This window comes from Chlorocebus sabaeus, chromosome 14 (genome assembly GCF_047675955.1).
Source record: "Chlorocebus sabaeus isolate Y175 chromosome 14, mChlSab1.0.hap1, whole genome shotgun sequence".
Classification (NCBI taxonomy): Eukaryota; Metazoa; Chordata; class Mammalia; order Primates; family Cercopithecidae; genus Chlorocebus; species Chlorocebus sabaeus.
In genome coordinates this window covers 96,414,829-96,485,440 of record NC_132917.1, presented here as the reverse complement: position 1 = coordinate 96,485,440, position 70,612 = coordinate 96,414,829, and the positions used below count along the sequence as shown (strand labels likewise).

General features: G+C 49.7%; 2 protein-coding genes across 14 annotated transcripts; both read right to left on the bottom strand.

The window, feature by feature from the left end:
- Nucleotides 1-21,899: 21,899 nt before the first annotated feature.
- Nucleotides 21,900-33,788, bottom strand: LOC103229888 (SH3 domain and tetratricopeptide repeat-containing protein 1-like). 3 transcript variants are annotated; one of them, XM_073023170.1, is made up of 5 exons: nucleotides 33,626-33,788; nucleotides 29,887-30,067; nucleotides 28,560-28,716; nucleotides 26,898-27,020; nucleotides 21,900-22,298 (listed from the first exon to the last, which is right to left on the bottom strand). In XM_073023170.1, exons 1-5 carry the CDS (start codon nucleotides 33,786-33,788, stop codon nucleotides 21,945-21,947), a joined length of 978 nt encoding a protein of 325 aa, XP_072879271.1. In that variant the 3' UTR covers nucleotides 21,900-21,944. The 3 variants fall into 3 exon arrangements, with proteins under 3 accessions (XP_072879271.1, XP_072879270.1, XP_072879269.1); XM_073023169.1 differs by having other exon boundaries at nucleotides 33,048-33,738; XM_073023168.1 differs by having other exon boundaries at nucleotides 33,253-33,738.
- A 194-nt stretch (nucleotides 33,789-33,982) lies between these two features.
- LOC119618285 (SH3 domain and tetratricopeptide repeat-containing protein 1-like) lies at nucleotides 33,983-65,946 on the bottom strand. Of its 11 annotated transcripts, none has more exons than XR_012095408.1 (5): nucleotides 64,852-65,946; nucleotides 57,017-57,181; nucleotides 53,617-54,154; nucleotides 36,039-36,219; nucleotides 34,430-34,506 (listed from the first exon to the last, which is right to left on the bottom strand). XR_012095408.1 is itself a non-coding variant. In XM_073023171.1 (4 exons), exons 2-4 carry the CDS (start codon nucleotides 57,054-57,056, stop codon nucleotides 33,983-33,985), a joined length of 606 nt encoding a protein of 201 aa, XP_072879272.1. In that variant the 5' UTR covers nucleotides 57,057-57,181; nucleotides 64,852-65,936. The 11 variants fall into 11 exon arrangements, 1 of the variants encoding a protein (XP_072879272.1); XR_012095410.1 differs by having other exon boundaries at nucleotides 53,666-54,154; XR_012095412.1 differs by having other exon boundaries at nucleotides 53,617-53,830.
- Between the last annotated feature and the right edge of the window lie 4,666 nt (nucleotides 65,947-70,612).

The following is a 70,612-nucleotide window of genomic DNA, read 5'->3' as shown; positions in this document are numbered from 1 at the left end:
GCCCTCCTTCCACAGCCCTCCTTCCACAGCCCTCCCTCCACAGCCCTCCTTCCACAGCCCTCCCTCCACAGCCCTCCTTCCCCAGCCCTCCTTCCCCAGCCCTCCTTCCCCCCTCCTTCCCCCCCTCCTTCCCCCCTCCTTCCCCCTCCTTCCCCCTCCTTCCCCCTCCTTTCCCCCTCCTTTCCCCCTCCTTTCCCCCTCCTTTCCCCCTCCTTTCCCCCCTCCTTTCACCCCTCCTTTCACCCCTCCTTTCCCCCCTCCTTTCCCCCCTCCTTTCCCCCCTCCTTTCCCCCTACTTCCCCCTACTTCCCCCTCCTTCCCCCCTCCTTCCCCCCTCCTTCCCCCCTCCTTCCCCCCTCCTTCCCCCCTCCTTCCCCCCTCCTTCCCCCTCCTTCCCCCTCCTTCCCCCTCCTTTCCCCCCTCCTTCCCCCTCCTTCCCCCTCCTTTCCCCCCTCCTTCCCCCCCTCCTTCCCCCTTCTTTCCCCCTCCTTCCCCCTTCTTTCCCCCTCCTTCCCCCCTCCTTCCCCCTTCTTTCCCCCTCCTTCCCCCCTCCTTCCCCCTTCTTTCCCCCTCCTTCCCCCCTCCTTCCCCCTTCTTTCCCCCTTCTTTCCCCCTTTCTTTCCCCTTCTTTCCCCCTTTCTTTCCCCCTTTCTTTCCCCTTCTTTCCCCCTTTCTTTCCCCCCTCCTTCCCCCCTCCTTCCCCCCTCCTTCCCCCCTCCTTTCCCCCTTTCTTTCCCCCCTCCTTCCCCCCTCCTTCCCCCCTCCTTCCCCCCTCCTTCCCCCTCCTTCCCCCCTTTCTTTCCCCCTTTCTTTCCCCCCCTTTCTTTCCCCCTTTCTTTCCCCCCTCTTTCCCCCCTCTTTCCTCCCCTTTCCCCCCCTCTTTCCTCCCCTTTCCCCCCCTTTCCTCCCCTTTCCCCCCTCTTTCCTCCCCTTCCCCCCCCTCTTTCCCCCCTCTTTCCCCTCCCTCCTTCCCCCTCTTCCCCCCCTCCTTCCCCCCCTCTTCCCCTCCCTCCTTCCCCCCTCTTTCCCCTCCCTCCTTCCCCCCTCTTTCCCCTCCCTCCTTCCCCCCTCTTCCCCTCCCTCCTTTCCCCCTCTTTCCCCTCCCTCCTTCCCCCTCTTTCCCCTCCCTCCTTCCCCCTTCTTTCCCCTCCCTCCTTCCCCCTTCTTTCCCCTCCCTCCTTCCCCCTTCTTTCCCCTCCCTCCTTCCCCCCTCTTTCCCCTCCCTCCTTCCCCCCCTCCTTCCCCCCCTCCTTCCCCCCTCTTTCCCCTCCCTCCTTCCCCCCCTCCTTCCCCCCTCTTCCCCCCTCTTCCCCTCCCTCCTTTCCCCTCCCTCCTTTCCCCCTCTTTCCCCTCCCTCCTTTCCCCTCCCTCCTTCACCCCTCCTTTCCCCCTCCCTCCTTCACCCCTCCTTTCCCCTCCCTCCTTCACCCCTCCTTTCCCCTCCCTCCTTCACCCCTCCTTTCCCCTCCCTCCTTCACCCCTCCTTTCCCCTCCCTCCTTCACCCCTCCTTTCCCCTCCCTCCTTCACCCCTCCTTCCCCCCTCCCTCCTGCTCCCCTCCTTCCCCCTCCTGCACCCCTCCTTCCCCCTTCTTGATCTCCAGGGTAAGCAGATCGATAACGGGTTATAAACACGGAAAGGTTTTGGAAAAGCCGTCGTCCACTTTTCAACTCCATCTCTCCTGCCCAGAAGATGTAGGGAGAACCTGCCTTCAGCCCATCCTCATCCCGTAACAGGACAGAAAACCAAGAGGCAGAGACCCAAGTCCTGTCAGTGCCCTCAGGAAACCCCCCGTTTCCTCCTCATGGTGGAAGTGGAAACCATCCCGCTGGACTAGATCTTCCCGGAAAGCCCCTCCACCCTGAAAGCAAGGAATCTGGTTTGAACGCCCACACCTTCTTGGGGCCATCACTTTCTGCAGCTGAACCCTGTGTACGTGGCCCATTAGTCTTGCTAGTCCGGTGTTACTGGGTCCTGGGAGTTTCTGTGGGCTGATGGCAGGTGTTTACCATTGTGTTTAGAGAGGAGAATAGAACTTTATTGTGTCGAAATCAAACGATAACCATTGCCATGTGATTCCTTGGGTTGGTTGGGACCGGGGATGCTCACAGCTTTTTCTGAGGGTTAAGTTATTTTTTGAGACACTCTCGCTTTGTCGCCCAGGCTAGAGTGCAGTGGTGCGATCTTGGCTCACTGCAACCTCCGCCTCCTGGGTTCAAGCAATTCTCCCTGCCTTAGCCTCCTGAGTAGCTGGGATTATAGGTGTGTGCCACCACGCTCGGCTCATTACAAAAATGTTTAAAACAGGCAGGGTTTTGCCATATTGGCCAGGCTGGTCTCGAACTTCTTACCTCAAGTGATTGGCCCACCTTGGCCTCCGAAAAGACCGGGATTACAGGCTTGAGCCACTGCGCCCGGCCTGATCCTGACATCTTTGAAAGCTGCCTTCATGTACCAAAAGCCAGTCTATGTTTGAAAATCAGACTTGAAGAGCCTAGCAGAAGACGGATATACTTCAGCTAGGTAAATAACTATGCATATGTTAAACATATGGGCCAAAATCTACCCCAAATGTTAACTCTTCTGCTTTACGTTTTATATCCATTTATGGTTATTCTTTCAGTATTAAGATTTTTAAAGATTCTTTTGATAATTATGGACAAATTACTAAAAAACCTCAGCTGCATTTGTAACACTTTAAAGTACTAATTGGATGATATTATTTTTCTCAGAGGCATTTTGGATAGCTACATAATTAAGGTTTATCTCTTTGCCAGAAATCTTTTTTTTTTCTAGATCAGAAACCTGAAAAGAAACAGTCCTTTGCATTAAGTGCTATTTCACTGTGTGACAATCTATTGTTGAATGTGAGAACAAGATCATCATGTATTTTTGGGATAATTCTTACTTCATAGTGATAATGCTAAGTGTTAAAATTATGGAACAATTTGTTTCTTTGAAAATTACTGTTTGCCTGCTCATCAGGTGGGAGCTGATGAGAACGTGAATGTAGAAATTAAATTGTATTTAGCTTGCAAAAAAGAAGTTTAAAAAAAAGCTTTTTTGTTTTGTGCTACTACTGAAATTGCTTAGCAGTGGAAATGAGGTAATTGCAGGCACCTAGAATTTTATATCCTTCACTTCCACGCTGGGAAGAAATTCTCCAACAAGCACAGCAATGTGACATTCTGATATAGAGACTCCTAGGCATCAAGCCCCATGGAAGGGGGTGGTGATTACATGAGCGTTGGCGTTGATGCGGGGCACCCTCCAAGTTGGACGCAGGGAGCGAGCAAGGGCAGAAAGAACAGGCCCCTCAGGTGCCATGAGAAAACAAAGTGTTGGCAGCAGTGGTCGTGAGGGTTGGTGCCAGGGACCAGGAAGACGTGGCGGAGGGAGCATGTGCCTCAAGGCAGCCGTGGAACCCACGGTCCCTGCAGTGAGGTCTGGTTTGCAGAGGACGTGGACGGCCACGCGGCAAGGCCTACAGACAGCTTGGACTTGGTTGTCTCAGAACTCTGGTGGGTGTTGCAAACGGCCCCACAGGGTTGCAGTGCACATTCTACGGACAGAAAGACGACGCTTGGAACTGTTCCCGGCACGAAACCAGCGCCCTGCGAACACTGGCCACTGCTGTCGTGACTGAGTGCTGTCCTCACTCAGGACAGTTCTGAACCTTGCTCTGCTCAGTTCACTTAATTGTGAACCTTGCTCTGCTCAGTTCACTTAATTGGGCCAGGAATGGGGTTGCCCTGCCTTCAACAAGTTTGACGCATTGCACGAGGACTCAGTCGATAATGTATTCTGTAAACACGCTCTCCCGCCAAGAGTGAGCGAAGCCCAGGGAGTGGGTGGTTCTTCAGTATTAGCCAGTTGTTTGTGTCGGGGCCAGTTGTGCGGCTCCCAGAGCGAGTGTGACCAGGAAGCCTCTCCCCCCGGAGGTGGCCAGCGTTCCTGTTACACGCGCCGTAAGCAGAAGGTGGGCACTGCTGGGGAACTTGCTCATGTTCCTGTTTTCTGATTGGAAATTCAAGGTTTCTGAGCATCCTACGTCAAATTTGTACATTGCTGAGACTGTACACATTTCAATACTTGTTTTTTTCTGCTTTTCGGATCTATACAGTCTGGCATTTGGCCATGGCTTCCAGGACAGACTGGATGCAGAGCGAAGTCCTCTCCTCACTGTCAATGTTTGCCGATGTCTTTTTGTATAAAGTTTGTATTTCTTGAGACTTTCAATTAGGTTTTTGCTTAACTAGACTTTTAAAATTGCCATGCACATAATTCTACCAGTTACAATCATGAGCTGACATGGGTTTTTGGTTTTACTTTGATGAATGTTTCACATTTGCATGCTGGATGTGGGGGCGGAGGTCATTTATCTGCTTTTCATTTCCTTCTTGGTTATACTTAGTGACTTTCAGGTAAGGTGTGGAAGGCGTGGTACAGAGTGAATTGCAGGCCGCACTGTGGTTCGTGGAGGACAGGCGTGGGCTGCAGCGGCGTACACAGTGGATGAGAGAAAAGAGGAGACTTCCATCCTCGAGGGAAACACACAACAATTTAAAACACTGATCATCTAGCTTACATGAGGTCCAACAAATTCAGTTTGCAAAGTTTAACTTCCAAGTTAATGTAGTAATTTTTCCCCTAAGTCATTAATTTAGTATCTTATGTTTAAATACATTTTTTTGTCTAAAGCAAGTCATAAATTCTAAAATGAATGACTAAACATGGAATAATTTTGGCATACAGCGCCTGAAGAGAAAACTGCCAGTATGCTAAAATATTGCATACAGATGCTTAAAAAATCGAATGCAGCATTCTTACAATGCATGTGCTTTCAGCATGTAACTTGGTGAGTAGTTTTAAGCTCTATTTGTAGGAATGTGTATCTTGAATATTTCAGGGCACCACTGCAGATGTGTGCGTGAGATGTACAAATACTGAATGTCCTTCTTCCTTCCCTTAAATAAAAATTAGCTCCTTTTTTTAAAATTTAAATTTAAATTTTTTTTCAAGTAAACTCTTGCTCTTGTTGCCCAGGCTCGAGTGCAGTGGCACAATCTTGGCCCACTGCAACTTCTACTTCCCGGGTTGAAGTGATTCCCCTGTCTCAGCCTCCTGAGTAGCTAGGATTACAGGCACCCACCACCATGCCCGGCTAATTTTTATACTTTTATTAGAGATGGGGTTTTGCCATATTGGCCAAGCTGGTCTCAAACTCCTGACCTCAGGTGATCTGCCCACCCCAACCTCCCGAAGTGCTGGGATTACAGGCGTGCGCCATCGTGCCCGGCCAATTCCCTTCTGTACTGATTTATACAGTTGTTTTTACTTTTCGTTTTTTTGAGACAGGGTCTCACTCTGTCGCCCAAGCTGGAGTGCAGTGATGGAAATCTTGGCTGACTGCAGCCTTCCCCTCCTGAGGTCAGGTATCCTCCCACCTCAGCTTCCTGAGTAGCTGGGAATAGACACATGTCACCACGCCCAGCTAATTTTTTTTTTTCTTGTATTTTTTGTATTTTTAGTAGAGACAGCGTTTTGCCATGTTTTCCAGGCTGGTCTTGAGCTCCTGGACTGAAGCGATCTGCCCGCCTCAGCCTCCCAAACTGCTGGGATTACAGGTGTGAGCACCACATCTGGCCCAATTTTTTTTCCTTCCAGGATTAGAAGGCGACTTTCAGAAAACTCTTCAACCTTACAAACTTAATTTTCCGTAATAATATGCCTCTAGGATAAAAACAAGACAGAAACAAAGAAGTATGTGTGGACTACAGTTAAAAATTTTTAAGGCAATGTAGCTTAGGAGAGTTGACATTTACAAAGAGCAGGAGGTCCATTCAGTGCCCTCTAGGCATTGGGAACGGCGGGCTGTGGGCAACCCTAACGTGTGCGGCGTCCTGAGACGTGATCGTGGCGCTCACGCTTTTACCGAGGGCCTCCGCCCGGAGTACCCGAGGCCTTTCTTCTGCAGTCGGCCAGCTAGGCAGCAGCTGCTGGAGAAGGAACACACAGTAAAAGACAGATGTACACGGTGTTATTGTGGCAGAGAGGTTAAAACCAGGCTCACTCTGTTCTTAATGTTTTAAAAAGCTACTAATGAAGTCCTTAAATATGTATTGCATTTCAGGATTTTAAAGCAGTGGTGGATGTGTCTGTGTTTCTCTCTAGCTCCCGTTCGGGTGCTCCCTGCGAAGAGAGCTCAGAGATGCCACGTTTTCTTGTTGAGATGACGGGGCCTGGAGAGGTGTGAACCCCGTGATGGGGGTTGACTGACCTGTGGGGAGGCTGGGTCAGCGTGGGGATCCACCCCCACTCCAGGTTCCTGTAGGAAATCCACAGTTCTAAGTCTTTATGATACGGGTAAGATGAACCTGGAAGAGGTGTTATTTTTTAAGAAGTAAGTGCCATGCTCTTTTTTCCTCATACTTCTCCGTGTTTAAGCAGCATTGAAGGATAAGGCACTACTAGCATGTTGGCTTGGAAACAACCTTGTTGGTTATTTTACGTTGAATCTGATATTAAGGTTGTCTGGTAACAGAAGTTTTCCTTTAACAACATGGAACTCTGTTGAATCTGTTGCCCCATTGGCTGAGCCGTCTGAAGTCGGTGCGGTGGCAGCTGAAAACGCCGCTTCCCCTTGGAGGAAGCCTCTGGCTTGGCAGGAGGCACCGCCCTTGATTGAGGGAGTGAGGCGCCTTTGCAGGGCCCCCCACACCGCACCTGCGGTTCTCTCCTGCCCCTGTTGGCTGGCCAAGCAGCCTCGCGACAGTGTGCTCAGTGTGAACGTTCACGGGGCAGGTCAAGGCTTTTGTTCCAGAAACACTGACTTTGGAAATGGCCAGTCGTGTGTGTTGAGCATGGCGAGAAAGACTTACGTGTGTTTCAACTTCTTGAACAAAGCAAGTTGATGTTTCGAAGGCTAATGACTTTGCTATGATCAATATTCAGGAGAAAATAGGGTTTGATGAAATAGAAAGACAGGAGTGGCAAGTGACATGCTTGTGCCCCGTATGACTAAGCGATGACCTGGCCCTTCCACACCACGGCCTCTGAGCAGCCAGCATTGCAGATACTGGGTCAATTTAGATGGGACTCCTGGAACTGTCAGCCACCCGGGAGAAATACGAGTAGTTCTGTGTGCCCACGATCATGGTTCCCGCTACTGTGTCCAACAATGTGCCAGGTTCCGATTTCAGCATCGGGGCAGACACAGCCCTGAACGCTATCACCGACGTAAGTCCGTGTGTGCCTCAACAGATGGGCGCCGGCTGACGCTAACCCGAGGGCCCCGGCCCTTTTTATCTACCAGTGCGCTAGAAACAGCCTTTTACAAATACCATGAATGAGAGCTTCTCGTTATTCCTCCTCCGCTAGAAAATTTTTTTAGACTCTGAGCATTTTTTATCTCATTCTCAAAAAACTTTTACCGCCTCTTCTTCTGTGTGGCCACCAGCGGGGACGTAGCATGGCCAACACCCCGGGAGTGCCCGTGAGTACCTGCAGTGCTGAGGAGGGCTGGGCCGCAGTCTCCTGTGATTGCACCAGCATTAAAATCTGCTTTTTTTTTTGTAAATGCTGAGCCTAAATTTTCTTTAAACCTCCAATACCCATTATGATGAACCCCTGCCTTGATGCTGAGGGTAGAAATTCAACTGAATATTTTATAATTGTAGTCATTGTCCTGAACGCACCATTGCATTTGTTATTTCTTCGGGCTTGGCTGTTGACCTCATTTTCCCCTGTGTAAACCGGGGATGTTAAATTACATCTAAGGCAATATTGGGGCTAGTTGAGTATTTTGCCAAGAGACAATAATAAAACATAGAAATATATTCTTCTGGTTTTTTTGTTTCGTTTTGTTTTGTTTTGTTTCTTTGTGAGACAAGGTCTTACTCTGTCACCCAGGCTTGAGTGCAGTGTTGTGATCTCGGCTCACTGCAGCTTCAACCTCCTGGACTCAGGTGATCCTCCCACCTCAGCCTCCTGAGTACCTGGGACCACAGGCACGTGCCACCATTCCCAGCTATTCACGTGGGAGTCTGAAGATCCGTACCTAATGCAGGAAGCATTTCATTTTTTTTAAAAATTTTAATGTCTAAAATTTTTCGCTAATTCTCAAGTTTTAATTTTTCTTGTCCAACTTAGTTCTCACGAATATTTTTCAGTTTTTCTTTGCCTTTTTTTTTTTTTTGTAAACCCTTGGCATGAAACTTATTTCTAGCACTGGTAAATAAAAAAAAGCATTTAACATACAGCACCTGTAGTAAGTAACGTTTAGCACTCGTTTCTTGCTTTTCTGAGCGTCTTAAACTCTCTTCACTTTCTTTGCGAAGGAAATCTGCCCAGGTTTTCCCGTGTTCACTGGCTTTGGGGGCAACTTTCACCTTATTTTTGGCAGTCACTAATCTCTGACCTAGACGTTGCTTCTGTTCTCCTGGTGATGGGTGTCACGGCTTTGCTGCTGCGGGGCCGGCCCGGCTCTGGGCTGACCTTCACGCTGGGAACATGGACATGAGTGTCTTGTTTCAAAGAGGGGATTCCAGCATGGCTTTCGCTGCTCTTTCTCCAGCTTTAGCTGGATTTTTGGGTCTGTGAAAGTTGGGTGTGCAATGGGAGGGATTGAAGCTTCTTTTTTTTTTCTCCTAATTGTTACCTAATTGAATCTTACCCAGAGAGAATGGGTGAATTTGAGAGCAATCACTGCAGTTAGTTGAGCATCTGAAAGATGTGGGACAAAGCTGGTGTTGCGCTCCCTGTGACTTTTTTATTTTCAAGTTTCCACACAAAGTAGAGGTCCTTGTGGTATGTGATGTACACTTCCAGGCTTGAAAAAAATCTCTCTTTAATTCCAGGGTCCTCTGCTATAAATAACTTTCTATTTGTTGTTTTTCAGTTTGTAAATATGTAACAAATGTGTAGGGTCAAAATTTGAAAACCGAAATACGTGAGGCAAACACCCCACAAATGATCAGTTCCACCCGCTTTGACTTCCCTTGGAGGGACTGTGTGATTTATTACGTGATTGTTTTAAATTCAGTTTTTCATTCATTCGAGTTACTCAAAGCTAGGTTAAACAATTTCATTTTCTTTCTTTTTTTTTTGTTTTGTTTTTCTTTTTTTTTTTTTTTTTTTTTTTGAGACAGGTCCTCACTCTGTTTCCCAGGCTGGAATGAAGTGATGCAATCACGATTCACTGCAGCCTCCACTTCCTAGGCTTAAGCGATCCTCCCACCTCAGCCTCCTGAGTAGTTGGGACTACATGTGCATGCCTGTAGAAATAGAATAATTTTGTAGAATTACAAAATTTTAATTCTGTAGAAATAAAATAATTTTTTTTATTTCTACAGAAACGTGGTCTCCCTGTGTTGCCCAGGCTGGTCTGAAACTTCTGGGCTCAAGCAGTCCCCTTGTCTTGGCCTCTCAAAGCATGGGGGTTACATGGATGAGCTACCGCGCTGGGCCTGAAGTTAACTGATTACAATAGAGAAAGAACTGGAGCGTGTAGTTAGTTGAGGCTTCCGTTGGCCAGGCACAGCCACCTTGGTAAGGGTATGTGTGTGTCCTCATTGCCCTTCTGATCCTGAGCTCCGAGGAATGAGGCTGTCTTGGGAGTGCTGTGCTTCTAGTCTCATGATGGGTGAGTGACGCCGGCCGATCGAGGTCACCCTGGCAAATGCAGCAGCTGCTCAGGAGCCGGGACAGGGATGAAAAAGCTGCTGAGGGTCCCTCTGTGGACGCCTGAAGGGAGAGGGACGGAGATGTGAACATGGCAGCTGTGTTCTCCAGAGTCCTGTTTACTGACGGCCAAACAGGATGAAGCCTGAGAAGGTTTGGATTTGGGTCTGAACTGGGCTCGTCTGGCCATAGAACAGGAGCTGGTGACGAACTCAGGATATGAGGGTGTGAGGCGACTTGATGTGGATGGCTCCGGGTCGCTCCAGCCACTGTCCTGCAGCCGTCGGAGGCTGAGGATGTGTGGGAGTGAGCGTCTCTTCCCTGTCCGGCCACACCCTCTGTGCCCCATGACTCATGGCCTGGTCCTGGGCAGCATTTATGTTTGGGGTCTGTGGATGGCTCCAGTTGTTCAGTAAATTCGGTGATTCTCATTGGGATGATTGTGCCCCAGGGGATGTTTGCACCGTCCAGGGAGGTTTCTGGTTAGAACTGGGAGAAGGGATGCTCCCAGCTTCTGGGGCTGGAGACAAGGGACACTGCGGAAAGTCCCTCCAAGCACAGGGCGGGCTCCATAGTAAGAGTCTGGCTCAGGACGTGGCCGTGTTGTGCTTCAGAAGCCCTGGGCGGATCTGATACGGTGAAGTCGTCATTTTCTTTGGACACGTGTGTCCTCATCCTCACTCGTGATTTCCTTCTCGCCAGCATTGATGCTTAGCTGATGCCACAGCCCCTCAGAATCTATGCAGTGCTGGTGAGTGGGTCTTCTGGGCAGAACAGAATGAATGAAATACCTCAGAGCAGGTGCTACACATTCTCAGGATATGGCTGCAGGGAGTTTCGGTTGGACTCCTTTCATTCCCTAGCGCTGGCTGGTGCATTACTCTGTCCTGTAAGCTTGATCAGGTCACATCAGAAACACAGTAGGTGGGTGCCACGCTGCCGTCAGGTGTCGCGAAGGTGGCGGTGACCACAGCATTGAGAGTAATTCCTTGTCATAGTGGCCCCCCCCACCCCACGTACCCAGGGGCCCGGCTGTGTTCGGTCTTGAGAGTTTTATGCTTTTCTGGGCAGGGTCTCCCCCGTCTTGAAGCTTCCCTCCCCTTTTTTGGAGACTGAAGGAAGGAGAAGAGGAGCGATAGGGAAGGAGGGGAGAGAGGATTTGCAGCAATGGGTCCATTCCCACAGATTTCAATGTGGAGTTAAGGAGCCGAGACCTCCCCCACCTGCCCTCTTGTGTGCCTCAGGCACCAGGTTACACACACCCTCTGGCTTCCAGTGAGGGCTTCTTGGAGAAGCAACCAGCTCCCCGCAGCCAGTCTTGGTCAGTCCTGAGCTAGGGCATTCCACAGTAAAGGAGTGACATCACCTGTCTGAAAAGCATAAGGAGCCCCCCACGTGATGGTGCTGACGGGGCCACATCCTGGGCACCAGGCCAGCGAGTATCTCCAGATGAGTGTTTCTGGCTGGCAAGCAGGCTGGCATTTGGATTGAAGTCCTGCACAAACTGCCATGGCCAGAGCCTGCAAGGCAGAGCCTGTACAGAGCAGCCCAAGAGCTGGGCATGTGCTGGGCCTGGGTGGACGTGGAGGCCATGCCATGGGGCGTGGGGGACCCTGCTCACAGCTCACCTCATGGTCGCCCAGCACTGACCCATCCACCTTACCCTCCTACCCACCACGCTGTGAACTCATCTGCCACAGATCTCCACCCACTGTCGGAAGCCCTCGGCCCACACGGACTCCTGGCCTTGGGATGCTTTGGGTTGCACCAGGGCTGCAGAGCCTGGGTCGCTCACTGTCCAACTCTCCTGGGGCGATGTGGGCCCCGCCCTGCGTCCCAGCAGTAGCATTTCTGCAGCAGATGTGGGGATATTCACAGGAAGAGGGACAAGTCCAAGTCCATAAACAGTTGGTTTTGCCGCCAAGTGGATGACAAAAATACCTTGCTGTGTGGGGCCGCTTGGAGGTGGGAACAGTGAGCGTGTAGACCTGTCCTGCTGTTACCTTGGTTAACACCTTGAGGTGGAGTCTGGGAAACCCCGGTGCACATGGGCTCCAGAACCGCTCCCCTTTCTGACACCGGAGCCCATTTCCCAGTGGAACCCCAGAGCAGCAACTCGGGCTCTTGCTCGCCTGTGTGGCTTTGTGTGCGGCTTCCTGCCGGTGAGCAGAGATGTGGCGTGGGGCTGAGTGTGGCCCGCCGGTAATCCAGCTGCCTGCCTCCTTCCCTGCCTGAGCGTGGAGGCTGCCTCTGCACGATGAAGGCTGTCACTTGGTGTGGTCCTTACAGCTGTGTGCCCATCCCACTGATCGTGGCCTGCCTGCAGGAAGCTACAGGAATGGCTTTGCCTTTAAACCTGCTGACCGCCCCGGCCTCCCTTACCCACGATGAGATGCCGAGAGCTGAGCTGTCCCGCTCGTGACTAACTCGCCACTGCCTGCAACCTGCTCTGCTGCCTGCCTCACCCCCACCCTGCTGTGCTGCCTGCAGGCCTCCCCTTTCATGAGGACCTGGGCTGTGCCCAGGCAGTCCCCTGTGTCGCTGAGGCCTGTCCTGCTACCGCACAGCCTCCAGAGCTCCCCTCGGCCCCTTGACCCGCATGAACCGGCTTCCGCTGGTGATTCAGGCCCCTTCTGTCCCTTCCTGGACCTCAGCGCAGGCCCTGGGGCTGGCAGGTGAGCACCCAGCACCCCCCGCTAACCGCTTGGCCCTGCTGCTTCAGGCTTACGAGAGCGCATGCGACATGGCCGAGGCGTGAGGCCGCCGCCAGGAGCTTTGCATCCACCTGTGTGTGGTGCCGGCCACGATTAGCAACAATGTCCCGGGCACAGAAATAAGCCTGGGCGCTGACACTGGCCTGAATGCTGTTGTCCAGGTAAGAGAACCCCGTTTCCTCCCATTGCTTTCTTTCATTTATTTTAGCAATTTGTTTTTTCTGTGCTAAGAATGAGCCAGATTTATTATTACTCTTCTCCACCCACCCCCACTCTTTATTAGCTTGACTTTATGTCGATCACACTGGCCAGAACAGGGTAAATTTTTTAGCTTCTCTGCCTTAGGGAGAATCTGTCTTTACTGACTAAAAGTGAGATGATATATTCAGTTCTAGGGGTCATGTTTCTATCCCACCTAGACTAGGGGAGCGGTGAGCACCATTTCTCTGGAGCCTGCCTCTCCTGCCTGCATTGACTAGCGAGGCTGCAGGGCCAGCTGTGGGAGCCTGCAGGAAGGGGTTTGAGTGCGTGGTACGTAAGAGCTCTGGGACACAGCCGTGTCCACTGGGGGCCGCTGCCTGGAACCACAGCCTTCCTGGTGAGATGAGAGGTTCTTGAGAGAGCTGAAATCAAGTCCTCCTGGGCAGGCAGCTTCACCAACATGTGCTATGGGAGGAGTGGATCCTGCTGGTGATGGGCGTGGTGCTGACAGCCACATGGTGGCCCCTCAGGTCCCTGATAAGCTGACCCACCTCTATGGTCATGAGCTGGACATGAGGACCTGTGGGAGTTTCACAGGCCTTTGCTGCGGAGAGGGTCCTCACTCAGCTGCAGACGGGACGGTGGCCACCTTGGCAAGTAGGGTCACATCAGTGGCTTGTCCGCCTTGTGCCTTCTGAAGAGCAGCCGCTGTCCTTTACCTTAGATCTTCACGTCCAAACCACCTCCGGAGTTTGCGGTGAAAACTCCCAGCCCTGTTGGAGACTCCTTAGTTCAGCTTGGCACAGAACCTCGGAAAACAGCAGTTCTGTTCCGGGTTGTTCCTTCAGAACTGACTTCCAGTGCAGGGAAGGGAGCGGAGGGGCCGTGAGGTCGGCTGCAGCCTCCTGTGCCTCCCACTCGAGCTGAGGGCCATCTCTCTCCTGGGCTTCTCCTTGTCGTGTTCCCTGGTGCTGTGCTGGCCTTGCAGAGGCTGGCCCAGGCTCGTTCCCTGGACTTTCTTGGGCCCCGTGCTTGTCCCCTGTTCATTGAATGCCGTTAGGTTCGGGCCATCGCTGGCTTAGCTCTCCTTTAGCACCTTGTAGATGTCCACACATGCTTCCACCCTCGCACCCCACACGTGGCGCAGCACAACCCCGGCCAGCGGCTCTGCTTTGCTGCGGGTCCCTTGCTGTAGCAGGGACGGGACCCCCACCCCCTGCCCTGTCTGGCCACCGACTTCAGTAGAGGCTCGGCTGCCGTGAGGGATAGCAGTCATGGGAAAACTGGCCTCCCTGCAGATTCACAGAGCAAAGTGGTTCTCACAGAGAAGTCAGTGGCTTTTTTCTACCTTAACGCTGTAGCAAACGCCACCTTATCTTTCACCACCAATTTATAGTTCTTTACACCCACGGAGCAACGTGCCGGTGATGTTTGAACTGTAGCCTGGGCTCTCGCTCCCATGGGACTCCTTAGGGAATTTCCTAGCAGGATCGTGTGTGTGCCCTTGCAGGGGGTTGTGTCTGCCAGGCACATCCCATTGTGTGGCAAGAATGGCTGAGGTCACAGGCTCTGCCTGACGAGTGCGGCTCACAGCTGCTGTCCACACAGGGCCACGCTTGGGATCGGCTTTTTTCTTGTCAGTGCTACTTTGACTAATTGCCTGAGGCACGGCTGGAGTGACTTGCTATTTTTAGAGGCTAATTCAGGCTTCAGATGCCATCTAGGTAATGAGGAGAGAGTTCAGGAAAGCTGTATCTAAGCTCCAGCAAAGGCGGGTTCTTCCATCCCAGCTTTCACTGCGTTTACAATGAGAGGAGCACACGGTCGGGGGCGTGGCTCAGGTGTCAGGGCTGCGCTGTTCCACGCACCCACAGCAGCAGCCTGGCGGGAGCAGAACTCAGACACTCTCGGGCACAAATCAGCCTCTTGGGAGAGCTGTTTTGCCTGCGGAATTCTTTTGCCATTAAGTGGTTGATGTCATTCTTTGAATGAGTGACAGTAATTCCCCACCTCAGGGTGGGCTGCGGGGGAGATTCAGTTGGAAAAATAACCCATGAGGCTTTGTGCCTCTGGGGGTCCTGACGCCCCACCCACATTTTCCTTCCCATGCCCAGGATTCTCTAACACCAAGGGCAAGTCTTAAAGCCTTATGGCATCTTAAGTCTTAGATCGCAATTAGAGAGAGAGCCGGTACAGGTGGAACAGTGACACCCTCAGAATTCTGCACTGGCCCTTCAAGAAGGCAGTTGTGGGCTCTTTGGACCCTTGACGGGCTTCTGTCCTCTGTCCTTCCTAAGCACAAAGACAGGAATTCTTCCCATTGCCTGTTTCTCTCCCCACCTCGGCTTCTACACAATGCAAAGTGGCCCGCTAACTAGAGCCCGTGTTCAGTTTTGAATACATCAACCAATTATTTTGGGAGAAAAAGAATCTGTCAAACGAAGTATAGGTTGGAATGGTTTAATCAAGCCTGTGTTTATTCAACAAAGTGCGCTTTTAAATTTCATCCGAGGCACTCAAGTGAACATTTCCCAGTGGGTGTTAAACTTTCGTGCACAGACTCTCATATGGCTCCCAGTCTCAAGTCCACACCCCCACTTCATGCTTTTACTCTTGGCTGAGTCCCATGGAGGCCGGTTAGGGAATCCTGCAGGATCAGCCCTTGACCTGGACAGACGGATGGACAGACGACTGGCTGGGGAATACTGTGCTTATGTCATTCAGTGACAAGTATTTCTTGAGCGCCTGCTGTTTGGGCTCGGCCGGGTCCTGCTGATGGTGCAGTGGTGTGAGCCCAGCCCACCGTTCCTGCCCTCATGGAATTTGCAGCCTAGTGAGGACTGCAAGTCAAATAACCACGAGGTAACTGCAGGGAGAGACACCGGGGTGATTTCTATGAAGAGAGAACATGGGGTGCCCCGAGAGCCCATGACAGAGGGAACTTTGCGGTCCTAGAAACCAGGCGGTGTTTTCCTGAGGAAATGGCATTTCCCTCTGGGTCAGAGCTGAGGAAGGTGCCTGTGTGTGTCCCGTGGCCGCTGTGACCCTGACCATACACCTGGGGCTGGAAAATAATACTCCCTCTCCCACAGCTCTGGAGGGCAGGAGCCATGGACTGAGACCGGAGTGTTTGCTCCAGGAGAGTCCCTCGTGGCCCATTCAGGTGCCCAGAGCTGCGGGCCTTGCACGCCTTGTTCCCTGGCGCCGCCTCCTCCCATGTGGGTGTGCAGCATCCTGCTCCAGGGCCTTCAGCCTCTGCACCCCTCATCTGCCGATGCAGGTCGTGGCACTTAGGGCCCACCTGGGTAGTCATCAGAATTCACCTTTATCACCGCATGAGGGAACAGTCCCAGGTTGCAGGGATTGGAACCGGGATTCCTTTGGGGGTCGCTCTCCCGCCCACCACTGTGCCTGAATGTGACGCACACGGCGGCCAGCATATCCAGAGGCCCCAGGAGGACCTGGGGTGGCTGGAGCTACAGTGGGACCTGGTGTCAGAACCAGGCGAAGCAGGGATTCTCGAGAAAGGCTTGACGTGTACTTGAAGTGAGCAAAGGGTTTTGAATGACTGGATCAGATTTGTTTTTTATAGATGGGTCTCCAGTCTGTGTGAACAGATTGGAGGGTGCCGGGGTGGGAGCTGAGGCACAGGTAGAGGCCCCGCGAGGTGGGGTCCAATAGCCATCCCCTCTCCCCTCCTTGGCTATTGGGAGCCATGGTGGACTCATAGCCTGTTTAAGATATTGTGAGTAATATTGTCTCCCCCTCTGGAAATAATGAACTCTTTCACAGACGGGTGTACACCTTCAGTGTATTGCTCAGGGAACAGTGATATAATTAATTATTAAACGTCAAGAATCGATTGTAATAATTATCAGTAATACTATCAATTAAAATTTTACCATTAATATGGATAATTATTTTAAATAGATGATGTCAAATTACCGTTTAATAATTATATCATTTATTAATGTTACTAATTTTTAATATCGTTTTTTGCCAGCATCACTCAGTATTGATTTAAGATTAATTGTTGATATCTTTATTTTATTATTAATAGTGTTAATATTAATACTCATCGTTAATATTTTTAATCAGTATTAATATTTAGTGTCTTTATTGTCATTAATCTCGATGATTAACATTAATTTGTATTATATTAATATTAATAATAGACTTGTTCCTCATATGCGGTGGGTAGAAGATGATATTCCTCCCAATATCGCAGAAAGTGTACATTCCTCTATGATGTTTTTCCTAATAACCAGGGGATAGAAGATGATATTATTGAAACTACCGCAGTGTGTGTACATCCTTTCGATCATCTTGTTCCTTCTATCCAGGGTACGAGAGGATGATATTACTCCCAATATCGCAAGGGGCCTGGACCTCCACTGTGATATTTTCCCTCACATCCAGCCGGGGAGAGGAAGATATTACCCCTCATATCACAGGGGTGTACATCACCTTGTGATGTTGTTCTGTATATCCTGGGATGGAGAAGATAATACTAATGGCAATATCGCAGGGGTTTTACACACCCACTATGCTATTGTTCCGAACAACATGGTATGACTCCCAGTATCACAGGAGGGGTACATCCTCCTGTGATATTGTTTCTTATATTCAAGGGGAGAGAATGATATTACTCCCAATATCGCAGGGGTTGCACACACCTCCTGCGATATTGTTCCTAATATCCCGAAGAGGAGAGCATAATATTACTCTCAATATCTCAGCGGGTGTACACCTCGTTTGTAATATTTTTCATAATATCCAAGATGGGAGAGGATGATAAGACTCCCAATAGGCCAAGAAGTGTACATCCGCCTGTGATATAGTTCCTAACATCCAGGTGGGGATAGGATGGTATTACTGCCCATATCGCACGAGTTATAAAACCCTTTCAATATTTAGCCTACGATCCTGTGGGGAGGGGATGATATTACTCCCAATATCAAAGGAGGTGTACACCCCCTTGAGACACTGCACCCAATATGCACGTTGGGTGATGATGACAATATGCCCAATATCGCAAGGGATGTACACAAACCCTGGGATATTGTTCCTTATATCTAGAGTGGGAGAAGACACTATTACTTCCAATAACACAGGGACTGTGGCTGTACACCCTTCCTGTGATACTATTCTTAATATCCTAGGCAAGAGAGGATGATACTACAGCCAATATCGCAGGGGGAGTAAACCCACCCCGTGATGTTGTTCTTAATGTACTCAACCTCCCACCTCCAGGGATATCGTTTCTAATATCCAGGGGAAGAGAGGATAACATTATGCCCAATATTGCAGGGGAGTGTGCACACCCTCTCTGATGTTGTTCCTAGTATCCAAAGGTAGAGACAATGATGTTACTGGCCATATCGCAGGGGGTGTACACCCTTCTGTGATATCATTTTTGACATTCAGTGGGGGAGAGGATAACATGAATCCCAATATCGCTGAAGGTGTACAGACCCCTGTGCTGTAGTTTCTAATGTACAGGGATGAGACAAGAATATTGCTCTCAATATCACCGGGGGTGTAACCACCCTGCCCCCTGTATGTTGTTCCTGATATGCAGTGGGGTGGAGGCTCATAGTACTCCCAATATCCCAGAAGGTGCACACACACCTGTGATAGAGTTCCTAATATTCAGCGGGAAAGAGGCTGATTTTACTTTCGATATCGCAGTGGGTTTACACCGCCCCCAACCCCGGGGTATCTTTCCTAATATCCAGGCGGGAAGAGGATGACATGGCTGACAATATCGAAGGGGGTGGACAACTCTACTGTGATATGGTTCCTGATATCCGGGGGGTGAATGGATGATATGACTCCCAATAACGTAAGAACCGTACAGCCACCCTGGGATTTTGTTCTTAATAACCACAGCGGAGAGATGATATTACTACCAACATTGCAAGGGGTGTACCCCCCTCCTGTGATACTGTTTCTTATATCCAGGAAAGAAGATGGTATTACTACCAATATTGAAGAGATATACAACCCCTATGGGATATTGTTCTAAAGATACAGGTTGAAAGAGGATGAGACTCCATCCAATATAACAAGGGGTGTACACACCTCCTGTGATGTGAATCGTAAAACCTAGGAGAGAATGACATTGCTTCCAAAAACACACGGGGTGTACACCCACCCTGTGACTTCGTTCCTGTCATCTAAAGGAAGAGATGATGATACTAGTCCCACTACCGGAGAAGGTACACACCCCTCTGGGATATTGTTCCTCATAACTTGTGGGGGAGAGCATGATATTATTTCCAGTACGACAGTGGCTTGACACCCAGTCTGTGATATTGGTTCTGCACACCAAATCTGTGCCCCTCATTTCCCATGCATTCTCTCCACACTTTTGGAACCTCGGGGGAGGCTTTGTCTTTGGTTACAGATGAAGAAACGAAGGGTCTGAGAGGTTAAGCAAGTTTGTTACTGGAAAGCAGTTCCGATCCAGACCCCAAGAGAGGTTTCTTGGATCTCACGTAAGAAAGAATTCCGGGCGAGTCCATAAAGTGAAAGCAAGTTTATTAGGAAAGAAAAGGAATAGAAGAATGGCTACTCTGGCCAGGCGCAGTGGCTCACTCCTGTAATCCTATAACTTTGGGATGCCGAGGCAGATGGATCACCTGAGGTGAGAAGTTCGAGACCAGCCTGTTCCAACATGGCAAAACCCTGTCGCCACTAAAATACAAAACATTAACTGGGCGTGGTGGCAGGTGCCTGTAATCCCAGCTACTAGGAAGGCTGAGGCAGGAGAATCACTTGAACCCAGGAGGTGGAGGTTGTAGTGAGCCAAGATCACGCCACTGCATTCCAGTTCAGCCAATAGAGCGGGACTCCATCTCAAAAAAAAAAAAAAAAAAGAAAGAAAGAAAGAAAAAAAGAATGGCTGCTCCATAGGCAGAGTGGCCCCAAAGGCTGCTGGTTGCCCTTTTTCATGGTTATTTCTTGATCATACGCTAAACAAGGGTTGGACTATTCATGAGTGTTCCAGGAAAGGGGTGGGCAATTCGCAGAACTGAGAATTTCTGCCCTCCCTTCTGAGACCACGTAGGGTAACCTCCAGATGTTGCCATGGCATCTGTAAACTGTCGCAGCGCTGGTGGGAGTGTCTTGTAGCAGCTAATGCATTATAATTAGCATATAATGAGCCGTGAGGAGAACCAGAGGTCACTCTCGTGGCCATCTTGGGTTTGGTGAGCTTTGGCGGACTTTACTGCAACGTGCTTTATCAGCAAGGTCTTTATGACCTGTATCTTGTGCCGACCTCCTATCTCATCCTGTGACTAAGAATGCCTAGCCTCCTGGGAATGCGACCCAGCAGGTCTCAGCCTCCCTTTACCCAGCCCCCATTCAAGATGGAGTCGCTCTGGTTCACGTGCCTCTGACAAGTTGGCCTGGGTTGAGTGTTCCCTAGTGTGTGGTGGTTGGAGCTGTTCCTAGGAGTAAGAGGTATTGCCAGTAGGAAACAGGTCTCTGTTAGCCCGGGGGCTGGCACTCTGCACCAGTATGTCGGCCTCATTTTAGTGGTGACAAAACTGGGGCTCAGAGACATCAACTCCCTCATCCCGACCCCCAGACTGTCAGTGGTGGGCTGGGGTTTGAATGTGGGGCTTGAAGACCCATCATCTCTGGTACCCCAGTCTCTTCTGCCCAAGAGGAACAGGATCCCAGGATCCAGGCCCCTCATGGCACCAGCCAGGGTGGGTGGAGATGGGGAGGCAGAGTTCCAAAGCCCCCCGGACTCTGAGGCAGGTCGGGGACCAAGAGCAACCCGGACCTACGGGCCCCACCCCGAGAAGAATGGCTGCAGGCCCGGCCCAGCGGGCAGGAGGTCTGTGTCCTCACTCAACGTGACGGCGCTTCCGGCTGCTCCAGCCAGGCCGTGCTGTCTTCAAGTTTCCAATCATGCGGCCTCCTCTCCAATTCCCAAACCCAACCCACAGAGACAGCGATCTGGGGTCTTCGTGAGGTTTGTCAGCAGCTCTGACCCGCTGCTTCCCACCAGCCCCGCGGCCGGTTCTGGAAAGCTCTCTGCTGCCCCCTGCTGGGGAGGCTCAGGGTAGGGCTCTGGCTGCAAGCATGGGGTCCCAGAACCTCCTGGCTCTGTCACCTCTGCTGGGTGGAAAACCAACCCAGGATTGAACCAGCAGATGGGTGCCTGATTCCTTATTATCAGAGCTCCGCCTAATGGCAAGTCTCTCTCCGGGCCTCAGTTTCCCCTTCCATTAAACGAGGGGCTTGGGGGATACCAAGGAGGGGTAACTGCTTAGTGAGGATGGGAGGTTTCTTCTGGGGAGATGAATACATTTTGAAACTAGATGGCGTGAGTGGTTGCACAGGACTGTGAATGCACAAATGCCACCACATTATTCGCGTTGAAATAGTTGCATGCGATGTGAAAGTCACCTCATTTAAAGTGTTTAAAAGAGGGGCCTGGGAGAGTGCAGTGTACGTGAGAATCAAGTGAGACACCCATAGTCTCTGAACCTCTGTTTTCTTGCGTAAACTGGCAAAGAGACCGTGTGAACTGTGTTCCCTGGGGCCAAGAGATTCCAAGAAGGAAAACCTGGGATTCCTGGCTCTGGGATGAGGGCTGGGGGCCAGAAGGGGAGGGGCATGTGAGGATGGCTGGGGTCAGCCCAGATAAGGCTTTCAATACTGGGTAGCAGCGTCTACACAGGCGGAAATCCCTGCATCTCACTTCCCGCAGGGCTGACCAGTGGCCAGAGGTAGGACTGGCCAGGCTCGGCCCAACCAAGTCTGGGAGCAGAGGACACTAAGTGAGGGATCCCCGTCGCCACCCTCACTGGCCTGTGGCTCTCCTGACACCACAAGAGAGCTCCAGGAGCTGACCTTGGGTCCTAATGGGGGACACCTTCCTGGCTGCAGGCTGGCAGGGTGGTGTGGTGGTCAGGGTACTGGGCTCTTCGTTTCTGCCCCTACCTGCTGTGTGACGGTGGGCCAGACACCTAACCTCTCTGTGCCTCTATTTCTTCAATGGAGCCCCCACATTTGGGCACAGTGGCCTGAAGGTTAAAGGCAAGAGCAGCACGAGACCTGCAGTAAAAGCTCTGAGCAGGGAGAACAGGGAGCTGCCCAGGGAGTTCCACCACCATCTCCCCTCTGGCCGCCGAGGAAACCGAGGTTCATGGTGACCTGGCCCAGGTCTGTTGGACTCAGGGTCCTTCTCATCCCCAAGATCAGAGGGCTGCCACCAGGGAAGGAGCTGGCCCCTAGACCCAGCCCAGGAAGCACACAGGGAAGGATGCCCTGGGGACTTCGGTATGTTATTGCAAAAAAAAAATTTATTGCTATATGAACCCTGCTTTCATTCCTCCATTTCCCAGAAAATGAGCCACGGGAGACACCAGGAGAGGCAGGAGACCATCCTCCTTGCACAATACCCACTCCCTTGGATGCTGTCCTCAGCGAGGGTGGCTGGGGTCAACCAAGGGGCCCACCCGCAGGGTGGCAGAGGAGGTAGGTTGACCCTGTGGACGTTGAGCTCGGTGGCAAAGGTCCTGGCCCTCTGGTAGAAGAAGAGCGACTTCTCGCTGTCCAGGAGGAAGTTGTGGGAGATGGTGGCCAGCCGCGTGTAGATCTTCAGCTGTGCCTTCTTGTTGCCCAGGTCCACGGCGGCTGCCAGTGCCAGCTGGTAGTACCTGGCTGCATCAAACGGGTTCTGAAGGAGACAGGCCATGCTCAGCAAAAGGGGGACTCGGAGCCCATCTTCCCAGAGGCCATTCCTGTCTCCAGGTCATTCCACATGTCCAGCCAATGCTGGCTCACCCCATGAACCCCGAAGCCTGTGACACTGCTGTGGTCTCAGCTGCAGGAGGTGGGGACGACCCTGATACCCCTGGAAGACTTCCTGACTGTCCCTACGCCCCACTCACCCCAAGCCTCCTGCCCCAGTGCCACCCTCTCTGCAGGCAGTGGCTGCTTTCCCCATGGGCTGAGGTCAGGGCAGATCCTGCCTGCTCTGAGAGTTCCATGCAGGACCCGTGGCTCCAAGCCACAGCAGGGGCACAGTGTTGAGTGACCCAGGCTCCCCTCTGGCCCCTGTCCATGCTGACCATTTCCAGGCCCTCCACGGGCCAGGCCAGGTAGAAAACCATCTCTAAGGTGTCCTCTTTGGCAATGTTCCCTGAAATATTGACAGAATGTGACTCCCCAGATATCCACTCCCATTGTCAATGCATCTTTGGCTCAAACTCACCATCGCTGGGATGGGATGCCATCTCCCAGACCTCCTCCTTGACCCTCCCATCCCCCACCCGGCTTCTCCCCAGGCTCCTCCTCCACATGGGGGTCACCTAAGGGACCTCTCTAAGACCCATGCCTGGCCTGTCCCTCTTTACCATCTCAAGATGGCTCCCAATGACAAAGTCCAAGATGCAGCAGTCCATTCCCTCACTGTCCCACCCCACACACGGAGCAGGGGCGTGAGAAGGCCCCAAGTCACCGCCACTGCTCATCCAATGCACCCGGCCCAGCCGAACACTGGACTCTGTGCTGGGTGCGTGGCTGAGCCTAATGTCCTTGCTCCCAGTCTGAGGGCCTCGGGATTGAACACTGACCACACAGGGTGGCCCGGGCTGTGGCAGAGGGAAGCCCAGGAGGTCCCAGACTCAGCCAGGGGTGAAAGGCAAAGGCTTCCTGAAGGGGTGGGGACTTCCCAACTAAATAGGAAGGAGCCAGCCAAAGCATATGTCTCTACATGTGCCTGTGCGTACGTGTCCCTGTGTGTGTGCGCGCACCTGTGTGTGCCTGTGCGCATTTTCATCTGCCTGTAGTGTGTACAGCAGCTACTGAGTGGCAGGCTGAGCCAGGACACACCTAATCCACCCTATTCCAGGGCTCACTCTCATGTGTAGACTAAAGGGGACACCATTTTAGAGGCAGTTGGCAAAGATGCCCATTTACCCCTGCTTCTCTGCCAACCTTCCAGGTCCCATCCAGCCCGGCTTTTTCTCCCACTCCTCTGGGCCCTGGGTCCAGAGCCTCCTATACAAGGAGGAGGGTGTAGCCTTGGAAAGACAGCCGCCCTTGGGGAATTCCAAGGGGGCCTCCCTGTGGGAAGCTGGCCTGCGCTGACAGCATAGTCACGATGAGGCCCAGAGGGCTGTGCATGGGAAGGAGGTGAAGGAGGCCACTGTCCCCCGACCCCAACCATGGACTTTGGCCTCTCAGGTACTACTTGGCGCTTTCCTTTCTCCTGGACAGGCGGAGTGGGCGGCAGGCTTGACCAAGAGAGAGAAAGGCCTCTTCTGGGAGGCCCGTCCCCCTGGGTCCCAGGTAAGCCCCTGAGCAGTGAGCAGCGTCCCCCTAGGCCTGACACCTGGCACCTCCATGTCTGGCTGGGACTTGGGAGGCCACAGGGACCACATCTGACCACCAGGTGTCGCCAGCACTGGGCTGAGGCATATCGGGCCGCTGTAGGCCTGCAGTGGGGGATACAGGGCAGGGTCTTAGGGCTGCCCCGCTCCTCAAGTTGTTCTAAGGCCTCCAAGATCTCGGCCCCTGGACTGGAGTGCCCGGGCCCCTCAGCCCATAACGAGTACTGACGCGGTGCCGGTGTGATGCTAAGGAAGGGCGGTGCCTGCGGGGCAGAGGGGTGGAGACAGCCCAGGTCTGAGTCTGCCAGTCCTAGCTCTCCAGCCCTGCAAGGCTGGGGCAGACAGAGCACAGCACGTCCCCTCCAGACACACCCGACCCAGCAAGGCCTCAGCCTGGCTGGCTGGGGCCCCGCCCCACTGCACCTGCCCTGAGCTGGGGTTTCCCTGTTTGTGAACCCAATGGTAAGATACTGGTCCCACCCCACCCTTCCTGGGTGATGTGAAGATTCAAGGTGTCTCGGGACTCCAGGAAGGAGTTGCTCCGTGCAGGCTGGCACCCTGCGCAGGCTTCCTAGAGGAGGTGCCAGGATTTGGGTTGGATCTTGCAACGTGGATTCAATGTGAGGATGATGCTGTCCTCCGAAATGTCCTTCTCCCGACCCTATTTTCTTTGTTAAATGCACCTTGACACTTGACTGTCAAGACTCAGCTTTGATGTCACCTCCTCCAGGAGGGCCTCCCTGACTACAATCCTCCTTCTTAACCCAGAGGCCACCACTGCCCACTCATGTGTCAGCCTCCCCGGCTGAGACTGAGTTCCTGAGGGTGGGGCCTGGCCATCTTGGGAGCTGAATTGTATCTGCTAACCTTGCTGGCTCCTCCAGCCGGGCATAGAGCTCCAGGGCGGCCACTGGGTCATTTCTAAGGAAGGCTGGAACCCAGGCCTCGGGTCTGGGTGGAGATCCCACTCCAAGGGGACTGGGAACACCCCGAGCCCTGCCCCTCCCTCCCACCTTCAGGTCGTAGAAGATGATGTCACGGAGCATCAGGTACACCTTCACGTAGTAGAGGGTCTCCTCGTCGAACCCCAGTGGCAAGTTGCAGAGCTACAGGGTCTTGAGGTAGAAGTGCTCCGCCAGCTTGTCATGGCCCAGCCGGTGGTGCAGGGTGGCCAGCCGGTGGTAGGCCACGCGCTCATTCAGCCGGTCCCCTGGGGTGCAGGCCAAAGGGGCAGGTGTGAGGACGTGGCTCCCTGGGGCAGGCAGGGCACAGGCCCCTCAGGAGCAGGTATACAGACCCCAGGCAGCACTCGTGGCTTGCCTCCAGGCACCTGTGGTCACCTGGGCAGCTCTGGCCATTCCCTTCTGGGTTCCCAGACTCACTTTCCCGTCTGGAAAGCAGAATTAATAAGGCCTGCCCCTGTCTACTGTGAGGCTTTGGCAAAGTCGGACCTGGATGGCCCAGCTCTGTGTCTACACATAGCCACCTGCCTCTGCTCACTGGTTTTAACCAGGGGAGCCCATGCAGTTCAGGTGCTCCCGGGTACCCCAGCTCCAGGCAACCCACAGATGTGACATCTGACTCCTCCTGGGTGTGTCACGATCAGATCCCCCTACCTTGGGGAGTCAGCTGCACACCTACTGTGTACTGGGCCACGGGACACAAGGCGCTGGGGCATGTGGCCTGCCTAGAGTTCCCTGTCTCTGGAGGGGGACAGACGACCCTGGCACAGCACCAGGGGATGCCCGGCCTTAAGGGGCAGACTGCTGGAAGGGGAACTGGGATTTTATCAGCCAGAGAGCCGTGTGGTTGATGACGGTGGGAAAGGCACAAGACAAAGGGAATGTGCCACTCAGCCTGGCACATACAGGGACCAACGAGATGCCTGGCATGTCTGGAAGGCAGAGGGCACACTGGGCGGCCCTTGTGGTCAGCAGCGGGAACAGGCAGAGGAAGCAGAACTCAGGCAGGCAGGGAGCTCTGCACTGCGTGAGAGACCTCGGGCTGTGCCCCACAGCCGGACGGGGAAGCCAGTTGGGCAGATCTGCCTGCCTGGACAGGAGACCAGGAAAATCCAGCAGCTGTTTCAGCTCCTGGCCTGCAGACCCAGAGGCTGGGCTCTGGCAAAGTGTGGGTCCTGGCAGGGTGGGGGCTCAGGGGACGTACCCAGAGTGATGCTGAGTGCTAGGACCATGTGGGCAACCTCCAAGCCCTCCTGTGGCTTCTCCATTGTGACCAGGAGTGCCACCAGCTTGCTGCACAGCTGTAGCTGCGGCTCCACCCTGCGGTTGTCCGTAGTCACTGCCAGGGGCAGGGCCTGGTCCTACCACACAGGCAGGTGGGGTCAGGTTTCCCACAGCACCCACCTTGCGCAGCGTCCTCGTCAGAGCTCAAACATGTGCTTGGAGCTTCCCACACCCCAGCTACTCCTGCACCTCGACACAGCTCTGTGCTGTGGGATAACACATAGTTCAGACACCCAAGTTGGGGGCTGAAGAGTCACCTGAGGCCCATCCAGCTACTCCCGACAGCCTCAAACCAGCCGCTCCCACCTGAGCACTGGGGGTCTGACTGGGGGGAGCCAATACTCCTCTCTGCTCTAGAAACACCACACTGATCTGTGCCCAGGGCTGAGCCACACTGTGAGCTCAGAGGAAAGGAGAAGTCGTTCCACTTCGGGGTACATGCAGACCTGGGCCTCCCACTGATATGCTGTGTGTCCTTTGACATGTCCCTGTGCCTCTCTGAGCCTCAGTTTCCTCATCTGGAAGATGGGGACAGGACTTCCCACTCATGGTTGCTTGAGGTCATCAGGTACAAGGGTAGAGCAATTGTCACGTCCAGGCTCCGAGCGTTTTTCCCGGGCAGCGGCATGGTCATATGCCTCAGACCACCAGGTGCCCCACTGAGGCCCACCCACATCAGCCCACAGGCCAGCTCACTCGGTAGAAGGGCATGCCTTCCTCCTGCTCCCAGGGCCCATTGAAGAAGATGTCTCCAACTGCCTCAAACAGCTCCAGCCCCAGGTTGGGGTCGCCTGTGTGCACGTCCACATTCTGTGCCACCTGAAAGGAGACAGAAGTTCGCTCCAGACCCACACCTAGCAACGTGGCTACGCGCACCTTTGCCAGCCTCTTTTCTCCCACACACTACAGGTACACCTGAGCATTTTTCAGACCCTGTGCATGGAGGCTGCCCCCACCACTGGCATGAGGACAATGAACTGATGCACCTGAGTGCCAGGAGGTGACTGAGCAGCTGCAGCCCAGGAGCCCGACACCTGTGAATCCTACCACCAGGGGTAGCCCTAGCCCACTCCCCCTGCACTCAAACCAGTCTCCGTGGCCCCTAGATTGCTGGGAGCCCAGCCCCTGTCTCCTTTCTGCGTTGTCACATCCCTGCCACATCAGCAGTGTTTCAGTGTTTGTGGGTGGGCCTGGTCCCCTCTTGGCCATGAGCTCTTGATCCCTCTCCTCAGCTCAAGGAGGTATACAGCAGGTGCTCAATAATGAAAGCTTCACCAGGCTCCTGGGCTTCACAATTTGTACCAGATCACACAGTGTTTCGGAAAGCCTCTGAAAACAGCCACTATGATAGATTCATTTTGTAAGGAGATGTGCCACGTGTCGCTTGGAGCAAGTTCTTCTGTGTGTTAACTGAGTGGTCACATTATTTGAGGATGTGCTGTATACCAGCAAGTGCTGTGCACTGTGAGGGGCCGCGCCTCTGCCCTCAGGGAGAAGATGCTGGCCACCGGAGGAGGATGTGAGGGAACCAGTTGGAGGGAGGGAAAAGGCACACAACAGGTGCTCAGCAGTGGCTTAGGAATGAGTGGATGGATGGATGAATGGATGAGGAGATGAAGACACATGGATGGATGGAAGGGTGTGTGGATAGATGAATGCTTGGATGGATGGATGGATGGGTGGGTGGGTGGAATGATGTGTGTATGTATGGGTGGGTAGATAATGTATGGATGGGTGGAGGGTAGATGATGTATGTACATGTGGATGGATAGATGGTGGACAGACGAATGTATGGATAAACAAATGGACAGATAGATGAATGGAGGGATGCATTAATAGGTAGATTGGTGGGTGGGTGGATGGACGAACGGTGAATGGATGGATGGGTGAGAGGATGGATGAATGGAAAGATCAATTGGTAGGTGGATGAATGATGGATGGATGATGGATGGATGAACAGGTGAATGGATGGATGATGGAAGGATGAACGGACGAACAGATGGACGGATGGTGGCTGAATCAATGGATGATAAAGGGATGGATGGATGGAAGGATGAGCAAGCGAGTGGATGCATGATGGATGGATGGATGATGGATGGATAGAAGAATGAACAGGTAAATAGGTGATGGAAGGATGAACGGATGGGTGGATGGACAGGTGAATGGATGGATAGACGGGTGAATAGATGGATGATAAAAGGATGGATGAATGATGGATGGATGAAAGGACAGACGGATGGATGATGGATGGATGGATGGAAGGATGAACAGGTAAATAGATGATGGAAGGGTGAATGGATGGGTGGATGGACAGAGAGTGAACAGCACAGGAGTCCTCCTGCATCCCTTGCCACTCACCTGGATGTACAGGTCCACCAGCTCGCTCTGCCGCAGGAGGTAATAGATCTTCCCTGCTTGCAGCCAGGCATGTGCCTCCTCTTTCCTCTGGAGGTCAATGAAAATCCCCAGACTTCGTTTGGTGTAGTCCAGAGAGGATTTGTAGGCCCTGGAATCACTGGAATCAGACACAGGTGTCAGAACAAGGGCTCTCATCCTCCTGGAACCAGTCTGCCTCCTCCCGTGGGTCTGGTGACAGATGAATCTGGCATGTGGGGACTGGGAACGGCCCTCTTGTGTGTGCAGTGTTCTGCCCTTCCCAGGCTGCTGGGATGGCCAGAGTGAACACACACGGCATGGAAAAGATGAAGGACATCCTTCTGAGGGAATCGAGCATCATGCTGCCCTGTGGCAGGAGGAGTGTGCTAGTCCATCTCCCCTGCCTCCCAGTCATGGCCTGTGTCTTCTCCAGACGCACCAGGAGCCGTTAGTGTTCAGAGGCTATCTAGGCCGATGGTTCTCAAGGTGTGCAGGCATCACAGTCACCCGGAGGCCTGTCCTTATAGCTTGCTGGCCCTGCCCCCAGAGCTTCCGGCTCCACAGGCCTGGGGCAGGCCCTAGAACTCCCACTTGCCACAAACTCCTAGGTGACATGGATGCTGCTCTACTGGTCCAGGGACTACACTTTGAGAAGCATGGCTCTAGCACACTGTCCCATTTTCCTTCTGTGAACTTGAGGCCAAGACTACAGTCAGTCTCCCAGGTCCCTATGGAATCTGGCTCCTTCTCTGCTCTCTCAGTAAGTCCAACACTCAAGGGGCTGGGACTGCAGCAATGTCACTGGGCCCTATGGGTGGGGTGGCCAGGGCCATGGTTACCCCACCAGGTCAGGATGCTTGGGGGAAGCTGACTAGGCCAAATATGGGATGTGAGACCTTGAAACCCTGCCCCAGGGAAGCAGGTGACACAACTGGCTCTGTCTTCTGTGGGAGAGAAGCCACAGGTGGCTGCTGTGGTCACATTTAAGGGGACAGACGAAGCCCAGGAGTGAAGATTTGGGGCAGGCACAGGTAAGATGACAAAAGCCACCATAGTAGGAAGAACAGCCCAGAGTGCACCTACTGCCTCTGCTGGGGTTGAGGTGACCTTTGCCCCAACAAGGGAGGCTCAAGCTGGGACTCATGGGCCAGCAGCAGCCCTGGGATGACCCCAGGCCGGCCAGCTCAAAGCATCTGATGCCAAAGCACCAAATGATCAAAAGGAGAGGGGCTGCTGGGCCCTGGGCCAGCTTCCCTGTGCCCTTCTCCCTGCCCGCCCCCACCTCCACCACTGCAAAACCAGCCCTTACCGCTCCGTGCCCAGGGACAGGTACAGCTGACTGATGGTCTCCAGGAGCTGCCCCTCCAGCACCTTGTCGGCCACCTTGCGGGCCAGGGAGAGCTGGAGATCGTGGTAGATGACATACTGGGCCTCACTGGGCATGACGGCGCTGTAGAAGTAGCACAGCCACTGGACGGCCCGCAGCTGGTCTGGGCAGAAGACAAAATGGAAGACGTTAGTCTCCCAGCATCGAAGCGAGGCTGGCTGGGCTCAGAGGCCCCTGCTTGCCTCCTTCACACCTCTGTGAGCCTGGGCCCCATAGGCGGGGCGCCTGAGCGCAGACAGGCCATGCACCTGTGCCAGGGCAGACGCCAAGCACACTGTGACATGGGCACATCTTGGTGCAGATGCTCATGGTACAGGCCGGCCTTCTTTACAACTCCCAGGGCCGAGGTTGTGGATGGACGCAGAGTGAACAGCAGGGGCTTGGCACCTGCACCAGGCCATCTATTTCTGCTTCACAAAGACCCTCTGGCCAGGATCAGGGCTGCCTTCAGCCTGAGCTGATGAGGCCAGGGGCACAAGTGGCCCCTGTCACAGATGGAACCCTGAGAGAGCAAAGCCAAGCATCACGTCTGCCACACATGGCATCATGTTGGGGGAATGGGATTCAAAGCTGGCCCCTGGCGTTCCCACACATGCTTCTCTCATGCAACCAGGCTCCCAACCCACAGGCTCACTGGCCTCTCCCAAAGCCTGATTTTCTAGTGTCAGAAACATTCCGGAGATTAACATAGGAAACCAGGTACGCCGAATGGACATCTGTCACACACGCCACCCAACAACAGCCGAATACACAGTCCTCTCGAGCACCCATGGGACATTCCCCATGACAGACCATGTGCCAGGCCACAAAACGAGCCTCAGTGAATGGAGAAGGACTGAGACCAAAGCAGAGGTGTTCTTCAGCTGTACTGGCACAAAACTAGAAATCGACAGTGAAGGAAATGTGGGAAATTCAAAAAATATGTGAAAACTACACACTCCTAAACAACCAGTGAGTCAAAGAGACCAGCAGGGAAACCAAAAACTAATTTGAGAAGAATGCAAACAAACGCACAGCCCCGGCCAGTGCGGTGGCTCACGCCTCTCATCCCAGCACTGTGGGAGGCCGAGGCAGGAGCATCGCTTGAGTCCCGGAGTTTGAGATCAGCCTGGGAAACATGGTGAAATCCCGTCTCTATATTTAAAAAAAATACAAAAATTAGCCGGGTGGAGTGGTGCACATCTGTAATTCCAGCTACTCGGGAGGCTGAGGCATGAGAATGGCTCTAACCTGAGTAGAAGTTGCAGTGAGCCAAGATTGCACCACTGCACCCCAGCCTGGGCAATAGAGCAAAACTCTGTCTTTAAAAATAAAAATAGCACAACGTATCAAAAATTCCAAGATGCAGCTAAGGCAGTGCTGAAAGGGAAATTTATAACTGTAAATGTCTACATTCAAAGAAGGAAGAAAAATCTCAAATCAAAAACCTAACCTTCCACCTTGAGAAACTAGAAAAAGAACTAAACCCAAAGTGAATAAAAGGAAGAAAATAATAAACGTGAGAGTGGAAATGGAAAGTAAAAATACAGAGAATGGAAAAACAAAAGAGATAACAGAACCGAAGGTGGGTTTTTTGAAAATAACACAATTGACAAATCGTTCACTAGACTGACCGAGGAAAGAAAGACGGGACACAAATGACTAAAATCAGAGACTGAGCACCATGGCTGACGCCTGTCATCCCAGCACTTTGTGAGGCTGAGGTGGAAGGATCGTGAGGCCAGCATTCAAGACCAGCCCGGGGGAACATGATGAGACCCCATCTCTAATAAAAATGAAGAAATAAAAAATTACAAACCCAAGTTTCTAAAATCAGAAATGAAAGAGGAAACATTATTGCCGACCTGACAGAAATAAAAGGATTCCACGAAAACACTACGAACAATTGTACACCAACAAACCAGACCATCTAGACACAACAGCCAAATTCTTAGAAGGACACAAACTACCGAAAGTGACTCAAAAATGACCCCAAGGAAGCATGTGGGGTATCAGCCCCGCCCTTGGTCTCCTCGATCGTTCAGCGCAGGGTGGGGAGACAGGGAAGCATGATCCCCGTTCCCTGGCCTGCATTTCCAAGTCTGAATCCCCTAGCACCCCGGGGAGGGCCTCGTAGGAGGAGGTACCACAGGCTATTGTGCCAAGAGCCACTGGAGGCTGCAGTGGGGGCTGGGGCACTGGGTTCCTGGAGGGTCTCCTTCCAGTAAGAGAATGTCCCTGGGGAAGAAGCCTGGGTCTGAACCCCCCAACCCTCCTTGGGCAGATGTGTGGGACCGGGGCCCCTTCACACGGTCCTTTCCAAAATCTTATCCCTCCTAGGGCCAGGAGTGGGTGCCAGGCCTGTGCTGGAAATGGGCAGGTTTGGTCACAGCCCCTGGGGCTCTGGTCCAGGTCACAGGAGGCACCTCTGAGTGGTCTCACTATGCCATGACAAAGCGCTGCAAGACAGAGGGGACCCACAACAGTATCCCTTGTCTCAGCCATTTCCCTGGACTCAACTTCCTCATCTATTCTCTGTGGCCTAGATTTCGGACAGCCCTGCCCACCTACTGTCCGTTCACTGCTCAGTCTGCAGTGACTGTTCGATAGCACTCCATGGCTCCCCAGTGCTCTTGGGGAAAAGGCCAAGCCACAGCCTGAGGCCCCAGGCCCTGCTTAGCTCTCCAGAAGAGCTTCTCACCATCCAGCACCCAACCCACCCCCTCCCAACTCTGCACCTCCCTGCATAAGCCCTGTTCACTCATCCCCGCTCCCACCCCACTCAACCCCGCTACCACTCCCGCTCACTCACCCCCACTCACACCCCACTCACCCCGCTCACTCTCCCGATCACACCCCACTCATCCCCGCTCACACCCCCCCACTCATCCCCACTCACTCCATCACACCTCCACTCACTCACCACCACTCACACCCCACTCATTCACCCCCACTCTCTCACCCCTAGGCCTTCACACAGGCTACACCACCAGCCTCTCCTCCACCAACTATTACTTGACTAAATGCTCTCAACCCTCTGGTTCTAGACTAAAGAGGCTTCCCTAACCCAGGGCCAAGTGCTGCCCCGCCATCACGCCATTCACCCTTTTGTGGCTTCTGTGGCCTGAAGCTCACATTCCCACGCTCAGTCTCTGCCACCCGAGGACCCCACAAGCCCCATTTGTGGGTGGGGCCTGGCACACTGCACAACGAGCTGCTTTTGCATGAACTGCTCTGCGGCTTTGGGCAATCACCCGCCCCCGTGTCCTCTGTGAAGTGGGATGACAGGTGCGCAGGCTGCCAACATACCAAGCAGATAACACGGGCACAAGAACTGGTGTTCAGGGCCTGGCTCATGGTGGGGCCCGAAGTCCCAGCGCAGCCGAGCCTGCCTTGATCCCAGGGTTATGTCTAGGAATTCCCAGCATGCAGGACTTTCAGTGCCCAAGGCAGGATGGTCCCTGGGCAAACCAGGAAGAGCTGGCTGCCTCAGTAGGCCACAGAGGGCCTGGCCCTGCATGGGAACCGCCTGTCTCCAGGGCGCTTGCCAACATCTGCTGCTGGACATGGCTCAGCACTTTCGATGGTGGAAAAACCACCACTTGTTTCTGAATCATAAACCCCAGGTGAGCCCTGACCCGAGTGGCCCCAGAAGGCTCACAGGAGGAACTAGGGCACTCACTCTCCACATGGCCTATTTCTACGGTGACCAGAAGGGCCCACTCATAGTAGCCCTTGCCCTGCTGGGCTGGGCCCTGGCGGGTGCAGAGGTGGCCCAGCTGCAGGAGTACGTGGGTGAAGTCTCGGCCACACTCCCTGCAGGGCAGCCTCGAGAACAGCCGCATGGCCCCCAGGAGGTAGTGCTGGGCCAGCCTGCTGGCACTTGCATGCAGGCACAGGGTCCCGAAATTGGCCAGCACCACTGCCTGGTTCCTCCAATGGCCCAGGTCCCAAGCCGCTCATAAGGCGCAGTAGTAGCCCTCAGCTGCCTGCCTCGTCCGGCCTGTCCTCTTCACAGCCACGGCCAGCATGTTGGCCATTACACCCTCTGGTCCTCTCTGGCCACCACTGCATCCTGGACAGACTGCAGGATGTTCAGGGTCACCAGGCTCTGTCCATGAAGCACGTGAAGCCAGGCCAGGGCCACCAGGCAGTCCACGATGGCATGGACTCTGGTCATGAAGAGGCCAGCTTTCTTGGCCGCCCCTCGGGCATGTGCCAGGCACTCAGTCAGCTCCTCCTCGTCGCTAAAGCTGCAGAACATGCCGCTCAGCCATGGCAGTGCCACGTCGTACAGGCCACAGAAGCTGGCCTTGTACCCGGGGGCGTTCAGGAACAGCAGCAGTGAGCTCAGGGCCTCTGGGTCCTCCCAGTCGTCCTCAGCTTCCAAGAAGAAGGAGGGGTCCTCGGGGTCCTGCAAGCTCACGTTGCTGGATGCCGCACAGAGACCCCAGGACGCTGGCTCCAGGGGGCAGCCTGGGCAGGTCTTGCATTGTTCCAGAACATTCTTCACCTTCGACAGGGTCTCCTGTGGATCCAGGCCCAGACAAGATGGAGGTATTTCTGCAAGTCACAAAAACACCTAGACATATTAGAGTCCGGCAGTGAGTCCTTGGTCGACTGGGGGCAGGGTCCCCCCATCCCTGCCCTCTGTGTCCCCGGCGCAGCTTGCCATGAGCCCTTAAGAATTATGTGCAACGCAAACTCGGGGCCTGGAGCACGTACGAACTCCGGCACTACGGGGACAGAGAGAACACGCAGGCCCGTGGCCCGACTCTCCTACAAAATCACCCTCCTGTCCTGTTTTGTCGCCCACCTGACAGCAAGGTTTTAGGAGACTGTGTCAGAACAGTGACCCCTCAGAGATGCCTTTCCCTTTAGAAAGAATCAAAGCCTTCTAACTGGACCCATGAATATGCAGCACCACAACTACAAATGTAACTTCTGTCAGCATATTGGGCCCCCCGGTGGGGTACAGGAATCCATGAAATCCTCAACAGCCAATCAGAGCTATGGATCAGCTCAAAAGCTGCTATGCAAAATTGGTAAAGCCACCGATGGCACAGGACAGGGGTGTTGTACCCATGTGCCCAGCTCCGTGCAGGGAAACGGACCATCCCTGCAGGAAGGATGGGAAAGCTGCCAGGCCCCTGTGGCCACCTTCACCGTGGATGGTCTGAAAACCTGAAGCCCACGGTTCCTAAAGGGTTAACAAAGGCCAGACTGCTCCAGCAGCCCACTGGTGTCTGCTGGCTTTGGTGGATTCCTAGCCAAAGCCCCCTCCCAGAGGTGAGCAAACAAGCGCATTTCCTGTTGGAAAACCTGGGATGAAAGGAGGCATTACTGGGAAGGGAAAAACCTAGATTTAAACCGACCCTCTGTTTCAAGCTCACATGCAAAAAATATGTTCAATACAAACTGCCTCCTTATTCATCTGTAAAGCCTTAGAGGCAAATGTCTGACTTGACTACACTAGATTAGCTAAGAAATCGCCCCCACCCAGCAGAGGCACACAGCCCCTCCCAGCCACTACCCTGGCCTCCGGGGCAGCTGGAGAGCCACGTGCCTTTGCTCCAGTGACTTTGGCAGAGGGTGGAACCACCCCCTCCCTGAGGCAAACCTACAACAGCCTTCCCTTCCCCCCTGGCTCCCCTCAGGAAGGAGAAGACCCTTCAGGGACCTCAGTTGAGGCCCCTGCAACCTAAGGCTCTGAATTCTGCTACCCGCTGAGGGCAGTGTGGCCTCCCATCTCTGAGGCAGAGCACAGGGTGAACTGCAGCTTCTCCAGGTCATGAAAAAGGAACCCACAGCTACATGTGGGTCCCAGCAGTGGAAAGGATGCCCCATCTCGGTTGGGGACCAGGCGGGGGTCAGCATGTTCATTGGAAGAAATGTGGGACCTCACGGCCTCCAGTGTCAGAGTAGACGGGAGGTTCAGGCCCACCTCAGGCGATGTCCCTCAAGTCCCCGGCCCACACCACAGAGGGGTGACAGCCGCATCCAATGCCCACCGTACTCACCTCTGTCCCCTCCCCTGCCATTACTCCAAAGCCCAGCTCATAACCAGAGAAGCCTGAGCCACGGGCAAAACCTACCTTGTTCCTGCGGCTGCTCGGTCTCAGCTTCCTCTACTGAGTCTGGCAAGGGAGAACAGAGAAGCAATGAACACCCCCAGCCAGCACCTCTGGTCCCATGTCAGGTTGAGCTGGTGTCGGTGTTGCAGGATGAGAGCATTGCAGGGTGCAAGGGTTGAAAGTCATATCGTCCTCTTCCCTCCTGGATCATGGGAACAACATCACTGTGTGGTGTACACTTTCTGCGATATTGGGAGTAACATTGTCTTCTGTGCCTTGGAATATTAAGGACAATATCACGGGGGGACGTGTACATCTTCTGCAATATTGGGAATAATATTACCCTCTCTCTCCCTGCATACTAAGAAAGATATCACAGAGTACGTGTTCACCTCCTGCGATATGGGGATTAATACCATCTTCTCCCCTTCCAGATATCAGGAAGAGTATCACACGGGGGTGTACGGTGTCTGAGATACTAGGAGTAATATCAACCTCTCAGCCTTGGAATATTAAGAAGAATATCACAGGGTGGATGTACACCCCCTGCCATATTGGGAGTAACATCAGCCTCTCCTCTCCATGGATATTAGGAACAATATCCCAGGCTGGGTGTACGCCTCCTGCTCTATGGGGAATCATATCTTCCTCTCCCAGGATATTAATAACAATATCACAGGGTGGGTGAACACAGCCTGCGATACTGGAATTATTATCATCCTCTCCCCCTCCAGATACTAGGAACCATATCACAGAAGAGCTGTACCCTCCCTGGGATATTGGGAGTAATATCATACGCTTCTTCCGTGAATATCAGGAGCAATATCACCGGGTGGCTGTCCATTCATTGCTATGTTGGGAGTCATGTCATATTCTACCCCTCTCAATATTAGGATCAGTGTCACAGAGTGAGTGTATACCTACTGTGGTATTAAAACTAAAATCATGCTCTCTGTCCCTAGATATTAGGAACAACATCACAGGTAGGTGTGAACCCCCTGCAGTATTAGAAGCAATAATATGATTAATTAGCAAACATCAATCATCGATTTTAATAATTATCAGGCTAGTCTCGAACTCTTGACCTCAGGTGATCTGCCCGCCTCAGCCTCCCAAAGTGCTGGAATTACAGGCGTGAGCCACGGCGCCCAGCCAACACTACTTGACATCCCTTTTTGGACCTCAAATTTAGCATGCGGAAAACACACTTTTGATTCCCCCTACTATAACCCACTCCTCCCATAGTCTTCCCGATCCCAATAACAGCATCTCTAGTCTTCCAGTTACTCAGGCCAAAATCCTTGACATCATCCTTAATACTTCTTTTTCTCTCTCTTGTCATCCAACCCATTTAAACTCTCCTTTCAAAATATGTGCCAGACCTAACCACTTCTCACCTTCCTCATCATTTCCAACCAGGTCCAGCCCTCATCATAGCGCTCTGGGTTACGGCAAAAGCCTCCCAATCGCCAGGCACAGTGGCTCACGCCTGTAATCCCAGCACTTTGGTAGGCCAAGGCAGGTGAATCATCAGAGGTCAGGAGTTCAAGACCAGCCTGGCCAACATGGTGAAACCCCTCTACTAAAAATATAAAAAATTAGCCGAGCATGGTGGTGGGCGCCTGTAATCCCAGCTATCCGGGAGACTGAAGCAGGAGAATCACTTGAACTCAGAAGGCAGAGGTTAGAGTGAGCCGAGATTGTGCCATTGCACTCCAGCCTGGGTGACAAGAGCGAAACTCCATCTTAGAAGGTTTAAAAAAAAAAAAAAAAAAAAAAAAGCCTCCCAACCCACCTCTCTCCTTCCACCTTTCACCCTGCCCTGCATTCTACCTTCCTCTCTCAAACATTTCAGAAAAAAAAAAATTATATCCACAGAGAGGGAAAGTACAAATGGGGTGAAATGTTTGGGGAATCTGAGGGAAGAGTATATGGGAATTGTCTGTACTATTTTTGCAACTTTTCCATAAGTCTTAATTATTTCGAATTCAAGAGTTAAACAAAGAAAAAAAAAAAACATTATCTCCCTTTGTGAATCCATCCTGTCTTTCCCCTGGCAACTTAAGGACACTCTCAACTAAAACATCTATTTTTTCATGAACACTAAAAGAACCCTTGCCGAGTTTTGACTTTCTGTGCTTGGCAGTAGAAGTGTGTGTGTGTATGTGTGTGGTGTGTATGTATATATAGAGAGGGAGAAATATATATATGAGTATATATATAAATATATACTATATTTACAATGGTAATGTATATATATATAAATATATGTGTGTGTGTAGATATATATAATACATACCCCATAGCCTGTCCTTAACCAGTTCTAAACTTAGTCCGAAAAACACACATCTAAGCACAGAATTTCAAAATAATACGATGAATATTTTGATAGAGGGATGTGTTGCTATGGAACACGCTGCTAAGACACAAAACCTCCTAGATGGGACAATGAATGAACGAAGTTTGCACCTATAGGCACCCCCTCTGATATCCCCTCAAACGTTTATAGTTATATGCATTTGCTTCCGCCAGGACCCCTATTTCATAAGGGTTAGTTCTAGAGTCTAGCAAGTTCCTACTACAGCTGGCACACATATGCCATTCAAAAATCAGTGGCGGAGTGAATGACGAGTTAAGAACCGTTTGTCAGCCAGTGCTCAGTAATACAACATGCACTGGTATGCAAATGATATTTTTGTTGAAAGCAACAGCAGGATCACAAATTATCTTTCCAGAGAAAGCAAACCTCAAAAGCTTCTTTACCCTACTAAAGCACATTATAAGAAGCTCCCCTTATATAAAAGAAAACCTCCTCATTCGTTATCAATGGCATGTAAACCTAATAAGCCTCCGTCTCTGATGACATCTCTTCCATCCCCAGGGCTAGATAAAGGAAGTTCCGGAAACCCTGGTAGTTGTGAAGGTGGCTCCCAGCTCTGACAGTCTTGAACCCTGCATGCGTGGAGGTCACACAGCAGAAGAACAACAGAGGGAAGCATCATCAGACTTCGAATATGTTTGAACCAGAGATAGCAAATAGGCTGCAGCCAACTGAAAACACCAGAGATTCATGGTGGCCACCTGAGGGGTTGTGCTCTTAAAAAACAAAAATAAAAAATAAAAATTAAAAAATTAAGAAAGGAAGGGGTCAAGAATCCATCAGGTCTGACTGAGACGTGTATCAGTGACTAACACCCCGTATGGCAAAAGTACTCCGGTGCGCTTTGGGTACTTACAGCTTCAGCAGTATTCAAAGGCGTGTGCTCCCCTAAGACTAAGCCATGGGAATACCCCCAGCAACACTGCCAGGAGAAACGTCTCCCATGGATTTGGCTAGAAATACAGTTGTCTTTAACAAATTCACACTGAATAAATCCTGACTTATTAGAGCCTGTGAGAATGGCATTCTCAATGATAACAGTTATCACTACAATCTCCAAACATCTGCGATCCTGCAGGGAGGAGCTGTGACAGTGCAGGCCACAGGCCACATGTCCAGAATGTTTCCCAGATTGCCTGTTACAGAATAAAAGAAATGAATCCCCCCCCAAGAATGTCTTCACTCACATTTAGCCGGTTGTTCCTTTGTGTGCATCTCTGTGCTAAAATGGCCATTCTTCCCCACAGCCTGAAGTCATATGCTAAAATAAAAGAGACTCACATGAAGTCAGAACCATGCAGATGCAAGGAAACCACCACAAAGGAAATGGGCTGGAGAGTGTGGCCAGGAGGATGGTACTTCCCAGGAAGCAATTACTTCATCTCTGCCCATGAAGCAGGCAGCTGTTATTGTCCCCCAGGCCCACGCCAGCCACTCAAAGTAGGTTCTAACAAAACTACCTCCAACAAGCAATATAAATACACCACACAATTGGCTTCTGAAAGGACACCTTGCAACCAACAAGAAACTGTTAGCACAACTTTGACAAACTGTACAACTAAAAACCTTGGAAAGGGATAAACACTGCCACATTTTGACGCAAATACTGCTACGTGGTAGCACCGCAATAATTCACTGAAACAAAAGAATGAATGAGGAATACGTTTATATAGGAATCAGAGGAAGCATGACTAATCATTTAAAGAAATAGGTCAAGAAACTGCTAGGTTCAAATGCTACCGTGAGACACTGTCAGGGCCTTAGGCAAATTCACTTCTCTTGGTCCTGTTTCTAGGTTCATCAAAAACCAGCTTTGGATTAGGGAATCTATTGCTTCCCCAAGTCTTCCTTCTGTGATTCCAGCCCAGATTTTAGGACTGCTCTCCCACTTGGTATATGAAAGCACTTTCTATGTATAAAAGCAAGAGTGCATTTCTGTGTTGAATGCGGTTTGGGACCTACTCTATGAGGCAGAATATCATCATGTAACTTTAAACGTGACGACAAGACGCACTCTAGATAAGGATAACACATAAGATGTGGCCATACACCTGTGCATGCCTGACAGGGAGATGGGGAAGTCTCATTTAATGAAGCCAGGGTGCCTGTTGCACCTGAACATCCTCAGTCCACGTCAAGTTCACAACGTCCTTCTGACATCAAACCACAGGTATCACATACTTTTCCATACTTTCCACCCAAGATTAAAATATGCAGAGCACCGTGATAAAGACACCTCCATTCCCAGCATGTTGGCTTTCATTCCATAGAATTACATACTTTCGGTGCAAAATGGTGACCAGGTTCCAGCGGCAAGCAAGACTGGGCTCAGTGGGGACAGCAGGCCCTGCAGGAGCCACCACTCCTGTCGCCACAGTCTGATGCAGCTGCAGAGAAGCTGTGGCTGAGGCCATTCACTTTGTGAGAGAACCGCACAGGAGGGAAAAGGTAGGGAAGAGGGCAATGTCATGCTTCTGAGCCCAAGCCAAGGAATCGCATCCCCTGTGACTTGCACTTATATGCCCAGATGACCTGAAGTAACTGAAGAATCATAAAAGAAGTGCAAATGCCCTGTCCCACCTTAACTGATGACATTCTACCACAAAAGAAGTGAAAATGACCGGTCCTTGCCTTAAGCGATTATATTATCTTGTGAAATTCCTTTTCCTGGCTCAAAAAGCTCCCACACTGAACACCTTGTGACCCCCACTCCTGCCCACCAGAGAACAACCCCCCTTTGACTGTAATTTTCCTTTACCTACCCAAATCCTATAAAACGCCCCCACCCTTATCTCCCTTCGCTGACTCTCTTTTTCAGACTCAGCCCGCCTGCACCCAGGTGATTAAAAAGTTTTATTGCTCAAACAAAGCCTGTTTGGTGGTCTCTTCACAGGGACGCGCATGACAGGCAGGTGCAGAGCCAGGGAAGGGCCAGTGATGAGAACAGAAAGGAATGCGTCTCCCTGTACACACACTCGGATTTTATGACAATGTGCGCAGGGGGCTGAACTGGATGCCTGAGAACATTCCTCCAAGTTCTTTTGCTGATTTTCTAAATATTGGTGTAAAATCTGAACTCAGACAAAATTTTTTTAAATCGCTTCAATCAACATCTTTGTCTAGTGCTCAGCATCATATCTACGTGATCATCTAGAAAACCAACTTCTGTTCTAAGGCTCACATCTTCCTATTAAGTCCCAGGGATTTTACAAGGGAATGCACCTCTCATTCGCATCAAGAACACACACAACTACTGTTAAAGAAATGATTAAATTGCTTACATAATTTTTTAAACACCCAGATTTGAAATACAACAGAGACAACTTTTTGATAGCTCTGCTTTCCAACTGCGAACTGCGAGTGGAGAAAATAACCTACCATGATTTCTAACCAGTCAACAACCTGTCTTCCCTGGCTGCAGTAGGAGCAATCTTTCTGAGCTCAGGATGAAAAAGAACCCAGCTGGTTAGGGGACAGACAATCATCAGTTCTCAGTGGACTTCCCGGGTCCCAAATCCCCATGTGACATGTGGAAGTAAACAGCTATCATTGACCAAGCATCTGAATGCTTATCTCACCTTGCCATCTGATTCTCCTGCCATGCAAATTTAAAATTAATAAGCCTGCTATTAGAGAACAGAGTTGGTGCTACATCTGTCTTCCTAAAATTATGGATAATTACCAGCCCACAATGGCTTCTAATCAGATTTGAGTAGTCCCTTAGACAGGAAGCTAAAGTGCCTCAGCCCTAAACTGAGAAGAAAACAGAAACTGGAATGCTCTAGGTTTGATTTTTTCCCCCTTGTTCTAAAGTTGCTGTTCACGAATCTCCTTCTACTGTCTTGTTTATAAAATGTATGAGAAACAGGGAAATTCAAAGACATGATAGAAATGGCCACGTTTTCTAGGTACAAACTTTGTGAACATTATTTTTAGGTGCTGGGCTTTTTCTCCACAAATTGTGAGCCTGGAGTACATTTTCTCCCTCGTGGTTACACATTCAGAGTCAGGGAAAGTGGCTTTAGGAGTAAAGAGGGGAGTGCAGTGAGAAGTGACTGGACACTGAGAAGGACAGACAGGGACTCTACCTTGGTGGCCTACAGCATTCTTGGGCCTCCGACTTTACTTTTCTATCTGTACAAGGGATCTAAAGGCCCGTGATTCTAGGCCATGACAGCTCTTCATACACACATACGCAAACATCACACGCCTGTGTGAAAAGCTGTGACACTTGGCTGATTTCCTGAAGAAGTTATCTTGTATCATTTCTACTCAAGTACTCCACCTCCTTCCAGACAATTATCTGAGGATGATGGGCTATCCCACAGCCATGTGTGTAACCTCTGCTGCTTATGATCCCTGTTCATATAGCATTTTCCAAAAGCATTTGGTGTGAACTGACAGAAGAAAGAAGAATAAGGTTCTTTCAGCCCATTCATTCATTCATTCATTCATTCAACAAATATTGACTATCTATGTGCCAGGCACTGGTGATATAACAGCGAACATATATTTTTGTAGGTAGCGACAGACAACCAAAAAGTATGTTAAAGAGTGATCAATACTGTAGAGGAAAATACACCAGGAAACAGGAAAGAAGAATACCCCTAGCCACCCTACACTGGGGTGACGCTAGTGTTACAAAATGAAAACAGCAGCCGGGGGCGGTGGCTCACATCTGTACTCTCAGTTCTTTGGGAGACTGAGGCAGGCAGATCACCTGAGTTCAGGAGTTCAAGATCAGCCTGACCAACATGACGAAACCTTGTCTCCACTAAAAACATAAAAATTAGCTGGACGTGGTGGCACACACCTGTAATCTCAGTTACTCAGGAAGCTGAGGCACAAGAATCACTTGAACCTGGGAGGCAGAGGTTGGAGTGAACCGAGATCGTGCCACTGCACTCCAGCCTGGGTGACAGAGCAAGACTCTGTCTCAAAAAATGTAATAAAAAAAAAAATGTAAACAGAGAATAAGATACCGAAAGAAAGAACATGAACGATTAATTGTAACAAAAGCCTTTGTAAGCTGATTCTTTCCTTCCTGGATCCTTGTCCCTTACGAATGGAAAAAGAGGGTGAAGAGGGGGTAGCATCCAAATGATGTTGTAAGATGGCTTCGGGTTTCAGATGTCTGACAGCCATACTCATGTACTTCAAGGAAAAAGCTCTAGCTCTATAAGCAATCTGGGCAATGGTTTAATGATCCTGTAAGATCAGTACCATATTCTCTCATTTTTCATAGATGAGGAAACTGAGGCATAGAAAGGCTAAGTAAATTGTCCATGGTCACGGGTGATTTAGAAACTTTTCTTCAAACTTTCAAAAGTTAACTACTGCCACTATTACACATGGGTTTTTGTTTGTTTGTTTTTGTCTGTTTTGAGACAAGGTCTTGCTCTGACCAGGCTGGAGTGCAGTGGCGTGATGATGGTTCACTGCAGCCTCGACTTCCCGGGCTCAAGTGATTCTCGCACCTCAGCCTCTCCAGTAGCTGGGATTACAGGCATGAGCCACCACACCTGGCTAATATTTTAATTTTTATTTTTTGTAGGGATGGGCTTTCACCATGTTGCCCAGACTGGTTCCAAACTCTGGGCTCAAGAGATCCTCCCAGGTTGGCCTCCCAAAGTGCTGGGATTCCAGGTGTAAGCCACTGTGCACAGCCCTACACATGTGACTTATACAAAGTCAGAGCAGTGAGCAGGAAGAGAACAGAGACTTCAGCGAGTCTCCTGGCTGTGGCAACGCCGTATCCCTCCTCCATACCGTAATGTGTCTACACCCACCAAGCTCCTAGACGTTGAAGGCAGGCCAGCTCAGAGACGAAACAGCAGTCAAGAAAGAGAAGATGCAGACACGCGTCTTGATTTCAGCTCGAGCGTGCCTCTCTGCCCTGCAGCTGCACAGGCAGAAACCAGGGACCGTGAGTCTGAGGCAGTGTGTTCGGTTCATGGCAGGTAATCTTTTGGGAGACCATTCCATACAATTAGTGTTACACTTCTCAAAAAGGAAGTGTGAGTTTTATAGAAAAATCGATTCCATTTGGGAGAAAGGCCTAATAAAACCACAAAAGGATAACACATTCATACAACAACAAATTCAATTCATCTGTCACAAACTGAAATCCCAAAGCCATCTGGGCACACAGCTGTTTTTTCTGAGCTGAAATTCAACTCCAGTTGAGAAACAGGTCAACTTTTCTAAAAAGATTTCTTTTTCACATGCCTTCAATAAAAATTCCTTTCCCTCACTTGTCATTTTCCAGATTTAATGACTCTGTTGGCCTTTCTCTCATTTAGGCCGTGAACACTGACTGCATGTCTACTATGGCCAGGACTCCAAGGGAGGCACCCTAGGGAACACAGATGACCGCAGCACAGCGACAACCTCAAGGAGCACACACGGGGAAGGCAAGATGATACAATCAAAGACTTCACACAGAAAAGAACTTGGCATCCATACCCCGTCCCATTTCTAGAAAACAACGATGCTCACTTAGGAACATTTACCGAACAGCCTGCAGTGTGGAGGCAGCACGAGGGGGCTCCATGCGGGGAAGAGCACCTTCAGAAGGGGGCGAGCAAGCAACGTGGAGGCAGGAGATGCCCCCACGCACAAGGACCAGCCTGAGGGCCTGCAGAAATGCCCATGCATCTGGGAAGAGGGAGAGAGGACAAGATACTTAAATGCTCCAAAATGAATAAAAGCCTCCCAAGAACCTCCCCCGAAATGGGGCAGGGATTTACAAAAGACCAAACCGAACGTGTGCCGTTACCTGAGCATAGCGCCACCAGAGCGAGCTATCAAGGAAGAAACAGGGTCACTAGAAGCCTGAGCCTCTACTCCCAGCTCTGCGACTCATTCACCCTATGACCTTGGTGAAGGCTCTTAGCTTCTGTGAACCACAAGAGAATCATGGGAAAACAGAAGATATGAAAACTGCTCTGCCTTTTTCACAGAACTGCTGAGGGAATGAAATCAGATAATGGATTTTAAAATTCTCTGTGAATTACAAAGCAAAATGCAAACATACGAAATCATTCCTACCATTAATAACAGCACTATCAAATTAAGAGCAGAGTTAAGACCACTGCATTTTCCACCCCCCGACTCCCAAGAGAAATAGTGAGACCAGCCGATGTATTTGGGCAACCGCAGTATCTAGGCTTTGAGAGCCTCACACCACTCATGAACTCTGACAGTATCACTCCAGCCCAGTGCTCATGAAGTTCTCCAAGACAGCCAACTGACCTAAAATACTACAGCTTTTTCAGCTGGGCTTGAAGCCCTCCAAGCTCACAGCACAGCTAAACAATGAAGAAGAGGTTTTCTGCCACTAGACTCAAAACCTGGCTTTTGTAGATTCCCACAGAAAGAACATTCAAGGCCAGGCGTGGCAGCTCATGCCTGTAATCCCAGCAATTTGGGAAGCTGAGGCAGGAGGATCACCTGAGGTCAGAAGTTCAAGAACAGCCTGGCCAATATGGCAAAGCCCCATGTGTACTAAAACTACAAAAATTAGCCGGGCATGCTGGCGGGCACCTGTAATCCCAGCTACTCGGGAGGCTGAGGCAGGAAACTCGCTTGAACTCAGGAGGCCGAGGTAGCAGTGAGCTGAGGTCACGCCACTGCACTCTAGACTGGATGACAAGAGGGAAACCCCATCTCAAAAAAAAAAAAAAGAAAAAAAGAGCATTCTTTTTTGCTGATGTTAAATTTCCTGTGCTTAACACAGAGAAATCATACAACACTGAAATCCTGAAAAACATATCATAAAAAGCATTTAGTGACTGAAAAGACATTCAATATAACCTGCAACAGTGAGTTCCCCTCCTCTTTCCAGTCAGCTCCACTAACGCTGTGACCCTTAACAATGCTTCCACTACCACAGAGGAAAATTAATAGAACCGCTTACCCCTCTCAGCTGACAGCTAAACCACTGTTTCTCCCTGGGCTCACTAAAGATGACCTTTACCCAAAACCAGGCTGCAACGACCCTGTAGATGTTGACTAACAATTTCAAAATTCCCATATTCTTTGTCCACTCCTAAGGAAGATGAACTGAAGCCAGGTGTCTCCAAGTCAGAACTAACAGAGGCCTTAAACATCAGATGGCCCATTCCCTTCTTTGACAACCGGGGGATCTAAAGCTGAGCTTATGGAAGAAAACAGCCTGTTTAGTAACAAAGTGAAAACTAAACCCTAGTCACCCAACCTCTGGTCCGGAACTCCTGCGACAATCCACCGCCCATACAGGATGAGTCTCCCTAACCAGAAACTCCAAAATCCACAACTTTTGAGTGCCGACGTGACACTCAACGAAATGTTCATTGGAACAGCTCAGACTCTGGATTTTTGAATTCAGGAGGCTCAACCAGCAAGTATAGTACAAATATTCAAAAATCCAAAAATATAAAAAAATCTGAGACACTTCTGGTTCCAAGCAGTTTGGATGAGGGATATTCAACCTGCATTTTTTTTTTCTCTCTAATGAAGGAAATTAAAAACGAGGCCCGAGCAAAGTCATTCAATCCATACTAAAGTCATTCAATAGTTTAATTAGTACCCATTTAAAGTTAAGTGCTACCCGCAGATATTTAAAAGGATGAATACTTACATGCCTATAATCTCAGAACTTTGGAAGGCCGAGGCGGGAGGATCACCTGATGTCAGGAGTCCAAGACCAACCCGGCCAGCATGGTGAAACTCCATCTCTACTATAAATGCAAAAATTAGCCGGGCATGGTGGCGCACACCTGTTATGCCAGCTACTCGGGAGGCTGAGGCACGAGAATCGCTTGAACCTGGGGGGAGCACGTTGCAGTGAGCCGAGATCACACCACTGTACTCCAACCTGGACCACAGAGCAAGACTCTATCTCAAAAAAAAAAAGAAAGAAAGAAAGAAAATTTAAATTGTGTTTTCACATGGAGCCCATGTTCCCAGAACACAAGCCCTGCTCTATGCTCCAAGGGCACACAGGGTGCCCCTTTATCTTAATGCTCACCATATTCCATGGCAGCCATTGGCACGTGTCTGTCCATCACACTAGACTTCCTGTGCATGAGGCAGGGATCACATATTATTACCTTTCTGTCCCCAATGTCTGGCCTAGAAGACACTCAGTAAATGATTCCTGAACTAAGTCAGTTACTAAGATATGTTAAACTTGTATTAACAAAATTGATTTAATAAGTTTGCCAATGCAGCGCTCATACCACTCAGCTTAAATCTCAACCTGCGGATTTATCTTGTGTTCTGCTAGATTATCACCTATTAACATTCAGGAGGCACCTAGTATATGCTAGGCATTACTAATTGCTGGGGACCTAGTAGTGACAAAACAACATTCCTTGTTCAAAGGCAAGTTCTAGTATAAAGAGGAATAGAAGGAACAGGCTAGATTGATGAGAGAGCTAAGAAAAGGACAGGCTGCCATGGGAAGCACCTGGTCTTGTCTGGATGGTACACAGTTAACAAAGTCTGAGTGCTTCATATAGCATAAGATCATCTCCTCCAAAGAAGCGAATGAAGCTTTGATTCCCCAGTACCAGAAGTCACCATAAAGGTGTGCACAGCCCCAAGCTTAGAGTAGGAAGTGAAACCAAAAAACAAACAAAGCTCCAAGTTCCAGAGGAAACGGTCCAATTATGAAATCCTCTGGCTACGTTCAATTGAAATTCAAGGTATTCAAGAGGCCAATATTTAAGTGATAAATTCACCCAACCGCTTAAAACTAAAGTAGTCTTTGATTCAAGGGGTAAAGGTATAGTACCTTTTACAAATTTATTAGCTCTTAATATTTACATTTAAATATGATGATGATGGTGTAATAATAACTTTACTGAGTAGTTACTATGTGTTAGGCACCAAACTAGGCACTTTACACACACATTTGCACGATCATGTGAGATGATAATGACCCCTTGTCATTCCATTTCATAGATGAAAGTCAGGTTTATATATGCTTAAAAACTTGTCCCAAATGACACAGCTAGTTAGCAAATCCCAGGCAGCCTGACTCCATAGGCCTTGTTTAAAGAAGTAATATTTATAATCTGTCCAGCACAGCGGTGGTACAAACAAGAGTTCAATAAATGCCTAAAAGGTACTTCATACCCAAAATCGTTTCCTGCCAATCAAACTGGACTTACAATGGTTCTGCATAACCAACTGTCAAATCATTGTTCCATGAAGAAAAGGTGGAATGGGTAGAGATCAGAATAGAGTGAATAACTGGTCAATGTACTTCATGACAGGTAGTAACAGGATGTGGCATTTAGGCTATTTCCACACTTGTTTGCATAACACTTTTTCACAGTTCTAAAGCACAAGAACCATTCTAAGCTGGTGAAAGCATAAGGCATGTCTATGATCCAGGACTCCAATTGACTGTGGATCAGTGGATCTCAACCTTTACTCAACCTTTAGGGTATATCAGAACCACCTGGGGTTTTTTAACAGCATTATAGCTGCCCAGGCTCCATTCCTGCAGATTCTATTTCAACTGGTCTGGAGTAAGCACGCCTGTGTTTTTCACAGCGCCCCAGATGCAGCTAGGTTTGCAAACCACTGTCCAAGATGCTCTCACACTTCCACTCCGTTCAACACACACTCACTGAGATTCTAAGCACTATGAATCGGATTAAGTTAACAAGTCAGGCTCCACTCCCTAATAATATTGGCAAAGAAACCAATATCAGAGATTTATTCCAGTTCAAACCAAATAAATTACCGGGTGAAAAAAATGCCCTGGCATAGTTTTTCCTACAAAACAACTTCCTGCGTCTTCCTGGTCCGTAGCCTAGAGACTGACTCTGAGCCATGAGAATTCAGAATCAGGGGAAAATGCCAGTTTGAGGCATCTGCCACACTCCTAGCACACCCCCAAAAGCGTCCAGCTACATTTCACATCCACTGTCCTAACAGGGGTCGAAATAGGGAAGAGCAGTGCAATACAGAAAACAGAGCCTGCTCTGCTGGGCATTAAAAGGCTGGAGAATTCCAGTCCTAGCCCTGCTACCAATCGATCTGGTCACTTCTCTCTGGTCCTGGTGTGGCCAACAGTTACGCGAGAGGGTGAGGCATAAAAATACAGATGTCAGGCAAGCTCCAGCATCCAAAATACATAGAAATTAAAAAGCATTAAGGTGATATCAAGGAAAGTATGCCATCAACCAGAAAAGTAACTGAAGTATTCCTTTTCCCATTCTTAAGAAATCAAAAGTGGAAGCAAAAAATTGAACAATCAGCCTACCAAGTAGACTGGGGCAACAGAATACACTCACGGATTCTGTTCACAACAGCGGGAGTGACAGACCAAAAGGAGAACGGCAGAGCGTCCCTCTCCCCTCTGTCCACTCATGCAACCAGCACGTGAGTGCGTCCACATGCAGCTCCCAGTCTCCTGTTCCACTGACGCCAGCGTCCACTCACCACAAGCCTACAAAGTGCCACATGTGCTATGATGCTCCCTCATCTCATCACCATAGACGTCCCTGCTGGAGGTGAGTATGTGACAGACGAAAATCACGGAGGCCTAGGGAGGTTGAGACCCGCATTCCCACTGCGGTGAGGGTGTGCTTGAGAGGGACCCCACGGCTGGGCCCTCCATGCCGCTCTCCTCAGTAATCACTCCCAGACCAGAGCAACGAGGGTGGATTTTCTTCCTCTCACTATTTTCAGCCCCTTGGCTGACCCACCGTTCCCCAGAAAGCTATCGAGTTCTGGCAGCTCTGAGTCCACAAAGCCATAAACGCACGGGACACACAGCCCATCTGTCTCTAACGGGTCTTTTACTTGTCATGCTGGTCATTTCAAAGAGCAGATGAGTTAAGAAAGACTTGGCAAGTTACCACGAAATGACCCCTCCACTCCTTCCTGGGGAAAGGGTGACTAGTTAGCAGTCAGGCCGGCTTTCTTCCCCCACTCCCTTCATTCCTGTCCCCAAGGAGCCACAGACAATCCCACCAAATAGAGGCAGGAGACAGCCGCCTCCTTCCTACAGCTGGAGGGGGGAAGGGTCCTCTCGGGCCTTTCTAACTGCATGAAAACCAAACCGTGAGCTGTACTGACCCGGGCCTCACCCATGTTGCAGTCACGTACAACACAGGTGCCCAGTGGTATCATCAGGCAGAACTACGAATGTGCTTTCCATCGTTTTCATACAATGATTCCAGAACCGCTATCCACACAGTTCCACTTCTCACACATAAGACGTACTTCACGGATTACACAGCATGTTCACCATGCCCCTCATCTGCTCCTCCCAGCAGCCTTGTGTGATCCCTTGAGTATGCTTCCTCATACTGAGGTTTGAAACCAAAACTTTCTCAAGAACATCCAGCTAGTGTTAGAACCAGGATATGAGGGCTTCTGATTCTAGAACCAGTATTTGTGCCACTGTTCCACATGGGCCCCTCCAGGGATTTCTGCCTGATCTTAAAATGCAGACAGCAAATCTGTCTCTCTACAGTCCTCAGGATCCCTATAGGCAAGAAGTCAAACTTCTAACAGAAAGCTTATACTTATTTGGAAGGCTACCTGGGATATTTCTTTTAAGTTAGTTTGTTCATGTTTTGGAAAGATTGTTCCAATGACAATGCGGGACATGAAGTGTAGAAAGGATTCCATGATGAGGCAGATAAACAATTCGGGGGCTCTTACAACGGTTCAAATGAGGCATGAGGTGCAACCAGAAAGGACAGAGGGAAAATGCATTGGAAAGAAATACAAAATGAAGTCCACCAGGATGGAAAAAAGGGGAGTAAGCACGATGGTGGTTTCTAGTTTGAAAGACTGATGAACAAGGATGTCATTAACTACTGCAGAGTGGTATCTGGGGCCTGGGTGCACCAGTTTGTTTAACCATTCACCTGCTGAGCAGTCTCCAGGCTGTTTCCAGTTTCTAGCCTTTATAAATAATGCTGCTATGAACAGATACATATAGGCTTTTGTGTGAACATAAGGCTTCATTTCTCTGGGATAACTGCCCATGAATGTGAGTGCTGCATCCTATGGCAATTGCACATTGAGTTTTTTAAGAAACTGTCAAGCTGTTTTCCAGATTGGCTGTACCATCTTCCATTCCCAGCAGCCAAGTGTGAGTGATCCCGTTTGCCTGCATCCTCACCAGCATTGGTCTTGTTACTACTTTTTATTTTAGGCATTCTGATAGGTGTATAGTGATGTAGCTTTAGTGTGCATTTTTCTGATGGCTCATGATGGTGAACATCTTTTCATGTGCTTATATGTTATCTGAAATGTCTCTTCAGGTCTCTTATTCATTTTCAAAGTAGATGATTTGGTTTCACTGCTGAATTTGGGTAGTTCTTTATATATTATAGATATGAGTCCTTTATCAGACATGTAGTTTGCAAATAGTTTCTCCCAGTCTCTAGCTCCTCTTTTCATCTTTATTTTGCATTTTACGTTCTAGTCCATGATCCATTTTGAGTTAATTTTTGTACGAGGTATGAGGTTTAGGTCAGAGTTCAGGTTTTTTCCCTATGAATAATCAGGTAGCCAGTAACTTTTCTTAAGAGACAACGTATCACTCTGTCACCCACGCTGGAATGCAATGACAAGATCAGAGCTCACTGCAGCCTCGACTCCTGGGCTCAAGTTATCCTCCTGCTTCAGCCTCCTGGAGTAGCTGGGACCACAGGCAGGTGCCACCATGACCAGTTAATTTTTTTAGTTTTTGTAGAGACAGGATCTTGTGCCATGTTACCCAGGCTGGTGTGGAACCCCTAGGCTCAAGTCATCATCCCACTTATATGGGGCCAGGCAGTGGCACAGGACGGTAATCACAGCACTTTGGGAGGATGAAGCAGGAGAATCACTTGAACCCAGGAATTCCAGACCAGCCTGAGCAACAGAGGAAGGCCCTGTCTCTGCAAAAAAAATTTAAACATTAGCTGGGCATGGTGTTGTACACCTGTGGTCCCAGCTACTTGGGAGGCTGAGGTGGGAGGATCTCTCGAGCCTATGAGGCTGAAGCTGCAGTGAGCCATGATCGCACCACTACACTCCAGCCTGGGAGAAAGTGAGACCCTGTCTCCAAAAAAAAAAAAAAATGCTAGAGCATCACCCATATTAAAGACAGGTATTGTCTTTTTGAAAATTTAATTACAGTTATAAAATGGACATGCAAAATGTCCACTTTGAAAGCTTGAAAAATATATAACTCTAAGTATTCTTACCTTAAAATTCTGATTCCTACCTAAGATATCGTATACTGTTTACATAAGTATCACAATGCCTGTACAACAGCTGAAAATGTGTACAAGGGAGAAAAATGAGCATGTATGCCTATTAATTAAGGTATATTTCCCCCTTATTACATAAAAAAGTCATCACGGCCAACCCCTGTGACTGTATCTAAAGTAAACTTACAGTTTTACTTCTCTGTATTATAAAATGCAAGGCTAAAATTCAAATACTAAACATTTCCTAAAGCCAACGGTAGTTTACTTAACATAAATGCCTAGGGTCTATACCAAAAATATGAAAAAGCTAGCTACTTCATAGCCATTCCAATCTAAGTTCAGCTTTTTCTTTTTTAATTGACACATAATTGTGTACTGTACATATGTATGGAGCACACAGAGTGATGTTATAATACATGTAATGTATGTGATCAGTGTAATTAGCATATCCACCATCTCAAACATTTATCATTTCTTTGTGTTGGTAACGTTCAATACCCTTCCTCCAATTATCTGAAACTACATTTTTTTTTTTTTTTTTGAGACAAAGTCTTGCTCTGTTGCCCAGGCTAGAGTGCAGTGGTGTGATCTCAGCTCACTGCAACATCTGCTTCCCAGGTTCAAGCTACTCTCCTGCCTCGGCCTCCCTGGTAACTGGGGTTACAGGCACCCACCACTATGCCCGGTTAATTTTTGTATTTTTAGTACAGATGGGGTTTCACCACGTTGGCCAGGCTGGTCTCAAACTCCTGACCTCAGGTGTTTCACCCACCTCAGCCTCCCAAAGTGCTAGAATTACAGGCATGAGCCACCGCGCACAGCCTGAAACTATATATTCTTGTTAACTATAGTCATCCTATGTTATAGAACACTAGAACTTATTCCTATCCAGCTATAATTTTGTATCCTTTAACAAATTTCTCCCTATCTCCCTCTCCCCCCACCCTTCTCACCCTCTAGGATCCTCTGTCTACTTTCAACTTCCATGAGATCCACTCTTTTTTACCTTCCACATAAGAGAACATGTGCTGTGTGACTTTCTGTTCCTGGCTTACTTCGTAATATCTTCCAGTTCCATTCACGTTGCGGAGAATAACAGGACTTCATCCTGTGTTATGGCTGAATAGTACTCCACTGTGTATAAAGACCACATTTTCTCTATCCATCATCTGCTGTTGGACACCGAGGCTGATTCCATATCTTGGCTATGGTGAACAGTGCTGTAGGAAACAGAGGTGTGGATGCCCCTCCGACACTGATTTCCTTTTCTTTGGGTATCTACACTGTAGTGGGACTGCTGGATCACACTGTAATTTCATCTGCAGTTTTCTGAGGAACCTCCATACTGTTTGCCATAGTGGGTGCCCTAGCTTACTCTTACTCTTTCTCTTTTTTCTCTTCGCGACAGAGTCTCACTGTTGCCCAGGGTGGAATACAATGGTGCAATCTCGGCTTGCTCACTGTAGCATCCGCCTCCCGTGTTCCAGTGGTTCTCATGCCTCAGCCTTCTGAGTAGGTGGGATTACGGGCGCCCGCCACTGCACCTGGCAAATTTTTGTATTTTTTAGTAGAGATGGGGTGTCGCCACGTTGGCCAGGCTGGTCTTGAACTCGTGGGCTCAAGTGACCCGCCCACCTCAGCCGCCCAACAGCACCGGGATTACAGGTGTGATCCACCGCTCCCAGCTAATTTTTGTGTTTTTAGTAGAGGCGGGGTTTCACCATGTTGGCCAGACTGGTTTCAAACTCCTGACCTCAGGTGATCTGCCGGCCTCGGCTTCCCAAAGTGCTGGGATGTCAGCGTGCGCCCTGCGCCCAGCCAGCTGCTCTAGTTTACACACCCCTACAGTGTGTAAGAGCTCCCTTGTCTCCATATCCTCGCCAGCACTTGTTATTTTTTGTCTTTTTGATAATACCCATCCTAACCAGTGAGATGATACCTCACTGTGGTTTTGACTTGCATTTCTCTGATTATAAGTGATACTGAGCATTTTTTTCACATATTTTTTCGCCATTTGTAAATCTTCTTTAAAGAAATCTCTGTTCGCTTGGATGTGGTGACACAAACCTGTAAGCCCAGCACTCAGAACGCTAAGGCAGGAGAACAGCTTGAGCCTAGACCAGCCTAGGCAACATAGTGAAAACCTAGCTCAAAAGAAAAAAATGAAGAAGAAGAAGAAGAAGAAGAAGAAGAAGAAGAAGAAGAAGAAGGAAGAAGAAAGAAGAAGAAGAAGAAGGAAGAAGAAGAAGAAGGAGGAGGAGGAGGAGGAGGAGGAGGAGGAAGAAGAAGAAGAAGAAGAAGAAGAAGAAGAAGAAGAAGAAGAAGAAGAAGAAGAAGAAGAAGAAGAAAGAAGAAGAAGAAGAAGAAAGAAGAAGAAGAAAGAAGAAGGAGAAGGAGAAGAAAGAAGAAGGAGAAGAAAGAAGGAGAAGAAAGAAGAAGAAAGAAGAAGTAAGAAGAAGAAAGGAGAAAGGAGAAAGGAGGAGAAGGAGGAGGAGTAGAAGGAGGAGAAGAAGGAGGAGGAGGGGGAGGAGGGGGAGGAGAGGGAGGAGATGGAGGAGAGGAAAAAGAAGAAGAAGAAGAAGAAGAGGAAGAGGAGAAAGAAAATGAAAGAAAGAAAGACAGAAAGACAGACAGAAAGACATAGAGAAAGAGAGAAAGAGAGAAAGAAAGAAAGAGAGAAAGAAAGAGAGAAAGAAAGAAAGAAAGATAGATCTGTGTCTGTTCAGTTTTTTGACCTCCAAAAAGTAAGAGCCCATTTTGGAATCTGATGACCTGCCTGATTCAGAGACAATCTGTGTTTGGTTCTACTCTGCTACTTCCTATGTGACTTTGGGAAGTTCCCTTAGCCACTTTGAGCTCAACTTCCTCAACATTAACCAGGAATAAGTATCACCTGCCACTGCTGGTTAACGCTGAGGACTGAAAGGAGAACCTCCACAATGCCACTTGATAATGCCGCCTGGTGGAAGCCCCTCAATGCTGGGCTGGTAGGATCATCTGAAGCTAAGTACAACTTTCCTTCCCATTGTCCCAGGCTCACTCTGCATAAAATTAGCAAGGAATAGTGAATAAACGAAACCAAAATAATTGCTTAATTTTTTATAAGAAATTTTTAAAAAGTGGGGGTGGTGGAAAAATAGGAGGGAGAGGAGGGGAAGGAAAAGCAGCCGGTGACAAGTTCTAGTCCAGGGCTCATCCCCGGCCTCCTCCCTCAGGCAATCACCAATCCCCACCTCCTGGGGAGGGATACTTTCTCGGCTGGCTTCACCCACATGGAAGGCACTGCCACAGGTGTTCAGAAACCAGGAGCATCTTGAAATGGGCAATGTGCTTTGGGTAGGAGACCTACAATTTCCCCAAAGAAACCACAGCACAAAAGTGACCCACATAGGAGGCACCGATGGCTGTAAATACTTGGTGGCAAAAACTGATGTCATACCTTCTGTACAGGAGACACACACCCAAATAAAACTTGCCAAAATAGTAGAGAAAAAATACAGCAGACATCCAGTACCATTCTGTTACAGAAATATTTATATCCCAAAGCCAGGGACCTCTCTGGAACACTATGTTTATTTCCCCGCTTCATGGAAGATGTTTGAGTGCACTCACATGTGTCTCAACAAACTTCCAGTCCCTGCTCTAAACCCTGTGACTCCTCAGCAAAACCCAAAAACAAGTATCCGTTTTCCTTCCAAATGGGAAATTTCCTGACCTAGCGAAACCAGCATCAAATCCACTTATTATGAGATAGCTGATTACAGGCGAAGCCCTCTAGTCCCAGGATGACTCCCCTCCTGCAGGAGCGGGAAGGATGGGCATAGCACTGGCCTTCCAGACCACATCTCCAGGCAGTTTGAAACCATGGCTGCTCAGGTGAGCCATGATAAAAATCAAAACCAAGTATCTCTGAAAAGTGTACATGTCAAGAACCACACCTCGGGCCAGATTCGGCAGAAATGGATGTTGCAAGGTTTGTTCAGAGACCTCCTCTCCATGCCCCCTCTCCCCGGGACCTCCCTCCTTGCACTAGGGTCCCAGGGCCAATGGACCGTTCCCTTACCTCTAGCCCAGTACATTTTCAGGAACAACTCCCAGACTGTACCAGACCCTGAAATCTATTCACTGAATGCACTATTTCTTGAAATGATCGTGAATCACCTGGCTCTAACAACAATTGTTTTAAAAGTGTTCTCTCTCTCGGGAATCGTGCCATGAGTTTGAGCAAGCAGCTCTGCTTCTCTCTACTGCAATTCTATCATTTGCAAAATGTTAACAATCACTGTGTTCACCCATAGCATTGTTGTAAAAAGCCTTAAGACCCACTTCATGTAGCCTGCCTGGAGCACAGACCCTGCCACATGGTAAATGCCCGCTGAAGGTGAGTTATCTGTTGCTATTATTACCTGTCACTCCAGCGAACAAAAGGAGTCGATCAGGTCTCATCGTATCACCATGAAAGGATGTCCACGTAGACTGCGCAGTGGGAGTAGGGAGACTCAGTGTTTATCAGGTACTATTTTGTTCTTTACAAAGTGTACATACATATTTGTAGGTACACTGGAAAAGATCTGGAAGGAAATACACCCAGTGTTAATAGTGACTACCCCAAAGACACATTCATCCAAACACACAACAGAAAAACATTCACTATCTTTCTGTCTTCTATATCATTTGAACTATTTTCAATAAGCATCTATGGCTTTTGTAAAATTTTTGAAAAGAATTTATTGCAATTTTTTCTGGAGAAACAAGCAGGAGCATGAAAAAGGTGGAAACAGAAGGTAAAATGGAATTGAGTCCCAGCCAGGCTCAGCAGGTACACGAACCACACACCTCTCACTACAACTCAACACCAGCTCTCTCTTCTCTTGGTCCAATGGCCCAAGACTTAGAGATAAAATGTTTATTGTGATCACATCAATCACACCACGGAGCTTGGAACCACCCTTCCAAACTCCTCTGGTTCTGTGTACCTGCCCGGGGCTGTTAGCTTTCCTCCTGTGTCTTTGCTGGACTGTAATCCCCTAGTGGTGGAAATGCACCCTGACACTTAGCCATCATCCCCACAACACTCAGCACCGCAGAGAGACCAGGGCAGTGATGCCCACTCGGACTGTGATTCTACTTATAAAGCAAAGGACCAGGGGCCAGATGCGACTTGTCTTTGGTAACTCACCAGCTGTTGCTTGAACCAGAAAAAAGCCAGGTCTGCTGATGCCCAGAAAAGAGCTAGCACATGTCCCACTAGAAACGTGGTGAAAATGTGTTGCTTGCTGTGAAATGATGCACTACTGGAGAAGATGGGTGCAACTTCTCATGGAGGTACTCAGCCCAGATCACCAGGAAACAGGGCTGCCGGATGAGACACTCGGCCCAGGTCACCAGGAAACAGGGCTGCCAGATGAGACACTCGGCCCAGGTCACCAGGAAACAGGGCCATCGGATGACACACTCGGCCCAGATCACCAGGGCACAGGGCTGCTGGATGAGACACTAAGCCCGTCCACCGGAAGGGAAATCTGGCTGGGCAGTGGAGGGAAATTCACACAGCTCAACGGCTGCAACAGCATGAACAAAACAAAAAACACCTGACTGGAAAGCCATAGCCTGGCTAGCAAATTCGAAACAGAGCCACAATCCTAGCAGCACACATCACTGCAACACAGAGCTTCAGTCAGTGTGCGCACACTGTAAGTAGAAATGTAGAATGTCCATGTTTTTGGAACAAGCGGGCTATCTGTGTGTGGGTGATGTCAAACAAAACAGCTGAGAAGAAACTGTTGGCAAGGAAATAGAAATAGGCGCCCTTACACATTGACAGTGAGATAACGGTATGGCCCTAACGGAAGGAAATCCGGCAACACCCATCAATATTTAAAATGCACAGAACCCTGGATCCCACAATTCCATTTCTAGCAATGCATCCTATGAACATATTCACGCAAATATGCAAGAATTATGTACATCTCAGCATTGATTAATCCAAACGGTTGGGAACAACCTAAATACTTACCGGTGGACAACCGTGTTTATCTTATGCCAACATCTGTGTTTTTAAAAACAAGACACATAGGCTGGGTGCAGTGGCTCACGTGTGTAATCCCAGCACTTTGAGAGGCTGAGGCAGGTGGATTACGAGGTCAAGATATCCAGACCATCCTGGCCAACATGGCGAAACACCGTCTCTACTCAAAATACAAAACTTATCTGGGCATGGTGGTGCACACCTGTAGTCTCAGCTACTCAGGAGGTTGAGGCAGGAGAACTGCTTGAACCCGGGAGGTGGAGGCTGCAGTGAGCGGAGATCACACCAGCCTGGTGACAGAGCAAGACTCTGCCTTGGAAAAACAAACAAACAAACAAAAACTGGCAAGAGTGATCACAGGGCAGTGATGGGAGTAGAACTGCCTTTCACTCTCCAGAACCTTTTGATTGTCGCTCATATTACCTATTCCAAATATGTGACTACAGCAAATATTTTCAAAGTAACTATGAAAAACTGGGAGAATAATAATATCTAACACACAGGACTGCTGTATAATTAAAGGATGAAAAACATAAAGCACTATCAGAGTTCAAAGAAAGATTAATTCTAGCTTGGACGTCAGAGCGGGGATCATGTAACAGAAGTATTTCAAGTCTTGAAGGATGGAGAAGATTTAAAGAGGCAGAAGTGTGGAGATGATGTCCCAGATGGAGATAAGAACATAGGCGAAGACGATGAAGAGATGAGAAGGTATAAATTCTAAGTGCAGCTCTCAGTCTGGGCTTCAGAACAGGGCTTAGACAACAAGCTAGAGTGCAAGGCTGATGGTGTGAATGGAAACACGAAACCCAAATTTGCATATCACGCCCCGATCATGAGCCTTGAATGCCAAGCCAGAGAATCTGTCCTCGATCTTAACAATGAAAAATCACTGGGCCGGGTGTGACAGCTCATGCCTGTAATCCAGTGCTTTGAGAGGCTGAGGCGAGAGGACTGCTTGAGGCCAGGAGTTTGAAACCACTCTGGACAACACAGCAAGACTGTCCTTACAAAAAATTTAAAAATTAGCTAGGCAGGATAGCACACCTGTAGTCCCAGCTACTCAGGAGGCTGAGGCGGGAGGATCACTTGAGCCCAGGAATTTAGGGTTACAGTGAGCTGTCATGACACGCCTGCATTCCAGCCTGAGCAACAGAGCAAGGGCATGTCTCAAAAATCAAATCAAATGAAATAAAATCACTACAAGTTTGTATAGACATAAAGTATAAAATCATACCATATATGATTTAATCCAGCGATATAATATAAATTAGAGGGGGAAAAGAGAAATTAGGAAGCTATTATAAGAAAACAAGACTCAACTAAGACATGAGCAAAGGCCCTCGGCTCACAGCGCTATCTTTATATAAAGGAATGAACTACCACATTTATTTTCATGGCATCACCAACTCAGATACAGGCTACAGTATATTCTGGAACCATTTCTGTATCAGTCAAATCAGATGGCCATAATACCATAGGCAAATACCATCAAAAACACCATAGGCTGTGTGGTTTAAGCATTAGTTTATTTCTCACAGCTCTCGAGGCTGGAAGTCCAAGATCAAAGTGTCGGCCGACTCAGTTCCCTGACAGGGACCTCTTCCTGGCTTGCAGACAGCGACCTTTCTTCTTGTTTCCTCACACCAGGACAGTGCGAGCTCTCTGCTTTCTCCTCTTCTTCTTTTTTTTTTTTTTATTTTTTTGAGACAGACTCTCGCTCTGTCACCAGGCTGGAGTGCAGTGGCAGAATCTCAACTCACTGCAACCTCCGACTCCCTGGTTCAAGCAACTCTCCTGCCTCAGCCTCCCGAGTAGCTGGGATTACAGGCACGTGCCACCACACCCAACTAATTTTCGTATGTTTAGTAGAAACAGGATTTCAGGATGGTCTCAATCTCCTGACCTCGTGATCTGCCCACCTCGGACTCCCAAAGTGCTGGGATTACAGGTGTGAGCCACCACACCTGGCCTAGTTTCTCTTCTTCTAAGGGCACCAATCCTGTCAGACCAGGGCCTATGCTCATGACCTCATCTAACCCTAATCACCTCCCAAAGGTCCTATCCCCTAATACCATCACACTGGCAGTTAGGGCTCCAGTACAAGAATCTGGGGGAGACATAAACATTCAGTTTGTAACAACGTCTTTTCAATCCTTGAAATCCTTGTTGTTGTTGAAAAAAAACCCAAATGAGTAGGTGACAAAGTACCTTGTATGTAAACAAGTCAGGACTTTTCATATTTCTGCTAACACATTTAGGTCAATTTAAAATGTCTGATAACAAGAGTCAGAAGCAGAGATAAATGAAAGTTAGTTACTCTGCATTTTAGGCCCACATTGAGCTGTCTTCCAATGACATTGTGGCACAAAGAACACTGCTTTCTATTCCTGGTTTTGTCACCAAAAAAGCTGGAACATTTCCCTGTATTTCCGTTTATCTCTAAAATCACTGGGTCGACCTAGCAGACCTCCAAGGTCCCTTCCATTCACAAATTCCACAAATAACTTCCTACCAACAGAGGCTACACAAATAAACTACACTGACGAAGGGGAAAGCTAACACTAGCAAACAATGAGTTGCACACAAGACAAGACGTATAGAGAAGTGGATCAACCACAAACTGGTGGACGATGAGCCGGCGGTGGATAAAAACACATTCCCTAACGATGGACAGAGAGGCAATGGCGCCGAGGTAGTATTGTTGAAGATTTCCTATTTTACATCTTCAAGATAAATGGCCCAATTGTTTACATTCATTCTGATTAAATGTGAACGTCAAAACTTCCTCCAGGGGACACAGACATCTAAAATCTTCCCAATGTGTCCAATTTGTCACTTGATATTTTTACTGACAAGAAAAATGAGGGACTGAATATACAAACAGACCATGCCTGATCATATGTAGAAAGACAGAACTCAGATCACAACCTGTAGCTGCCCACCCAGGAAACCAATCCCCTATCTACAGTCAACAGCCAGGAGGCCAGCCAGGCTAGCACATCAGACAGGAAGCCAGACTGCTCTCTCTCCACAACCCAGAGACTAAACCACAACTCTGTCCCAGGTGACCAGGACTTGACTCAAAACTGACAGCCACCCTAATTTTGGCCCCTGTTTCCAGTTAGGATCATTCAGAGAAAGCCAAATATGCCCCTAACCAATCACATAGGACACCCCACTTCTGCACAGCCGCCTCCAGCCCCCACAACAGCCTCCACTGGGAGCCATTCTTTCCATCCTGAAGCTTCCCCACTCCTCATCCGCCACTCACTTGCATGTCAGTCCCTGCCACACGCAAGTGATGGTGCTGACTTTCTTGCCACAGCAGCTCTGAGAAAGTCGCCTCTGCCTATCTCATGTGGGCGGCTTTCCTTTATTTCCCCCGAAGAATAAGTCTTAAATGAGGGGCTTCTCTATATGGTCAAGCTATACAATTCAGAAGCCCAGCATGGCAGATTCCAAGCCTGGAAAGACCATACACCCCTCAGGTCCTCTTTCCACAAAACACAGCTTCCTTGAGTTCTTCAGTCACTCCCACCAACCAGGGAAGGAACCATGTGTTATGGAAATATCAAGGGCCTTGAAGTGAAACTTCTGGGTTCATCAAGTACTTCATCTTTGCACTTAAGAAATTACATGGCCTTGGTCAGGCGTGGTGGCTCGCACCTGTAATTCAAGCACTTTGGGAGGCCGAGTTGGGCGGATTAACCGAGGTTGGGAGTTCAAGACCAGCCTAACCAATATAGAAAAACTCCGTCCCTACAAAAAATACAAAATCAGCCTGGCATCGTGGCGTATGCCTGTCATCTCAGCTACTCGGGAGGCTGAGGCAGGAGAATCACTTGAACCTGGGAAGCAGAGGTTGTGGTGAGCCGAGATTGCACCATTGCACTCCAGCCAGGGCAAGAAGAGCAAAACTCTGTCTCAAAACAAAACAAAACAAAGCAAAACAAAACAAATGACGTGATCTTGAACAATTTTCTTAACTTCTCTAAGCCTCTATCTTCATCTTCAATAACATAATTTTACCTCCAAGATTTCATTAAATGGAATCCCACATGTAAAACAGCTGACAAATATTAGGGGCCCAACAGCTGTGCGCTCCTACTGCTGCCCCACTTTACCCCAAGGGAGAAGCACAGATGTCCTGAAAAAGCCTGTTGATCCCTACACCTCAGCATCCTGGGTTTACACAAGGCACAGTGGCATCCGGAATTACCGGGGTCACCCAAATACAAGACATGTTTTGATTTTTCAACTTAGGTACACGTGGCTTTTAACGTTCACCATATATGATCCATAATTTAGAAGAGATTTTCCTACACTACCCCGTGGTTCTATTTTAGCAGACTTAGATGTGCCATAATAGCTCACTCTTTTAAGCCCTCTTCAGTGTCAAAAACAAAACTTTCATTTGTAACACAGTTATCAGCAGTGAAAGTGGAAAAGGCACCTATGAGTCAAAATGACCCTCTGCCCCACCCCGCCCCACCCTACAAAAAGCTGTTCAAGAGGATTTGGGCTGCTTATGAGAACGCTGTCTGTATTCCCAGGGACAGAAAAATGCCTACCCTGGTTAGAAGCTGCGCTGCTCAGCCTCCAGGGTAGAAAGCTCCCCACACCCTCTACCCAAGGAGAAGAGAAGCAAATGGGGTGGCCAGGCTCCAGGATGTGGACTGTTTAATGTGGTTTCTGCAGTCCAGGTCACCGCCATGGGTGAAGCTCTTCCTTCCTTCTTTTCCACCCAAGTGGCCAAGGTCCTACGGCTGCTGCAGGGCCTCTTCCCTATGAGTCAGCCCAGCCATTCCCCTTCCCCCTTCTTCTTCTTCTTGTTTTTTGAGACGGAGTCTCGCTCTGTCACCCAAGCTGGAGTGCAGTGGCATAATCTTAGCTCACTGCCACCTCTGCCTCCCGGGTTCAAGCAATTCTCCTGCCTCAGCCTCCCAAGTACCTGGGATTACAGGCACCCGCCAACACGCCCAGCTAATTTTTATATTTTTAGTAGAGACGGAATTTGAACTTCTTGGCCAGGCTGCTCTTGAACTCCCGACCTCAGGTGATCCACCTGCCTCAGCCTCCCAAAGTGCTGGGATTACAGGCATGAGCCACTGCGTCTGGCCAAGTCAGCCCAGCCATCCTGACTTTTTGTTCTGGTAAAATTACTCTCTTCCACGTCTACCTTCCAAGTAGCTAAATCAGAGATCTGGCCCTTGGGGCAGGCTTGAAGAATCCCTGTTTTTGGTCCTCAAGAGGTCCTACCAGGGTCTGCGACAATTCCAAGACTTGTGTTCTTAAAGAGGAAAGAAACCTCACATACACGGCGCTCGCAGAGCTCAGGCGAGCCCGTATCGGAGGCAAGGCTTGGGAGGGCCCTAAGGTTTGGGTGTGCCGTCTATGATAACAGCTAAGAGATCTGAAGCCAGCTGTCTGGGTTCAAACCTCAATTCCAACAGCACCGGCTGTGTGATGTTAGACAACGTCCCCAGCCTCTCTGTGGTACAGTTTCCTCACTGTAAAAGGGCCACAATAATAGAGCTGCTCTAAAAATTAAGTGAATTGGTGCATATAACGTATTCAGAACAATGCTTGGCACATGGGGGAGTTCAATAGCCACGTATTGAACAGAGTAACTTAGCAATTAGTAAATATACTCATGCAGGCCAGGCGCGGTGGCTCATGCCTGTTATTCCAAAACTTTGCGAGGTTGAAGCAAGACGGTCACTTGAGCCCAGGATTTTGAGACTAGCATGGGCAACACAGCAATATTCCATCTCTAAAACTGTGTGTAACATACAGGTCTATATACACTCAAATGTTCACAGTGTATTTATAGTATACAAAATAGCTGGAAAACAGACTTAACTATTCACAATGGTTACTTCTAGAGAAGGGAGAATGCAAATTTCAGCTTTTTACCCCACACATATATTCTTGTATCATCTGAAATATTTAAGCAAATTGTATGTATACATTTGCCCCGAAACACATAGCAGAATAATGTAGTTTTGACTCAAAATCTTCAAATCGTGATGGAATTGTCCTGTGAAAGTAAAGTTATAGAGATGAAAAGCCTCCCTCCAGCCTAAATGCTCGTTCATATGACCTATATTACACAAAACAATGCAGACACCCCAATCCTTTCCGCACTGTCATAAGAATTTTTCAGTGAACTGCATTCCCCTTTACAAACTAGATGATACTTAGAGTTACCAGGCAAGAACGTGGATCCAGTTCTGCTTTTTCAAAGCCCAATGTTCCTCCCATAATAGCAATGCATTCTTCAACCGGTCAACTGCCCCCAACACCTGAGCTCTCTGTTGTACACAACTCAGCGAGGCCTGGGAGAAAACAGGTGCAAATTTCACTTACTCAGTAACAACACATCCCACCTGATTCCTCTGCTGGGCTAGTTCTCAAGTCGTCTTTTTCTAAGCTTTCATTCGGCTCTACCACACATACCTAGGCTGGGTAAAACACTTTACCAAGTTTTTTTTTTCCGAGACGGAGTTTCACTCGGTCGCCCACGCTGGAGTGCAGTGACGCCATCTCGGCTCAGAAGCCAGCGCCCGGGTCCATGCAGTCCCCTCCGCGGCAGACGCGGGGAGCCGGGGAGCAGTGGGGACCGGCCCCCACCCGCAGGGCGACCGGGACCCCCGCGCAGGCCCACGCGGTATCGCAGTAGGCGCGAAGCCCCCGGTGCCACCCGACGCCGAGACAAAGCCCAGGCGCAAGGACCTCGCATCCTGACTTCGGACCCTGCGGAATCCAACTCGGAGCCGCCACGCCCGGGGCAGAGACCCCCGCCCGGTCCGGAGACCCCGTCGCCCGGTCTCACCTCAGGCCACCGGCTCACAGCGCCTGCTCCTCGCCGCGGCGCCTGGGCCGACTGGAGCGCAGCTGAGTAGCCTACAGAGCGGAGGCAGCCTCAACAATGGAGTCCCGGGGCGGGGCCGCCGCTGCCGCTTCAGCGCGTGTTCTCCGCTCAGGATCCGGCTCGGAGCAAGGAGCTGCAGCTGGCGCGGGGCTGCGGCCTGGACACACACCGTGCAGGTGCACAGGGCCCCGCCTGCCGCCCGCCGCCCCGCCCGCCGCCCCACTCCCAGCGGAGGCAGGCGCCCAGGGCCCGCCCCCCGGCCAATGGAGAGCGAGCTGCACGGAGAGGGCGGGGCCTGGGGGAACAAATGGAGGTTGGGCGGGAAGGCGCTGGGACTGGGCATACCGAGTCCCGCGGGAGGACTGGACCCAAGAGCTGACCGGATCCTTGCCTTCTAGAAGACCCAGCTCAGCGTCCACCTGCAGTCTGGTCTACAGGACGCGCTCATCTCAAGCCCAGAACTCAGGCTTTTAGGGCAGAGAGCGAGAGACAGGCTTGCTTTACAAAAAGTGAAACAGAGGTCCAAGGAATAGGATTGCCTGCTGCCGGAAGTCACATAGTCCCATTCACTCGTTCACCTTGCCATTCAGCAAACATTTGGAAGCACGTATGGTGGGCGTTAGGACTGAAGAAGGTCCGGGCGCTGTGGCTCGCGCCTGTAATCCCAGTACTTTGTGGGGCGGAGGCAGGTGGATCACTTGAGGCCAGGAGTTCGAAACCAGCCTGGCCAACAAGATGAAACCCCACCTCTGCTAAAAATACAAAAACTTAGCCGATCGTGGTGGCGCGTACCTGTGGTCCCGCTACTGGGAAAGCTGAGGCAGGAGAATCGTTTGAACCCGGGAGGTGGAGGTTGCAGTGAGCTTAGATCGTGCCACTGCATGTGCTCCAGCCTGGGCCACAGAGTGAGACTCTGTCTCCAAAAAAAAAAAAAAAAAAAAAAAAAAAAAAAAAAAAAAAAATTAATAGATGGGAAGTAGAAGTGAACTTAGGCCTTCCCTGAAGGAGCTCGGCTAAGGAGTACCTGAAATGTCTCTGCATCTCTTTAAGGTCTGATAAAGGAACCAGGAGCGAGCACTAATCACTTCCCTTTCCTGCCTCAGAGCTTTCATGTGTTTGCTGTTCCCCAGCCGAAATGCCAAGTACCAATGGTATTTATTTATTTATAGAAATGGGATCTCCCTATGTTGCCCAGGGTGGTCTCAAACTCCTGGCCTCAAGCTATCCTCTCGTCTCAGCCTCCCAAAGTGTTGGGATTACAGGCATGAACCACTGTCCCCAGCCCTGATCGTCTTTAAAACCTCTTTCCTCATCTTATTTGAGATTCCTGCTTCATGTGCCCCCACACCGTTGGTTTTTCTGTACTTCCGTAGCTGCTCTGCCCAACTTGTATATGTCTGGGCTCAGGCCAAATGCCCTTCCATTTGCAGTGCGCACTGCCACAGGAAATCTCATGCCCTTCCGGGCTTCACAAACCATCCACATGCTCTGCTGCCAGCCAGAGACATCCATCCCAGTCAGATGCCCAGCCCTGACCTTTCCCAAAGCCCCAGCTGGACAGAGGGAAGCATCTCAAATTTTCCAAAACAGAGTGCTTTATTAGTGCCCTAACCTGCTCATCCACATTCTTGTGATTCTCTGTAAACAGCCCCTCCATCCACCCAGCTGCTCAGGTGAAAATCTCAAATCCTCCTCCAGTCCTTCCTCCCTGAACCTCTCATGCAGCCCTCTGCCTTCCTAGGACACTGAGCACCCCTCACTCCCAGCACCAGCTGGGGTGCTGTCTGAGTCGCTGCCACCCACTTGGCATGGAGTGTGACCTCTCGCCCAGTGTGGTGGCTTACGCATATAGTCACAGAGCTTTGGGAGGCTGTGGCGGGCAGATCGGTTGAGGCCAGGAGACTGGGACCAGCCTGGTCAATACAGTGAAACTAAAATACAACAATTAGCCAGGCATGGTAATGCGTGCCCATCGTCCCAGCTCCCCTACCCAGGAGGCTGAGGCAGGAAAATTGCTAGAACCTGGGAGGCAGTGGTTGCAGTGAGCCAACATCACACCACTGCATTCCAGGCTGGGCAACAGAGTGAGACTCTGTTGTAAGCTAAAAAAAAAAAAAAAAACAAAAAAACAAAAACAAACAAACAAAAATACAAAAAACGAAGAAGAAGGAGAAGTGTGACATCTCTAAGGCAAGGCAGTGTCCCACTCTGATTCACTTCCATGTGCAAAGCAGGACCTTCACCCTGAAGGCACTCACTCAGGGATGCTGCTGGGATGGGTGGATGCACAGTTAAGGTCTTCATGGTGGCTGGGGCTAACCCCATCCCCATCGCTTATTCCCACAGACACCTGTACACTCATCACTCCCACGCTCACACCCACCACTGAAAGCCTGGCCCCTAATCTGATTTGCCTAACAAGCTCCCCAGATGAACAACACAGGCTTCCCTCCCTCTCCCCTGCTAGGGCCCCACCGTGTTCTGGGATGTACTCAGGGATCAGGAGAACAAAACCTCAGGGAGTGAAAGGACATTCCAGGATGCAGGCCTCTGCATCGCCCTCCATGCCCTCACCCCTGCCTGACACACCCTCACCCCTGTACCTGGCCAGCTCCTACCAACCCTTAAATTCTCACCAAGTTCAGTGGTGTCAGCCACACCCTAAAGTGACTGACTTCCCAATAACCTATGCCCTTGCATAGTCTTCCTGACCTTGGGTACGAGCAAACCGGTGACTGGCTTCTAACCCATAGAGCCTGGCAAAAGCAATGGGATGTCACTGTCACAGTGCATCACCTTCGCACACTAGAAAGGAAGGTTCCGCCTGCAGGCGCTCCAGGAAGGAGATGCTGTGCTGAGAAAGGACCTTTGGAGGGGCCCCGTAGGCAAGGAAGCAAAAAGCTGGGCCCTTGCCAAGCGGGTCTGAGGAAATGAATTCTGCCAGTAACCTCAGCGGGCCTGGAAATGGATTCTGCCCTGGTGGAGCATCAGATGAGGATGCAGCCCAGCTGCTTGGCGTGAGATCCCAAACACAGGATCCGCTAAAATATGCTCAACTACTAGCTTGCCAAAATTGGCTTAAAGGTGTGTGTTGTTTTAAGCTTCTCAGTTGTTAGTTTTTGCCTACGAAAGTGTTAAAATGTGAGACAATAACTTAGGTCCCCTCCCCATCACACACATTCTTCTTTCTGGCATTCATCATAATTCTACTTATTGATTGAAAATCTCCCTCTTGACTGGGTGCAGTGGCTCAGGAGTTCCAGACCAGCCGGGCCAACATGGTGAAACCCCATCTGTACTAAAAATACAAAAATTAGCTAGACGTGGTGGTGCAATCCTGTAATCCCAGCTACTCGGAAGGCTGAGGCAGGAGAATTGCTTGAATCCAGAAGGCAGAGGTTGCAGTGAGCCGAGATGACACCATTGCACTCCAGCCTGAGTGACAAGAACAAAACTCTGTCTCAAAAAAAAAAAAAAAAAAATTGTCTCTTGCCACTAGCATGAAGGTCCCATGAGAAGAAAAGTGGAAACTCTTGCTCATAACAGTGTCCCAAATGCCCAGCACGGTGTAGTTCTAGGGCAGTGGGTCGATGGTGGAAGCTTCTGGTTGAAGGGCCCAGCTGGCCCTCCCAGCTGCCTTCTCCTTGGTGAGGTTCCGTTATAGAGAACAGAATAGTTTCTTGCCTTTCCAGAGTCCCTCTTAGTGGGGATCGGCCAAGTGACATTGTCTTGCCCCGGGAGACATAATTGGAAGTTGGCTGAAAGGTTTCTAGCCGTGGTGTGCTGGGGCGATTTGAACCAGGACATGAGAGCTGACCATCCATTGTTCAGGAATTCTGCAAGTTGATTGTTCAACACATTCAGTACTTAAAACTATCAAATAATATGAACTCGCAATTTAAAAATGCATTAGACCAGATGCAGTGGCCCACGTCTAACACATTGGAAGCCTGAGGCAGGAAGATCACTTGAGCCCAGGAGTTCAAGCCCAGCTTAGGCAAAAAAGGAAGACCCTGTCTCCACAAAAAATGATAAAATTAGCTAGGCATGGTGGTGTGTGCATCCAATCCTAGCCACTCAGGAGGCTGACGTGGGAGGATCCCTTGAGCCATCTGTTCAAGGCTCCAATGAGCTATGATAGTGCCACTGCACTCCAGCCTGGGTGACAGAGCCAGACCCTATCTCAGAAATAAACATATTTCATATATTAATAAATTTATAATAAATGTATATTTATATACACATTTATGTATTGTAATTATATATTTAGACATAAATACATATTTCTTGCTTTATTTATTTATTTATTTATTTTGAGACGGAGTTTAACCCTTGTCACCCAGGCTGGAGTGCAATGACGCAATCTAGGCTCACTGTAACCTCCACCTCTGGGGTTCAAGTGATTTTCCTGCCTCAGTCTCCTGAGTAGCTGGGATTACAGGCACGCACCACCACACCTGGCTAATTTTTGTATCTTTAGTAGAGATGGGGTTTCTCCATGTTCTCAGGCTAGTCTCAAACTCCTGACCTCAGGTGATCTGCCTATCTCGGCCTCCCAAATTGCTGGAACGACAGGTGTAAGCCACTGTGCTCGGTCTATATGATATATTTATATATTATAATTATGTATATTAATTTTATATAATTATATATAAATATAAAAACTTCCTTGCCTTCTCTTGTTTCTACCTACAGTCAGTCCCATGACTTCAAATACTGTCTACATGTAATAATTATAAATGTATATTATATATACACATATATATATATTTTTGAGACGGAGTCTCGCCCTGTCGCCAGGCTGGAGTCCAATGGTGCAGTCTCAGATCACTGTAACCTCTGACTCCCGGGTTCAAGCGATTCTCCTGCCTCAGCCTCCCAAGTAGCTGGGCTTATAGGCACCCACTACCACGTCCAGCTAATTTTTGTATTTTTAGTAGAGACAGGGTTTTGCCATGTTGGCTAGGTTGGTTTTGAACTCTTGACCTTAATTGATCTCCCTCCTCAGCCTCCTAAAGTGCTGGGAATACAGGCGTGGGCCACCTTGGCCAAAATATTTTTCTGTTTCCAAGCATTTTACATGAGAGGAAAGTGGAG

Excerpts from the sequence above, each read along its gene's own strand:
- LOC103229888 (XM_073023168.1), bottom strand. The coding sequence starts at position 33,511 with ATGTCCAGCAGCAGATGTTGGCAAGCGCCCTGGAGACAGGCGGTTCCC. Across the intron at positions 30,068-33,252 it reads GTGCCCGTGTTATCTGCTTG|ACCAGCTGCGGGCCGTCCAG; the intron begins GTATGTTGGCAG and ends TCTTCTGCCCAG. Across the intron at positions 28,717-29,886 it reads CTGTCCCTGGGCACGGAGCG|TGATTCCAGGGCCTACAAAT; the intron begins GTAAGGGCTGGT and ends GTCTGATTCCAG.
- LOC119618285 (XM_073023171.1), bottom strand. The coding sequence starts at position 57,056 with ATGAGACCTGATCGACTCCTTTTGTTCGCTGGAGTGACAG. Across the intron at positions 36,081-57,016 it reads TTTGTTCGCTGGAGTGACAG|ACTCAGTAGAGGAAGCTGAG; the intron begins GTAATAATAGCA and ends CTCCCTTGCCAG. Across the intron at positions 34,507-36,038 it reads CGAGCAGCCGCAGGAACAAG|AAATACCTCCATCTTGTCTG; the intron begins GTAGGTTTTGCC and ends TGTGACTTGCAG.